The sequence below is a fragment of the Triticum aestivum genome, chromosome 6A (assembly GCF_018294505.1).
Source record: "Triticum aestivum cultivar Chinese Spring chromosome 6A, IWGSC CS RefSeq v2.1, whole genome shotgun sequence".
Lineage (NCBI taxonomy): Eukaryota > Viridiplantae > Streptophyta > Magnoliopsida > Poales > Poaceae > Triticum > Triticum aestivum.
The window spans coordinates 434,727,111-434,798,985 of record NC_057809.1 but is presented as its reverse complement, the minus strand read 5'-3'; the positions used below and the strand labels follow the sequence as shown (position 1 = coordinate 434,798,985).

The 71,875-nt window shown below is 45.2% G+C and overlaps 3 protein-coding genes across 4 annotated transcripts; 2 read left to right on the top strand and 1 right to left on the bottom strand.

Annotated features, from left to right (window-relative positions):
• The first annotated feature begins 18,419 nt into the window (after positions 1-18,419).
• Positions 18,420-23,350, top strand: LOC123127776 (AP2-like ethylene-responsive transcription factor PLT2). Its single transcript, XM_044547614.1, has 9 exons — positions 18,420-18,853; positions 18,973-19,606; positions 20,756-20,838; positions 21,004-21,012; positions 21,103-21,191; positions 21,309-21,382; positions 21,478-21,528; positions 21,731-21,807; positions 22,302-23,350. The coding sequence occupies exons 1-9, from the start codon at positions 18,628-18,630 to the stop codon at positions 23,036-23,038; spliced, it is 1,980 nt and encodes a 659-aa protein (XP_044403549.1). The 5' UTR covers positions 18,420-18,627; the 3' UTR covers positions 23,039-23,350.
• A 3,637-nt stretch (positions 23,351-26,987) lies between these two features.
• Positions 26,988-30,233, top strand: LOC123127775 (protein TIC 20-I, chloroplastic). Its single transcript, XM_044547613.1, has 3 exons — positions 26,988-27,203; positions 28,079-28,285; positions 29,296-30,233. Exons 2-3 carry the CDS (start codon positions 28,114-28,116, stop codon positions 29,940-29,942), a joined length of 819 nt encoding a protein of 272 aa, XP_044403548.1. The 5' UTR covers positions 26,988-27,203; positions 28,079-28,113; the 3' UTR covers positions 29,943-30,233.
• A 784-nt stretch (positions 30,234-31,017) lies between these two features.
• Positions 31,018-34,430, bottom strand: LOC123127774 (UDP-rhamnose/UDP-galactose transporter 6). Of its 2 annotated transcripts, none has more exons than XM_044547612.1 (6): positions 34,173-34,430; positions 33,181-33,369; positions 32,872-33,056; positions 32,596-32,796; positions 32,329-32,490; positions 31,018-31,646 (listed from the first exon to the last, which is right to left on the bottom strand). In XM_044547612.1, the coding sequence occupies exons 2-6, from the start codon at positions 33,314-33,316 to the stop codon at positions 31,317-31,319; spliced, it is 1,014 nt and encodes a 337-aa protein (XP_044403547.1). In that variant the 5' UTR covers positions 33,317-33,369; positions 34,173-34,430; the 3' UTR covers positions 31,018-31,316. The 2 variants fall into 2 exon arrangements, with proteins under 2 accessions (XP_044403547.1, XP_044403546.1); XM_044547611.1 differs by having other exon boundaries at positions 34,177-34,430.
• Positions 34,431-71,875: the final 37,445 nt, after the last annotated feature.

The window sequence follows — 71,875 nt, the reverse complement described above, 5'->3', positions numbered from 1 at the left end:
TCCTAGCAAACCGTTGATTGGCTATGTTACCGCTTTGCTCAGCCCGTCTTATAGCGTTGCTAGTTGCAGGTGAAGATTGGAGACCGTTCCTTGTTGGAACATTATTTTCTTGTTGGGATATCATTATATTATCTTGTTATCTTAATGCATCTATATACCTGGTAAAGGGTGGAAGGCTCGGCCTCTCGCCTAGTGTTATGTTCCACTCTTACCACCCTAGTTTCCGTCATATCGGTGTTATGTTCCCGGATTTTGCGTTCCTTACGCGGTTGGGTAATAATGGGAACCCCTTGACAGTTCACCTTGAATAAAACTCTTCCAGCAATGCCCAACCTTGGTTTTACCATTTGCCACCTAGCCTCTTTTTCCCTTGGGTTTCCGGAGCCCGAGGATCATCTTATTTAACCCCCCCCCCCCCGGGCCAGTGCTCCTCTGAGTGTTGGTCCAACCGAGCGATGTCCGGGGCTACCAGGGGAAACTGTGGGCTGGCCTACCCGATGTCTGGCTCATCTGAGTGTGCCCTAAGAACGAGATATGTGCAGCTCCTATCGGGATTTGTCGGCACATTCGGGCGGTGTTGCTGGATTTGTTTTAACTTGTCGAAGTGTCTTGTAGAACCGGGATACCGAGTCTGATCGGAATGTCTCGGGAGAAGGTATATCCTTCGTTGACCGTGAGAGCTTGTCATGGGCTAAGTTGGGACTCCCCTGCAGGGATTTGAACTTTCGAAAGCCGTGCCCGCGGTTATGGGCAGATGGGAATTCGTTAATGTCCGGTTGTAGATAACTTGAACCTTAACTTAATTAAAATGAATCAACTGTGTGAGTTACCATGATGGTCTCTTCTCGGTGGAGTCCGGGAAGTGAACACGGTGTTGGAGTAATGTTTGCCGCAGGATGTTCTCTAGTTATTCGTTCGTGCTTTGCCTTCTCTTCTCGCTCTCTTTTGCGAACAGGTTAGCCACCATATATGCTAGTCGCTTGCTGCAGCTCCACATATTACCTTGCCTTACCTATAAGCTTAAATAGTCTTGATCGCGAGGGTGCGAGATTGCTGAGTCCCTGTGGCTCACAGATTACTTCCAAACCAGATGCAGGGCCTGATGACTCCGTTCCAGATGATGCGCTTGAGCTCAAGTGGGAGTTCGACGAGGACTCACGCCGTTACTATGTGTCTTTCCCTGATGATCAGTAGTGGTGCCCAGTTGGGGCGATCGGGACCGTGTCGCATGTTGGGTTGATCTTTTATTTTGGCACCGTAGTCGGGCCATGAGTGATTGGATGATGTAATGCTATTTATGTACTTTGTTTGACGTGGCGAGTGTAAGCCAACTATGTACCTTCCCCTTTTATTATCTATTTACATGGGATGTTGTGAAGATTGCCTTACTTGCGACATTGCTTTCAATGCGGTTATGCCTCTAAGTCGTGCTTCGACACGTAGGAGCTATAGCCGCATCGAGGGCGTTACATGTTGGTAATCAGAGCCTTCCCCGAGCTTAGGAGCCCCCACTGCTTGATCGTTTTTAGCAGCCGTTGTTGAGTCTAGAAAAATGTTTTGAGTCATTTAGGAATTATATATCGGAGAGTTTAGGAATTCTTTTTACTCCCCAGTCTCCTCATCGCTCTGGTAAGGCATCCTGACGTAGAGTTTTGACTCTTCTCTTCTCAAATTTCACAAAAAAATTTAGGATCACGCGGGTATCTTGGACTCGTTCCGATGAATTTGTGATGAGAACATTGTTCTTGGTGCCTCCTGTCTTTAGGGGTTGTGGCAGTGTCCCGGGGAGTTGAGCTCCGAGGTGTTGTCGTCACAATTTTATGGTTGCAGTTCTGGAATACCTGAGTTTAGTACGCCGACATCGAAAATCTCTTTTATGCAGTTGTTGGTGAGATAACCTCGACGCCACCCAGTACTGGGGCGGGAGTTCGGGAGTATTGCCATAACTTGTATAACGGATGCTTTTCGAAGGTTGAGGTAGATGGTTTCCGAAGTTTTTCTCGGTTATGTGTTGAAGGATGGATACAGCTGGATGTAGGATTTGCTAGATTTGGGTGAGATATTATGCTTCTCCTGTATCCCCAACACCTGATTGCATAACCGGAAAGGTTCGGGAGTTTCATAGATGGGAATTCTTGTAGCTCTAGCTCTTCTTCCACGGATATTTGGTTTGAGATTGGGATTTCTTACCGAGTATTCGTTCTTGTTCCGTACCTTGTTGATTTATTCCTCTACCTAAATTCTAAGTGGCTTCTCAATTTATGGATATGTGACCATTTCAAGTGAAATGCATTCGTTCTTATGTTCGGATGTGAAGACTATACTTTGCAATTTCATCCTGCTTGATTCAGCTTCAATTTTATCTGTCAATGTGCTAACGGTTGTCACCCTCTTCAGGATGGCTCCCGCTAAGAGCAACAATCAGAATCAAAATCAGGATCCGCCACCACCTCCCCCTCCTCCGGAGGCATGGCAAGCTGTGATGGCCGCAACCAATGCAAACACGCAGTTGATCATGCAAATTCTTCAAGAGCGCAACCAAGCAAACCAAGGCAACCAAGGCAACAATCAGAATCACTTTGCTACACTCAACCAGTTCCTTGCTAACCAGCCAAAGACCTTCAGCAATTGTGTTGAGGCAACTGATGCTGACGATTGGCTCGTGGACTTGTGCAAGCATTTCGAGTGCAGTAACGTCAGGCCTGAGGACTTTGTCAAGTTCGCTTCCTTCCAACTCAAAGACCAAGCTGCAGAATGGTTCCAGCAGTACAAGGATTCCAGAGGAGGCCGTGTGATTACCTGGGATGAATTCCGTCAAGACTTCAAAGCTCATCATATTCCTCAGAGCGTGGTTGAAAGCAAGCGTGAGGAATTCCGCAACCTGAAGCAAGGCTCTTTGTCTGTCTATGACTACAACAAGTTGTTTCAGAAGCTCGCCCGCTTTGCTAAGCAGGACGTCCCTGACGAGAAGAGCATGATATACCAGTTCAGGGGTGGTCTCAGAGAAGAAATCCAGCTAGCTCTTGTTCTCTTTGAGCCCTTGAGGTACGATGAGTTCTACAACATGGCATTGAAGCAAGAGGCTGCTCAACTGAAGTGTGATGCTTCCAAGAAGCGAGTCAGAGATGCTACTCCTTCTTCCTCTACTCAAGTGGCCAAGCAGCAGAAGTATTGGCTTCCTCCTCCTCCGTTCCGTCAGCCGTATCAGAAGAGCAAAGGTGGCAGTGGATCTTCCCACCCACCCAACCCTGGCTTTCAGAACAAGACTTCGTCTCAAGCTCCAAGATCGAGTGCTCCGTATCACTGTCCGCTTTCAGAGGTTACGTGCAACAAGTGCCAACAGAAGGATCACTATGCTAACAAATGCTTCAACCAGAGGCGTCTCCCTCCTCCTCCTCCTGTGAGATCGGCAAGTACAGCTGTGGTCAAGCATAACCCCAAGTACGCCAAGGTCAACTTGATGAATGCAGCTCAGGCAGAGGACTCGTCAGATGTCATCATGGGTAACCTTCCTGTTAATGATATTCCTGCAAAAGTTCTTTTTGACACTGGTGCATCGCATTGTTTCATCTCGAGACCATTTGTTTCTAAGCATGAGTTGCCTTTACAAGATTTGCCTAGTCAGTTATCTGTTGTTTCTCCGGATAAATTCATGAATGCAAGCGCTATGGCCCCGGATGTTACTATCACGTTGGGCGACTACAAGTTTCTTTCTTCTCCGGTGGTTCTTGGCAACTCGGATATTGATCTTATTCTCGGAATGGATTGGCTTTCTAAGCACAAGGCGCATCTTGATTGTGTAGCCAGGCAGATTCAATTGACTCATTCGTCTGAGGATGTAATTGTCTTTGCCGCTCGTGATGATACAATCCGTCTGTTTTCTCTCAATGAGAAGGGTGAACTGGATGCCATCTCGCAAATTCCAGTCGTTTGCGAATATCAAGACGTCTTTCCAAAAGAGCTTCCAGGAATGCCTCTGCACCGGCCAGTTGAATTCGTCATCGATCTTGAGCCTGGCATGGAACCGGTTTGCAAGCGTCCTTACAAGCTCGGACCTGAAGAGTTGAAGGAGCTGAAGAAGCAACTCGGTATTCAAGAGCGAATGGGTCTCATCCGACCTAGTTCCTCTCCGTGGGGTTGTGGAGTTCTTTTTGTGAAGAAGAAGGATGGAACGGACCGACTTTGTGTTGACTACCGTCCATTGAACAAGAAGACTATCAAGAACAAGTACCCACTTCCCAACATCAACGAGCTGTTCGAACAACTCAAAGGTGCCCAAGTATTCTCCAAGCTTGATCTCCGTATGGGTTATCACCAGATTCGAATCCGTGAGCAAGATATTCCCAAGACGGCTTTCAGGACAAGCTATGGTTCATATGAATACACTGTCATGTCTTTTGGCCTCGTCAATGCTCCTCCAACTTTCTCTCGCATGATGAACTTCATTTTCAATGCCTACACCAATGACTTCGTTTTGGTTTATCTCGACGACATTCTGGTCTTTTCGAAGAACAAGGAAGATCATGCCAAGCACTTGCGTTTGGTGCTCGATAAGCTCAGGGAACACCAGTTCTACGCCAAGTTCTCAAAGTGCGAGTTTTGGCTCGATGAGGTTCTTTATCTTGGGCATATCATCTCTGCCAAGGGCATTGCGGTAAATCCTGAGAAGGTGTCTACAATTGTGAATTGGGAACCACCTCAGAACGTGAAGCAACTCCGTAGCTTCCTCGGTCTCGCAAGCTACTGTCGAAGGTTCGTTGAGAACTTTTCAAAGATCGCGAAGCCTCTTTCAAACCTTCTCCAGAAGCACGTCAAGTACGTTTGGTCTCCGGAATGTGACATCGCTTTCAACACTTTGAAAGAGAAATTGGTCACTGCTCCAGTTCTGACTCCTCCTGATGAATCCAAACCGTTCGAGGTCTTCTGCGATGCCTCTCTTCAAGGTCTTGGTGCAGTGTTGATGCAAGAGAAGAAAGTTGTGGCTTATACCTCTCGCCAGTTGAAGCCCAACGAGAAGAACTACCCCACTCATGACCTCGAGTTGGCGGCAGTTGTGCATGCTCTTTTGACTTGGAGACATCTCTTATTGGGAAGAAAAGTGGACATCTTCACTGACCACAAGAGTCTCAAGTACATCTTCACTCAGCCTAATCTCAACCTCAGGCAGACTCGATGGGTCGAAATGATTCAAGAGTATAATCCGAGTATCGAGTATACTCCAGGCAAGGCCAATGTGATTGCTGACGCATTGAGCAGGAAGGCTTATTGCAACAGTCTGATTCTCAAGCCTTATCAACCCGAGCTTTGTGAAGCTTTCCGCAAACTCAATCTGCAAGTTGTTCCTCAAGGTTTCCTCGCCAACCTTCAAGTCTCTCCTACCTTGGAAGACCAGATTCGCCAAGCTCAGCTTCTTGATGCTATGGTGAAGAAGGTGAAGATTGGGATTGCCAAGAGTCAACCCAAGTACAAGTGCTACCGCCTTGATGACAAGGATACTCTCTTCTTCGAGGATCGTATTGTTGTGCCCAAAGGTGATCTTCGTAAGGTTATCATGAACGAGGCTCACAATTCACTCCTCTCCATCCACCCTGGGAGCACGAAGATGTATCAGGACCTCAAGCAGGCTTATTGGTGGACTCGAATGAAGCGCGAGATTGCTCAGTTCGTGAATGAGTGTGATGTCTGCAGAAGAGTGAAGGCAGAACACCAAAGGCCAGCTGGTCTCCTCCAACCTCTTGCCATTCCAGAATGGAAGTTTGACCACATTGAGATGGACTTCGTGACTGGGTTTCCAAAGTCCAAGCGTGGCAATGATGCTATATTCGTTGTCATCGACAAACTCACTAAAGTGGCTCACTTTCTGCCTATCAAAGAGTCAATCACTGCAGCTCAATTGGCGGAGCTCTATACCTCTCGGATTGTCTCGCTGCACGGTATTCCACAGGTGATCTCTTCAGACCGTGGCAGCATCTTTACCTCCAAGTTTTGGGATTCTTTTCAGAAGGCCATGGGCACCAACATCCGCTTCAGCACAGCTTTCCATCCTCAAACTAGCGGTCAAGTCGAGCGTGTCAACCAGATTCTTGAAGATATGCTCAGGGCTTGTGTGATCTCCTTCGGCATGAAGTGGGAAGATTGTCTTCCATATGCTGAATTCTCCTACAACAACAGTTTTCAAGCAAGTTCGGGCAAGGCCCCATTCGAAATTCTGTATGGCAGGAAGTGTCGTACCCCTCTCAACTGGTCTGAAACCGGTGAACGTCAACTTCTGGGAAATGACTTAATCACAGAGGCAGAGGAAATGTGCAAAGTCATTCGAGATAACCTCAAAGCAGCGCAATCGCGCCAGAAGAGCTACTATGATAGTAAGCACCGTGATTTGGCTTTCGAGATCGGAGATCATGTTTACCTCCGCGTCTCTCCAATGAAAGGTACTCGTCGCTTCGGTATCAAAGGGAAGCTTGCCCCTAGATACGTGGGACCTTTCAAGATCGTCAGCAAGAGAGGCGATCTCGCTTATCAACTCGAGCTTCCTTCAAACTTTGCAAATGTGCATGACGTGTTCCATGTCTCTCAGCTCCGCAAGTGCTTCAAGACTCCTGACCGCACCATCAACTTCGAAGACATTGATCTCCAAGAAGATCTCTCTTATCGTGAGCACCCCGTTGCTATTCTTGAAGAGACTGAACGCAAGACTCGCAATAAGTCAATCAAATTGCTCAAAGTCAAGTGGTCACACCATTCCGACCGTGAAGCCACCTGGGAACGCGAGGATCACCTCCGTTCTGAGTACCCGGCGTTCTTCCAGCCCTAGATCTCGGGACGAGATCCTTTCGTAGTGGTGGAGTGTTGTAACACCCCGGATGTGATTTACCTAATATGTAATCCAACTCTTGCCGTTTCCGGCGTTAAGTTATTTTATTTCTCGGGTTAGGGTTTTTGTCTCCGTGTGTTGTTGTCGTTGTCATGCATCTCGTATCATGTCATCATGTGCATTGCATTTGCATATGTGTTCGTCTCATGCATCCGAGCATTTTCCCCGTTGTCCGTTTTGCATTCCGGCGCTCCGTTCTCCTCCGGTGGTCATTTCTACCTTCTTTCGTGTGTGGGGATTAAACATTTCCGGATTGGACCGAGACTTGCCAAGCGGCCTTGGTTTACTACCGGTAGACCGCCTGTCAAGTTTCGTACCATTTGGACTTCGTTTGATGCTCCAACGGTTAACCGAGGGACCGAAAAGGCCTCGTGTGTGTTGCAGCCCAACACCCCTCCAATTTGGCCCAAAACCCACCAAAACCCTCTCCATCATCTAGAGCGTTCGATCACGATCGCGTGGCCGAAAACCGCACCTCATTTGGACACTCCTAGCTCCCTCTATGCCTATAAATACACCCCCCTCAAATTCACGGTTCCCCTCTCCCGAAACCCTAAAAATCGTCCGCCGCCACCGGACACGTCCGGCCGCCGCCGGACGTCCGCCACCGCCAGCCACTCCCGCGCCGCCACGTGGCCCAGCCGCCTCCCGCCGCCGGCCGCGAAGCCCGTGCAGGCCCCCGCGGCCCAGTCGCCTCGCCCCTGCGCCCGGTCCTCCACCGCCCGCACCTCGCGCCGCCGCCCGCGCAGCTCGCCGGCGTCCTTCGGCCTTCGCCCACCGCCGCAGCTCCCAACTCCGGTGCCCTGCTCATCGCCGACGCTCCGCGCGTCGCCCCACGCCGCGGTCGCCGTCCTCCACCGCCTCGCCGCCTCCTCGTCATTCGCGCCAGGTTCCCCTCCGGCCGGTGAGCTCCTCGGCAAGTCCGGCGACATCTCCGGCCGATACGGGATTCTGGCAACCTCGGGGCACGTGCACCCGGATCTGGATCTGAGATTTGAATCTCGGGTTGACTTTTCGTCCCTAACCCTAATTATATTGCCATGTTCATCGTGTCATAACTTTGCATCCGTAAATCCGTTTTGGGCATATAGCATATCAAAATGTTCGCCTCAGAGAGTACATCATTTCATCTCATTGCATCATTTTCATTTGAGTTCATCTTGATGCCCAAAATACTGTTGGAAGAGTGCTATTTGAGATAATTGTCAGATCTGCTGCTCCAAATAGCTATTTGTCATTTTTGCCATGATTATTGTGTGCATGATATGCCCTGAGCTCTACATGTGTTTTGTCATATGCTTTGCCATCTTTCAAAGGTGCAATCCATGTATTTTTGTGATGTGTGTGCTTACTAGCACAAGCTTGCAAAGTGGAGCATTCGTTAATGCTGATTTCAGGGACTTAGCAATTCCACTAAGTCCTTGATCTGTTTTTATCAATATGCCATATGTTCATGTTGTTTCCTAGTGATCCGTGCCTCTTTTGAGGATGATCAGTAAGGATGATTTGTTAATCTTGTAGTGCTCTATCCATCCATGTCTTTGTTTGCAATTATGGAGCACCCTAGCTTGAGTCAATCGAGCTCTACTTTTGCTATTTCGTGAATCTGGGCAGATTGTCTACTTGTTAGCGATTTTGCCGAGGATGTTGTAGTTGATCCGTGCATGCTATGTTGTTGTTCTTGCCATGTCTAGCTTGTATAATGTGTATTCTTGATGGGTGTATGCTTAGATTGTCATGCCTTGCTCTGTAGTGAGTGCATCGAGCTCGTAAACATGCCTACTTGATATCTGATTTGCATGCTCCAGTTTTTCACTAAGTATGTGATCTGATTATGTTTTTGCCATGTTCACATGCTTGCAATTGTATTTTCTGATCCCTTTTGGCTCAAGGTCACTAAGGGACTTTTGTTAAGCTCTTTGAGTAGCTCCATGCCATGCTTGCTTTGCCATGTTAAGTTCCTGTAGCATATAGTTTTCATGCTCCAAAGTGTGCTACCTGATCTGAAATTCCAGACAAGTGTTAATTTCACTAAGTCTGAAATCTGTTTACCAATTGCACTTTTGCCATGCTTGTTTGAACCTGTTAATGGATGAATTGGCCGTAGCTCAGTGTTCATCTTTTGTTAAGCTTCATGAATGGATCCCTGCCATGTATTTTGTTGCCATGTTTGGGTGCTGTAGCATGTTTGTCGTGTTGCATTTAGATGGCTACTTGCTGTTTATCGCAGACCGGTGCCATATTTGAATTGCTTGCCATTTCCAAACCGTGCATCCGATTCCGGTGTTCTTTATATCGATTTCAACCGAAATCACCTCACCTTTCCAGTGGCACACTTGGATTTCCAAGTTGAGGCCAGGTTCATTCATTCCTTGTCAAATCTTGCATATGCATCACATATCGCATCCCGCATAGCATACCATGTTTGCATCATGTTGTTTGAGCTTTGCACATGGTTGATTGTGTTTTTTGCTTGTTTTGTCTTGTTTGGGTAGAGCCGGGAGACGAGTTCGCTAACGAGGAGCCCGTTGAGTTTGCTTTCGAGGATCCAGTCAACTCTGACAACTTTGCAGGCAAGATGATCATACCCTCGAAATCACTTCTATCTTTGCTTTGCTAGATGCTCGCTCTTTTGCTATGCCTATGCTACGATGCCTACCACTTGCTTATCATGCCTCCCAAATTGCCATGTCAAACCTCTAACCCACCATGTCCTAGCAAACCGTTGATTGGCTATGTTACCGCTTTGCTCAGCCCCTCTTATAGCGTTGCTAGTTGCAGGTGAAGATTGGAGACCGTTCCTTGTTGGAACATTATTTTCTTGTTGGGATATCATTATATTATCTTGTTATCTTAATGCATCTATATACTTGGTAAAGGGTGGAAGGCTCGGCCTTTTGCCTAGTGTTTTGTTCCACTCTTGCCGCCCTAGTTTCCGTCATATCGGTGTTATGTTCCCGGATTTTGCGTTCCTTACGCGGTTGGGTAATAATGGGAACCCCTTGACAGTTTGCCTTGAATAAAACTCTTCCAGCAATGTCCAACCTTGGTTTTACCATTTGCCACCTAGCCTCTTTTTCCCTTGGGTTTCCGGAGCCCGAGGGTCATATAATTTTAACCCCCCCCCCCGGGCCAGTGCTCCTCTGAGTGTTGGTCCAACCTGCAGCCTGCCGGTGGCCACCAGGGGCAACTCTGGGCTGGCCTACCGTAGTTGGACAATCTGAGTGTGCCCTGAGAACGAGATATGTGCATCTCCTATCGGGATTTGTCGGCACATTCGGGCGGTGTTGCTGGATTTGTTTTAACTTGTCGAAGTGTCTTGTAGAACCGGGATACCGAGTCTGATCGGAATGTCTCGGGAGAAGGTATATCCTTCGTTGACCGTGAGAGCTTGTCATGGGCTAAGTTGGGACTCCCCTGCAGGGATTTGAACTTTCGAAAGCCGTGCCCGCGGTTATGGGCAGATGGGAATTTGTTAATGTCCGGTTGTAGATAACTTGAACCTTAACTTAATTAAAATGAATCAACTGTGTGAGTTACCGTGATGGTCTCTTCTCGGCGGAGTCCGGGAAGTGAACACGGTGTTGGAGTAATGCTTGCCGCAGGTTGTTCTCTAGTTATCCGTTCGTGCTTTGCCTTCTCTTCTCGCTCTCTTTTGCGAACAGGTTAGCCACCATATATGCTAGTCGCTTGCTGCAGCTCCACATATTACCTTGCCTTACCTATAAGCTTAAATAGTCTTGATCGCGAGGGTGCGAGATTGCTGAGTCCCTGTGGCTCACAGATTACTTCCAAACCAGATGCAGGGCCTGATGACTCCGTTCCAGATGATGCGCTTGAGCTCAAGTGGGAGTTCGATGAAGCTTCCCGTCGTTACTATGTGTCTTTCCCTGATGATCAGTAGTGGTGCCCAGTTGGGGCGATCGGGACCGTGTCGCATGTTGGGTTGATCTTTTATTTTGGCACCGTAGTCGGGCCATGAGTGATTGGATGATGTAATGCTATTTTTGTACTTTGTTTGATGTGGCGAGTGTAAGCCAACTATGTACCTTCCCCTTTTATTATCTATTTACATGGGATGTTGTGAAGATTGCCTTACTTGCGACATTGCTTTCAATGCGGTTATGCCTCTAAGTCGTGCTTCGACATGTAGGAGATATAGCTGCATCATGGGCGTTACATACCGCTCGGCGAAAACGGTACTACCGCGGTAGGTGCGGATGTAAAAAATTACATCCGCCCCTACTACCGCAAATGGGCGGCACTAGCCTGGTGGGCAGCGGTAGTGCGGCTCCAGGGGAGCGGTACTACCGTGGGCACCTGCGGTACAACCGCGCCACCGCGCGGTACTACCGCGGATGCCTACGGTACTACCGTTTTCCTGGGAGCAGTACTACCGCGACCAACCACAGCAGCCAGACAAGGGAGGTAAGAAAACGGAGGAAGCTCCAAGGAAAAAGGAGGGGATAAGAAGGAGACGTGTACGTGATGATTCCACCCAACCCTTTCCAACGCGGACCCCCTTTTAATAGTACAGCTTTTCTACGACTCAAATCCACTAAAAAGAAACGTAGAAAAGACGCCGTCTTCATCAGTCTTCGAGGGGCACCCAATCGTCTTGTGCCTAGCAATGAAGTGTCTGGAATACTCAAGGCACACGATTAGTCGGCAAATGCATTGTCATCAATCACCAAAACACTTAGGGATAAATATGCCCTTACACCTTGTTTGTATCTGGATGATGTAATGTTTTATTCATGTATTGTGTGAACTAGCGATTGTAAGCCAACTATGTACCTCTTTTCCTTATTCATTACATGGGTTGTGTGAAGATTATCCCACTTGCGACATTGCTTACAATGCGGTTATGCCTCTAAGTCGTGCTTCGACATGTGGGAGATATAGCCGCATCGTGGGCGTTACAGTAGCACACAAAGTGTTACTCCGGTAAACGGGAGTTGCATAATCTCATAGTCATAGGAACATGTATAAGTCATGAAGAAAGCAATAGCAACAAACTAAACGATCAAGTGCTAAGCTAACGGAATGGGTCAAGTCAATCACATCATTCTCCTAATGATGTGATCCCATTAATCAAATGACAACTCTTTGTCTATGGCTAGGAAACATAACCATCTTTGATCAACGAGCTAGTCAAGTAGAGGCATACTAGTGACACTCTGTTTGTCTATGTATTCACACATGTATCATGTTTCCGGTTAATACAACTCTAGCATGAATAATAAACATTTATCATGATATAAGGAAATAAATAATAACTTTATTATTGCCTATAGGGAATATTTCCTTAAGTATCTGGAACTCCTTCTCGACCGCCTAGCCGATGGAGAACGGGCTGGCAGCATGGATCTTGCTGACGGCGGTCACCATCACCGCGTGTTGCTGTAGGTGGAAGACCTGCTGCTCCAAGGCCGGCGTGGACGCGATCACCCTGTGGCTCGAACGAGGCTGGTGCCCGTGGTCGAAGCAGGGGGTGGCGTCGGAAGCCATGCGCTGCGGCGGAGCGGTCGGGGAAGACGAGTCGCTCGCGAACGGGGCGGACCGCACCGGCCCACCGCCGAGGCCTACGGCAGGGAGACCCACTATCGCCGTTCCTCTTCATCCTCGCCATAGACCCGCTACACCACCTGCTTGCGGAGGCAGTGGAGCAACGACTGCTGCACCAGATCCCGGGGCGAGAGTTGAAGCTTAGGGTTAGCCTGTACGCCGACGACGTTGTCGTTTTCATCAACCCAACCCATCAGGAGGTCGACTCCCTGCTGAACATTCTCCACGATTTCGGGCGCGCCACGGGGCTCTATATCAACACTGGAAAATCGACGGCTTCTTCGATCAGCTGCGACGATCTCAACCTTGAGGACGTGCTTCACAATTTTGGCGGCTCCATAGCGCACTTCCCCACTAAGTATCTAGGGCTACCGCTTACAACTGGCTGGCTCCGGCTCACGCACCTTCAGTTCATCATAGACAGAATCAAAGCCCGGCTTGCGGGATGGAAGGGTAGGCTGATCCACATCGCGGGACGGCGCGTGCTGGTCCGCTGCGTCCTCAGTTCCATGCCTACCTTCGTGTTAACCGTTCTGCAGATACCCAAGAAGATCCTCAAGGAAATCGACAAGTGCCATCGCCGCTTCCTCTGGAAACAAGATGATGAGATCACCGGCGCCAGCTGCAAGGTAAACTGGGTGGCGGTCTGCACGCCAACGGCAAACGGGGGTCTGGGAGTCCTGACCTCCAGCGCTTCGGTCAAGCCCTTCGACTCTGTTGGCCATGGTTCTCATGGCGCCACCCTGAGAGGCCTTGGGTGGGCTCGGATCTGCCTTGCAATGCCGACGAGCTCTCGCTTTTCACGGTGGCTACCGCGGTCAGCATCGGGGACGGCGCATCGGCATCCTTCTGGCACTCGCCGTGGCTGGGACCGGGCACGCTCGCCCAGCAATTCCCGCGGCTGGCCCAGCACGCCCGAAGAAAGAACAAGACGGTAAAGGCCGTCCTCGCGGCGGACGCCTGGATCGAAGACCTAGCTCACGGCCGCACCGCCGACCTGCTCCATGACTTCCTAGCCATGCACATGAGGGTACGCGGCGCTGCCGGTAACCTACAAGTCGACACCCCTGACTCCATCAGCTGGACAAAAGAGTGATCGGGCCAATACTCAGCAAGATCGGCCTACCAGATGCAATTCCAGGGCATGACATCTTCGTGTTTCGACAAGATCATCTAGAAGGCTTGGGTCCCCAGCAAGATCAAGGTGTTCGCATGGCTCATGCTCTAGAACAAGCTATGGTGCAATGACAGGCTCTGCTTGAACGGCCCTCTTGTCATTTGACCCAGAATTGAACGAGATGACACCCACCAATATCTTCCAACACAGGATCTCCCTTACAGGGCCGTCTGTTAAAGCTCCCTGGTCTCGAAACGGCCGGCTTTGGTTCAGCTCTCGGGGCCACCTTACACACTAATAAAATCGCCAGCACCGCGGTTGGAAGAATGAGTACTTCTGTCAACTATGCATCCGGAACCTCGAATCCTCAAATCACCTGTTTTGGGAATGCCCAATGGCAAGGAGGGTCTGGGAAACAGTCAGTACATGGACGGGCTGCTCCTCCCTGGCGCCAAACGAGAGTTGGCACAATCAACAACACACGTCCATTGTGCTTGGCGCCCTGGAAAGGTCCGCAACAAAATGGCGTAAAGGAAACAACACGCTCGTGTTGCTCACCTGCTGGGAGCTATGGCAGGAACGAAACAACACCACTTTCAGGAGAAGTATACCAAGTGTCTCCAATATCATCAGGAGGATCACAGACTGCATCGAGCTATGACGAGTCGCGGGCGCAACCTGCATCGAGAGCCCCTTCGCGGATCCGCCATGAAAAGTAAACCCTAGGTTACCTTGTCACTTGAGAATTGCCGGTATGTGGCAAGCCCTCGGATCCTCACCACCTTTGTTTTCTCCACTGCTTTGAAATGTCAGCATAGATCTTTGATAGAAGCTGATTACCCTGAGGCGTCATCGGTGAGCGCGAGGCTGATTGCGGAATCCAACCCTGGCCAGCCTTCGACCGTTCTTGTAGATTAAGCAGCCAGTGCCCCGCGTGCGTGCAGACGGAACGCGTGGACACGCGCGCATGGACGCCAAAAATACAGCCGCTAGCATACAGACGAGCCAGCGCTTGATTTGTTAGACCATAGGCGCATGTGGTTCGGCCCGGCCGGCTTCGTCTCGTCTCGGCCTCTTTGGACACACAGGAAAAAAAAATAATTTTTAACAATTGATACTAGCAATTCTTAACACGAACTCGAGCTAGGGAGGTAAACGCGTTCCTTCACCGTCAGATTAGCTGGTCATCCTTTTTGTTTGTTCAACGCATGCGACGCATGCATGCAGGCAGGCAGGCACAAGGAGCGAGCCGTGCAATTTTTCACTTTTAACCGCTCCTTTTTGCAGTGTTTCCCGGCGCTTTGACGGTCAAAGGCTCAAAGCTTGGGCAGGAAGCACGGCAACCGAGCCCCCCCGGACGGACCCGACCTGGCGCTGAATATTCTATGGCCAGCGCGCCACGATTCGAATACTCTAGCTCGCGCCGTTGTACCGCGGCATAGAGCGCGGCCGAGGAGGATCCCATGTAATGTAAGCTAGGTGTGCATGCAGATGTGATGTGCGTGCATGGGGAACCTACACGGCTCCTCACACCTCACGTGCACCGTGGAAAACACCAACGCCATGGTTAGTTTTGTGTGGATGGACGGGATGCACTTGCAGAGAAACGGCTGTTGGCTCTCACGGTCACAGCAGCAGGGACGCTGCTTTGGACTAACACTCACCGACCAAGTGCTGGATCGGCGCCGTCTGCTCTTCTTCATCATACTACTATACGCAAGCTGATGCATGCATGCATGGATGCATGAAGTAAGATCTACCAGATTCTTCTTCTACTTCATGCCGATGCATCTCCCTGTAATTACCAAAACATGTTTGATAAAACAACTAACCGTAAGTCTATGCGTACAATTGCAGCAAATATATACTAGCAGGTAGCAGCAACGATACTAGCCCAGCTGTGTGTAGCTATTTCATTATATCCAAATAATGGCCAACACATCGCCACTAGCAGCAGCTAGCTAGTTGCAGTAGGATGATTAACATTCTCCCCGTAATCATGTATGGTCCCTGGAGCTAGCGCTGCACATGACCGGCCGCGAGAGATCGAGGTCGACGGGCGGATCAGGCAGCATGCATGTTCGCAGAGACGTTTAGGGCACTCCTTTAGTGCGTGGCGGCACTGTTCATCTCCTCTGGTGTGCCCGGAAGACAAGGGTGTGTGTCCTCGTGGAGGGCACAGCTTGCAACCCCAGCTCGCCTACTTTATTCCGAGTCACCGTGAGCTTTCTTTAGGGCTAACCTTTCTCGCTCTTTGGGGCTGGACGGGCGCTTATCGACGATGCCCGCCCGACTGATGCGGGGAAGACAGTGGGTTTGGATCATTTGATTATGCTACCAAGGAATGATCAAGAGATGGTAAATATAATATGCTCGGAGTGAGATCCACACTAGATTGACACTTTCAGTTCTACTCTTGCATTTTCCAGAAGAGATTTGGCAAGTAGCTATATATATATATATATATATATATATATATATATATATATATATATATATATATATATATATATATATATATGCTTCCATGTACGTACATGTACAGTACTTTCATCATTCAAATGGTGAAAAAGAACAGACTCTACAGGCCTGCTAGGTTCCACTTACAACATGAAATCAGATTTTCTACCAGCTCGGCCTGAATTTCTTGCGGTTTGCAGTGAGCCATGTCAGTCGCAAAGTTTGGGATAGCCAGTCCAGTCCAAGCAGGTCGCACCAGCAGTCCATGCGATCCAGTGATTTGCCTGGGAGACAGCGTATTATAAGGCGAGCAAGCCTAGGCTGCCGTCCCCTGGCCATGGCTCTTCCCGCGTGTAGCTCCTTGCGCCTATTCGTGTGGTGGGTGGGTTGGAACTAGCGGAAGAAGAGGGGATGGTGATGTGCACGCGCGCGCTCTCGCTCGGCACGACATGCATGTCAGAGGTCGATTTCTACAGGTGTGCGCGCGTGACGAGTTTGACCGTTCCGTTTCCCAGTTTCTTTTTCCGCGGGAATCTTTTCGCTGGATTCGTCTCCGTTGGACGGGACGAACCGTCCGCGCACGTACTATACTCCATATGCATGCACACGGGCGCATATCGTTGGTTATTGGATTCTTCTTGCCGCTGGGTTAAGATCCAAGGATATGTTGGCACATTTTGAGCTTAGGACCCTTTTCCATGCATGGCATGTCTGGCATTACTACTACTACCTGTCTACTTCAGCAAGTCACCTCTCTCTATATAGCCAGTGCATGAGCATATACGTAGTGCAGGACTGGCCTAAAAAAGAGACAAAAAGTGTGCTTATTTTAGTTGATTCTTCAGATAACAATGGCGTGGAGTAATCAGATAAACATCTGGAGCTTTAAAACCCAGGACAAAAGCTTTGTCTCATCGCATTAATCAAGGAAGAGTTTACAAACCAGAACAATGACAACCATTACATTTGCATGACAAGTGTAAGTCTAGCATGGTAGGTGTGTTCTTGGAGATGTTTGCATGTGCTTCACCTGCCAGTTTGTTGAATAACGTGTTTCCATGTCTTCTTCTTCTTCTTCTTCTTCTTCTTCAAACATGGTGAAGATCTCGTCCCCTTCGGGCTTCACCTCTGCCCGCTGGCCGGGCAGCCAATGGTGGAGAGGGCCACATGGGCAGCTCTCAGGCAGATGGCGGCACTTCATCTTCAAGTTGGTCCTTCGGGCTTCCATCCTCCTCGAGTAATTTGCTCGTCATGATGGAGACAATGGAGATCTAATGTAGATTCCTGTTGTCTTCTTGGGACGGCAAGGTTTAGGTTTCTCATCATGTGTACGCAACAACAAGATTTGATGCTAGACACACTTCGGATCGATTCAAGGGTTCAACGACTAACAAAGGCTACAAACTAACATGCAAATGTACAAAGGATATACAGTGAAGTGTAACTTCATACCGTCGAAGCCCTGGTCCACTAAAATGCTCGCTGGTCTAGGTAGAAGCCTCATCAAAGTCAATGAATGGAAGAGGGCAAACTCAGGAGCAAGATGCATTCGTCAGCTTCAGCATGGGGACCTCATCGTTGCACCATCAACCTGTTGCCAAAGAGGACCTCCTACCCCCTCGCCCTGGCACGAAGGGCTTGATCCGTCAGACGATGAAGAGATCTTAAAGCACGGAAGTTAGCTAAACACCAGACAATCGAGGAAGAAGGGACTGTGAGCACGACCACCATCGCCAGCCATGCCATGCCACCGTGAACAACCCCCACGATGACACAATGAAGAGACCTAGCAGGCTCCTCTTAATATTGTGATTTCACAATCATTTAAGCTTTGTATGAGATATTTAGGATCAAAACTCAATTTTGATCAATAGATGTACGCGTTGTATTCTGAAACAAATGAATATATGTTTATGCGACTTAAGAAATCCTAGCTGACCTTACGTTTTGATTCCTTTTCCACTTCTTTTCTATTCCTTCTCCTACTGCATTGTAGTAGTAACATTTTTCTTATTGTTATTTGTCATTTCTTTAATACAGTACAGATGCAGACACTCATACACATGCACATGCACTCATCCCTATGAATCCACGCACGTACAACCTACCCCTATGAGCATATTCGAGAGATTGAGCCAACAAATCATCTTGAGAATGACAAAGTCGCCATAAACGCCTTTGTAGTCGACGGGAATATTTTTCCCCTAAACGCGCTGGAAGGTCTAGAATAAATCCAGAAAAATGTGAGTCATGACCCGTAGATCTACACACAATTTATTTTCATGGAAAATTGTTTATATGTCCTATAGAGAACCAAAAACACAACTACCACCACTGTTACGTTCTCATATAAATACTTACCTCTCCTAGCACATTCCCCCCTTCTCTCATGTGGCCAGGATATTTTTCTGGCCACTGCTGCACTCTTCTCACATTGACCCAAATGTAGCTAGTGTTCTAGGTGCTTCTCAAAAAGGGGTATACCCTCCTCCCCTATCAGCTTCCACCTTACCTCGCCAATGCTTCCAGTGCTCTGATCAGGAAGAAACCAACTATTGATCTATCGCAGCTAGCCCCGCGGGCTGTTCTATCAATCGCCCGTCCCATAATGGCTTCTGGGAACGACTGGTTGGGGTTCTCGCTCTCCGGCCAAGAGAACCCACAGCCGCATCAGGATAGCTCGCCGCCCGCCGACATCGACATCGCTGGCGCCAGTGGCTTCTATGGCCTACCCACGCAGCCAGCTCCCGACGCTCAACTCGGTGTGCCAGGTCATCATCAGCCTTCATACGGGATCACGGAGGCCTTCAATAGGGGAGCTCATGAAATCCACGGTGAGAGGAAGAAGCTAGCCAGTTTGCCGCGTGCACTCCGATCCAATGTTATCTAGCTAGGTTGTAGGTATGTATCACTTCTCCCGTTCAAGGTTTCTTGTTATTTGATGTGGCTGTAGATTGGAACATGAGGGGTGATCTGGACTACAACGGCGGTGCGTCCGAGCTCTCGATGCTCGTCGGGTCGAGCGCAGTTGGCGGCAAGAGGGCGGCCATGGAGGCCGAGACCGAGCCCAAGCTTGAGGACTTCCTCGTTGGCAACTCGTTCGTCTCCGAGCAAGATCAGGCCGGTGGCTTCTTGTTCTCCGGTGTCCCGATGGCGACCAGCACCAACAGCAACAGCAGGAGCAACACCATGGAGCTCTCTATGATCAAGAGCTGGCTCCGTGACAACCAGGTACCCCAAGCGCCGCACCCGCAGTCGCAGACCGGGGCGCCCGCGCAGCAGCCGCAACCCCACGAGGAGATGGGCACCGACGCGAGCAGCTTCGATCCGCTGGGGAGAAACGGCGCGTTGGTGGTGGCGGGGAGCTCGCAGAGCCTGGCGCTCTCGATGAGCACGGGCTCAGGATCGCACTTGCCGATGGCTGTGCTCGGCGGCAGTCCCAGTGGGGGAGTCTCAGAGAGCACCTCCTCGGAGAACAAGCGGGCCAGCGGCGCCATGGATTCGCCGGGCGGTGCGGTAGAAGCTGTCGCGAGGAAGTCCATCGACACATTCGGGCAAAGGACGTCGATATATCGAGGTGTAACAAGGTTAGAACATTATATTATTAATTACTGGTTGATTTCTTATATTGTTACTAGTCGATTTCTTCACATTAATTGTTGATCCATGACCTACACTAATTAGTCCATTTCCAATTGGGCTAGTACACTGGCATTTCAAATTGGGCGATCAATCTAGCGAGGAACTCTTTAAACAGACATAAGGGATCTATGCTAGTCAGGATAATACAAGCTAGAGTACTTTGATTTCGTGCCTGTAATTTGGTGATTATTTGAGCACATATATATAATTCGTTGACCGAGAAAAGGTGACAAATCGACTTAGTTATTATATCCAATGATTAATATATAGATGCTCCCATTTTTCATCCACGAGTTAGGTAAAAGACTTTCACCCTGCTTAAAAGATATAAAAGAACCACCACATACATACAACAAAGTTCAAGCACAGGAAAAAATAAACATAAGCCCCGCTGGGGCAACAACACAAACGTGCCCTAATAAATAAATAAAATGAAAGGGCCACCAAGTGGCTGGCAGATCAATGGCTAGGGGGTGAAGCAATACGTGTCTCGCCGTAATCAGCGCCCATCATGCCGCCTAACCGATCAATGGTCAGGTATATATAACTAAGAAGTAATATGTAGCTCACTGGCTAATTAAGAAACGACTTATTTATAATTGAATTGAATTACTTGTTCATACGAGTACACGACATGATTCATACTATAGCTACCACTTAGTACTTACCACACAATTTGAACTAGTATTAAGTGTTGTTCTTTTTCTCCGGAACTCTTATGATATCTTCTACACTAATCTACACCACTATAACCCGAGTGCACCAAAATAAGAGGTATAACTAAATTAACTGTTCTAGCTGACCCAAGTACCCAACACAAATAGATAGTGTGGCTCTTTGCTTTTTCTCTGGATAAACACAGAAGTTTTTATATAGAGCTCTTTTATAGACCTCTCAAAACGAATGTGCTTCAATGGATGATGAATACAAAGTCATATAAAATGAGAAAATGATGCTCTTTTTCTCTGATCAACATACTCTTGCACATACATCTACATTATATTAGAAATGGATGTATTTTTTTTAACAACAACATGTACATTTTGAATGTGCTAACTATATATATTCTTATGTTCTTCAATATTCCTTTTCAGACATAGATGGACAGGGCGTTATGAGGCTCATCTCTGGGACAATAGCTGCAGAAGAGAAGGGCAGAGTCGCAAGGGTAGGCAAGGTAATAAAAATGGCTATATGCTTCCTCTTTCTCTCTCCATTGCACAACAATATATACACCCGTGATGTGCTATTTACGCATTTTATCTTGTGTTTCCCTCAACACTCTGCATGACTGCATCACCATCGCCTCCGGGAATGATACTGTATTGTCCTCCACAATCAGTTTATCTGGGTATGCTTGCCTTACTCTCTGGCCATTTTTATTTATTGGAGTTTACCAATTTAGTTATTCCACCTTATGATTGTGATCATGAAACCTTAGGTGGCTATGACAAGGAGGACAAGGCAGCAAGGGCTTATGATTTGGCAGCACTCAAGTATTGGGGTACAACAACAACAACAAATTTCCCAGTAAGCAAGTTCTGATACTATTTTTATGGCGCTTTTTCCTTGCATTGCTATTTTCATTTCTGCAAAACATCTCAACCTATTTTTATTGGAACATAATAGTTTTTTTTACAATGGTAGATTAATACCTACGAAAAAGAGGTGGATGAAATGAAACATATGACTAGGCAGGAATACATCGCATACCTAAGAAGGTACTATCGCGAGCCGACGTTCATCTCATATTGAACTACTATCACACAAGTAAATGGAATATTGCACTATCAATAAGTTGATCCGACAAATGCAGGAATAGCAGCGGATTTTCCCGTGGTGCGTCAAAATATCGTGGTGTAACTAGGTATGTTACTAGGTAATTCGGTCTGTTATGTTTACCATAATAATTTATGTCATGTGGAAATAGCTAATGTCCGATATGTATTCTTAGAATTAGTAGGCATGCACGTAAGCAAACATGTATGTTAGATACGTTATCCAAATGGATGTTATATCTTTTTTCGATTTTCTAAGTTCTAACTATATAAGGCTGAGATCTTTACCAGGCACCATCAGCATGGGAGATGGCAAGCAAGAATTGGGAGGGTTGCAGGAAACAAGGATCTCTACTTAGGCACCTTCAGTAAGTTATTGATCAGATATAATTAACCCTCTCTTCGGATCCTATCTAATTGCTGGACTAATGAAGATCCTTAAGACTAAATTATGACTAGTCATAGTGTTATAGCTCCAAGATCTAAGTCATCGACCAGTACTACTTATTTAGTTACTTTTTTCTTGAACTCTTCGTCTCGTAAAGCTGAAGGTTAGATCTTCTATATATATGTTGCCCTATGGGGCAATAAAATAGTGGTCACTGCACTAACTATGTCCCAAATGTACCTTTTCAAGTTTTTGTCTCAAAGTTGTCTAAGAAAAGAGAAAACCTTGGCATGGAGTCAAGGGCAAAGTTGAAAACCCTAGTGATTTGAATCACACACTTGCATCCTAGAGCCGCCTATGTATAGCTGCATGCATGCAATATGAAACATATATATACATCGTCACATATGCATGCAATGTGGGGGGACCAGCCCTAGCTAGCTAACCATGCATCCTAATCTCGTACATCCGTAGGCACCGAGGAGGAGGCGGCGGAGGCCTACGACATCGCGGCGATCAAGTTCCGTGGGCTGAACGCCGTCACCAACTTCGACATGAGTCGCTACGACGTCAAGACCATCCTCGAGAGCAGCACCCTGCCGGTGGGTGGCGCGGCGAGGCGCCCCAAGGAGGTCGCTGATCATCCAGAGGCTGGCGCCACGATCTGGCGGGCCGGCATGGACGGCGGCGTCATCTCCCAGCTGACCGACGTCGGGATGGGCACGTACGCGTCGTACCACCACGGCTGGCCAACCATCGCATTCCAGCAGCCCTCGCCGCTGTCGGTGCACTACCCATACGTCGCCCAGCCGTCTCGCGGGTGGTGCAAGCCCGAGCAGGACGCCAGCGTCGCCACGCAAAGCCTGCAGGACCTCCAGCAGCTGCACCTCGGGACCGCCGCTCACAACTATTTCCAGGCATCGTCGAGCTCCACGGTCTACAACGGCGGCGGGTACCAGCAAGGCACCAGTGGCAACGCCTTCTTGATGCCGGCTAGCACCGTGGTGGATGAACAGGGGCACAGCAGCACTGCCACCAACCAGGGAAGCACATGCAGCTACGGGGACGAAGAGGGGAAGCTCAATCTCGGGTACGATGCCATGGCGATGGCGAGCACCGGCGCCGACCCATACGCGGCGGCGCCAACTGTGAGCATTGCGAGGGCGAACGGGTACTCCAACAACTGGAGCTCGCCGTTCAATGGCATGTGATGATGGTGAAGAGGGCAGACGCTAGTAATAGCGGGATTCATTAGCTAGCAAGACAGTCGAAAAGTTAGGTCAGGGTATTGCTCGTTGTTGCGTTTCAGCTCAGGGTTCCGGCTAGCTCTTCTTGGCCGGGTGGATGACACACGTAAAGGTGCTGTGCATGCATGCCTTCTGGAAGCTGGTAATGGCAAGTCAGGATAACTAAAGCTAACTTGTCCTGACTTGCTGTTAGTTTTGGGTAGTTTCAGAAGGATCAAGTTAATCTCTAGGACAAAAGCTGATTGTGCGATGGCAATAACTTTATAATTCCAGTGATTCGACTTACATTGGCTTTCCATTTAGTTAGCGCATCTACAGCCGCATACGATAAATATGACCCCTCAAAGAAAAGGGCCTGGTCATCCTTTATTTTGCATTTGTTGCAATCGTATACCAGAATTTGATACCTCAAATCCATACTACGCCATGTAATTACGTACTATCAAAACCTGCTTAATGTTTTTATTTAATAATATGGTTGCATGCATCGATTGATGCAGAGGCCGAGGTAATCCTCATTTTTCCAAAAAAAACTTGAAACATGCTTAAACTACTCCTCGTCGGAGATGTATATGATGTACTAATGTCTACAAAAAATGTTAAACGTGTTAATCATGTATTAAGAAAATGTTAATCATTTATTTAGAAAATGTTAAATGTGTATACATAAAATGTTCCTAATGTATATAAAAAATGTGCAATGTCTATGAAAAAAGTGGACATAGAAATGTAGGTTTTAATAATTGTTAACCATGTATTTACAAAATGTTAAACATGTATATAATAATTGTTCCTGATGAATATAAAAGATTGTACAATGTGTATGAAAAAAATTAGACATCAAAACAATATATGTTTTTTAGAAAATATTAATCATGTATTTGAAAATATTAAACGTAACAAAAAATTTCCTCATGCACAAGAAAAAAAGGAAAACTTAAAAAACCAATAAAAATTGAAAAACTAAAACAAAGAAACAAAGAAAAATGAAGAAAGGGAAAAAATAAAAAAATGATAAAGAAACAAAGAAAACCAAACAAAAATCCGAATATAAATTGTGAAGGAATCAAAAAAACCAAGGGAAACAGAAAAATCAATGAAAACCATAATAAACAAAGAAAACCAAAAATAAAGAAGAGGAAAAAGGAAAAGGGAAAAAAGAAACGAGAGCAAAGTGCGCCGATAGTGAAGGAACGAACAAAAATGGAGCGACACAATACTGTTGAGCGCATGGAAAATCTTCATGAGAGGAAAGCATGTGACCCAGTTCTTTTGATTGTCTCCCAGAAGTTTGACAATTGGACCTCCTCCTAGATTCTCCCTGGATTGTCAAATCAAAAAAAAAACATGGATTCATGATTCGGGAAGAACCTGAGGGGGAGGTCCGATTCGCGAGTGCCCTCATGTCAAGGCGAGCGCCAGATGGGCCGGCCTAGCTTGCGGGAGGCCACATCCTCATTTGTTTCCTATTTTTTGTATTTTTACTTCAGAATATTCTATATGAAAACACTTTACATTTTTTTATAAAAATGGTTAATCTTGTATGAAAAATATTAAATTCTTATAGAGAAAATATTTCTCATGTATACAAAAAATTACAATGTGTACGAAAAAAATGATTATGTATTTAAAAAATATTAATCAAGCACTGGAAAAATGTTAAAAAAATATTTAAAAATATTAATCAAGTATTTGAAAAATGTTAAACGTGTACACAGAAAATGTTGAGCGTGTATTATAAAAATGTTAATCTTGCACTTGAAAAATATTAATCAAGCATCTAAAAAATAAATGTGTATAAAAATATTGACCATGTATTAAATAAATATTAATTTTGTATTTGAAAAATGTTAAGAACACAAAATTTTAAAATGTTAAAATGTGTATAGAAAACATATTTTTTTAACATAGTATAAACGCAAGCGCTCATATAAACGCGCATACACTCATCGTAATGAAAGCACACACGCACACCCTACCCCATAAGCACCTCCGAGAGACTGGGCCAGCATATCATCTTTAGATTTTACGAAGTCACCGTAGGCGCCTTGTAGTTGACGGGAATGTCTTCTCACACTGAAAGCGTATCGCCGGAATTCTTGAAATAAATCCAGGATAAAATGGAAGCACCAGGACTTGAACTCTGATGGGCTGGGGATACCACTGTCCAACTAACCATCCCAACCGTCCACCTAACCATCCCAACGACAAGTTGATCCGCGTATTGAAAACATGTTGACCATGTATTTTTTTAATATTGTATTTGAAAAATGTTAGTGAATCATTTGAAATGTTAAAAATGCGTATTTGAAAATCTTGACCTTGTATTCAAGAAAATGTGAAACATGTATGTTAAACATGTTTTTGAAAAAAAATGTATACAAAAAATACATCATGAAAACGAAATAAAACAGAGAAAACAAAAAACCAATGAAAAAAGAAAAAGACAAAGGAAACCAAAGAAAAAACAAAAAATAAACAAGTGAAAACCGATTAGAAACAAAGATAACAACAGAAAACCATTGAAAACCAAAAAAGAAAAAGAAAAAAAAGAGAAGTAAAATGGGAAAGAAAAAACCCATAGAAACCCATGAAAGAAGCAAAGAGAAATCAAAAGAACAAAAGAAAAAATAGAAAAACCCGATGTATAATGACGAAATAACGAAACCAAAAGAAGACCGAATAAGAAATAAGAAAACCAAACAAAAAACAAAAGAACATGTAAGAAGAAAACACCCAAAAAACACATCCGCCAATAGATTGACGACTGAGCAAACGGGTAACACGCTATTGGACCGCCCCCTACGCTTGCACGCTGCAGGGAAGTTTCAGGAGAGACATAATATAGTCGCGCTCTAAGCGGCTGAATCCTATTCGGCGCCTTAAGCGCCAAATACAGTGCATTTCGTACAGAGCGCACACCTCCTCTGTACACTTGTTTTTTTAGCTGGGCCGGCCCGTTCTACTGATTTCTGTTTGTAAATGCAGACCCCCTCTGTACACTTGTTTTTGTAGCGGGGCCGGCCCGTTTTACTGATTTCTGTTTGTAAAAACAAAAACTAGCGCGTGTCAGGTCTCGAACTGCAATATACGCTACGCAAACCACCCTGCTACGTCCACCTTACATGCTCAATAGAAACTTCTTCCTTCTTTTCATCTTACTTCTTTTTCTTTTTTCTATTTTTTTCCTTGTTCTTTTATCATTGTTCTTTTTTATTGGGAATGGTTTTGTTCGGTTTTTTATTCTTCTTTTTCTTAATGCTAATTGAAAGAAACTTTTTAAAACATTAAACTTTTTTCGAAATTGATGAACTTTTATCAAATTGAACGAACTTTTTCAAAATCGAATGAACTTTTTTTCAAATTCAATGAAATTTTTCCAAATTTAATAAACTTTTCTCAAATTTGATAAACATTTTTCTTAAATTTGTGAACTTTTTTCTTCAAAATCGATGAAATTTTACCAAATCCGCTGAACTATTTTGAAATTCGATGAACTTTTTAAAATTTGACGAACTTTTTTTTCAAATTCGATGAACTTTTTTTCAATTTTGATGAACTTTTTTGAAATTTGATGAACTATTTTTCTGAGTCAATGTTTTTTTTCAACTTCGATGAACTTTTTTCTAAGCACAAGAGTACATACTGTAGCCAACTGTTTTTTTTTAATCTAGCCAAATGGTTTTTTTCCTTAAGAAATGAGTATGTACTGTAGCAATTTAGCCATAGAAAAAAAAAGCAATCGAGGGGAGCCAGGGATGAGGGAGCGGGGGGGGGGGGGGGGGGGGGGCAGCGAGCGGGCGAGCGGGCGTTACTGGGCCCAGTCAAGCTACGCAGCGGGCGCTGAAGGCGCCAGGGAGGAGCTCTCCTCTAAGCGAGACATAGCATTCGGGCCGATTCTCAATATTTTGAGAGAACTGGGATGAAAGAGGTGCTTGGTTGAGGGCCTGGCGTGTGTTTTCCCAGCCCAAATTGCCTAATCACCTCCGATCCACGGGGCTAAAGAAATTCGAGTCCACGGAGCCGACACAAAAGCCTATCGCGAGGCGACGGAGCGGCGGCGCCAGAAATCGAGCGGAGCCGCGGTGCTGCCGGCGACGCCTCCGACCACGACGGTTGCCTCTCTCCGGTGAGCTCTCCATCTCCTCTTCCTCTTCCTCTGACGATGGATCCCTGAACCTCTTCGCCCCCTTCCTCCGCCCCGACACGGCGGCTCTCTCCATCTCTCACCTCCTCGTCCTACTACGGCAGAGGCCTCGCCGCCGCGCGCGCACTTCCCCTCGCTGCCGCCATCGAATCGAACCACAGCTTTCCGGCACTGGACACCACGCACTCCGGCCGCGCCCTGTTCTCCTTCTTGATCTCTTCCTCCGCTCCTCCGGCGAACTTCTGCGGAGGAGCAGCTACCACTGCTTCCGGCGTCATCACCCGCGTGGCTTCGTCAACCTCGTCGTTAGAACTCTGGAACTTATCCTCTCCATCGTCACACCCTATCCATCGTTCCGTGCTGGTACCTTTTCTTGTCGCGAGTCCTGACCTACCCCCAAATCCCCAATGCGACTCTAAGCTGCCGCCGTGCCCTCCCTTGGCGTCACCGCCGGCGCCTCCCCCTTCCTCTCCACCTCGGCCTCCCACACGCGTCCCCATTCTACCTCGTCGCGTCCTTGCTGTCTCAACCCTGTCCGCAATTTTTGCCGTTGGTTCCGAGGCATGACCACTTTGTCACCAGTGAGTTAAAAATCACTGACCTTCAGATAATTTTGGCTGTGAGATGTATAGCATGCACATCATCCTGATCCGCCCCTGACTGCCATCATACTATGAGATTTAGTCATGCGTCCACCACTGGGTTTATCCATGTTAAGAGTTGGAATAATGGACACATTTTGATTACATATTCACTGCTATCATCCACTGTTTTCTGGTAACCCCTCATAGCCGGATGAGATGGTTTTGTCCATTAGTTGACACTGCTATTGGCTAGGCTAATCGAATTTTTTACAGTTGCAGATTTTGTCCAAGATCCTGCTTTGCACACGATGCTGCCTTGTCAAGGAATAGCTACTGCAACCGCAAATTCTCAGCTATTTGGATTCCCTGCCGCAAGCCGCTATGGATATCCTGCAAGATCATCGGTTTCTCCTAAACAAGCGTTTCTTAAACTGCGGGCACCGGCACTTCGTTGTGACAAGAAAATCCCCCCTTTGAGAGGTATTCATTTTCTTGCTTATGGATATTTTACTCAGGCACAATGCTGTGACTGTACTCTGAGTTCCTGAGCTCTTGTGAAGGAGCTTTTATTTCTACATCATAAACTAGTGTTAGATAATCTTATATATTTGTCAGCTGAATAAATGTCTGGATATGGTTGGATGTAATCATATTGTGTTTAACTGCTTAATGATACCATTCACTTGGTGGGCCAAGATTTCCTAGGCTTTTATGAGTAACATAGGCTTTTAATATTGCACAATATCGTTGGAGAGCGATTCTTGTCATGATTTTTATGAAAGCTCTTGAACACTTGTTTCTCAAATGATAAAATGGAAGTGCGAAGTTATATTATGGAAGCTTAAATTAATTTCAAGTTCTTTCGCCCTTGCTGGTAAAATAAAGACTGTGATGCTTAAGCTCACTGATAGATGCTATCAATAGAGTATATCAGGGATATACCATATCTTTACTTGCTGAATTATTTCCAAAGCTCCAATGTGCTTGATGGCCCCTGTGTTACTGTTCCTCTAAATATGAGGAAGGATGAAGATTTGGGGGCACTAATCTGTTACTGCAAAACCTTACTACAGTTGTGCCTGTACATATTCACAATGTTGTAGGATTGGCATTATATTGTTAGTGATACATGAAAAAAAATATTAGACTTGAAAGGAGAAGTTTCTAGCACAGTGCAGTTAAATTGTACATAATGCATGCATTGACAGTATCAGGCCTGCAGATCATGTCATGTCTATTGTCTTTATAAAGTTACAAGCAAATTATTTCATATTAACTCATAGTGGTATCTTGAAATTCAACTTGCATTACAAGTATACAGATGTATAGTTATCGTGAATACAACTTCCACATTATTTTATATTGGCTCTTTCCTGAACATTGAATACCATGTGCTAACTTTACTTATGAATATTTGGGAATCTAAATTATATTTATCCATAATTGATATTATGCTAACCTTTGCCTTACAAGATATTTCTTACTTTCAGCTTGTTTTGATTTTTCCGCTCGTGCCGTATCGTCATCCCTTGCAAAGTGTGATTCTGTAACGGGCAACAACCCCTTCAAGCCATTGCCATCAATCCGCAGCTTGCACCCAAGATCTCAAGTTAGTTGTCAGGCATCTTTAGCGTCTTTCAGCTACCCTGAGCTATCTTCTAAACCCAAATGGTGGTGGAGGACCCTGGCATGTGTACCTTATCTTCTGCCGCTGCACAACATGTGGTCGCACGCAGATGCTGTGTACCAGCTCCATCCATACTTGCAACAGTTTGGGCTGTTTTATGCCTTCATTGATACAATGGCACTAGTCCCTGGATGGCTATTCCTGATGATCTTCATGACTGTCTACTTCTTTGTGGTGAGACGGAAGTGGTCGCCGCACTTTTTGCGCTATCACATCATATTGGCCATTCTTCTTGACACGGGCTCCCAGGCTCTGGCGACCATGTGCAACTGGAATCCAAGCATCGTCTTTCAGGGTAAACCAATGGCGTATTTCTGGATGACACTGGCCTTCATTCAGATCTTCACAGTTGTCGAGTGTATGAGGTGTGCCCTTTCAGGAATGTATCCTAACGTTCCATTCATATCCCACACAGCGTTCATCCATTCTGATTTGAACCTGTTCAGGTAATTGGCTAGTGCAAATGTGCATCTGGAAATGTAAGAGGGGTTAAGGAACCGTGTGTGAGATAGAGAACTAGCTGAGGAAAAAATGGTTTGGAAGTGTATTTTGGGACATAAGAAGGGGATGCAAGTATATGCAATCATCACGGGTAATTGTAGTAGCTTCTCAAGACTCTGCAGTGTTGACAGTGTTATACTGCATGTTTTCATGAAGTTCCAGGGGACACCTGACTTTAAATTTTGTGTGTGGCTTGGTTTGTAAACGACAAGCAATTCGAAATGATGTTTAATTTGGCCAGTATGCTTATGTTGGAGCTCCTAAGTCTATTCTTCCTCTTATTGTGTTTCCTTTGAGCTGTTCAGCCATTTAACTCTGGCAATCTTAGAATTTCGAGAATGGCATGTTAAGCCGTTCACTATGGCATAATTGCTTCTGAACACCTTTGGTAAATGACCACCATGCCATAATTACTGGAGGAAAGTGTAATCAGTAGAGGTGAAGGTGTACTTGCAGGGATCTAAGCCAGTTACTGGAGGAAAGTGTCATAATTACTGGATCCGGCTTGCCTGCTTCCTCCCTGTGCTCCCATTCGTGCTCCCACTTCATCCTACGACTGTCTTTTTTTTTCTTTCTAATCTAATCATCTTTCCTCCTGATTTTAAGGGGGTGGGGCCGGACCTTATTTTGTTCCAATTAAATAAAGCCACGTAGACGGGAGCACGGATGGGCACACGACGGGGAGCAGACAAGTCTTGTCCGTACTTGCAGGTTGCTTATTTTGCCGCCCCTTAAATGAAGGCTAGAATCTGCCGCAGCTAATACAAAGCTATTACAAGTTTTTGCAGGACACAGGCCCAGATATGTTGTTGTAGTTGTTTTGAAGTTGAAACCGAGATGAGTTGGTGTATTAATCTGGACCGTACATCAAATTAGAGTTGAATAAATTCAGATATCCCATGGTTGACGCCTCACGTTTTCTCGTATGTTCAGAATCATCACGATATTATAAAGAAAAGAAGTTAGCTAGCCAAACAAGATTTTCATAATCCACCACACATGAAGTCTAAGTCACCTCTCTATGTAGTGTGCTGTAATAACTATATTTGGATAGCTTATACTATTGTGAAGATCTACAGAGTTACAAAATCAAAATGTTGTACAATTAGATTATCTTGCCACTATATTTGGCTGTGACATTTGCCAGAAAAGTAAAGTCAATTTCATTTCGCTCAGGTACTCTCCTTTAGCTATGGCTACAAAACGGAAACGTCGAAAAAGCGTATGAATGAAGAGAATAAATCGGATTGCCGCAACTTGATGCTCAATAGCGCTGCTACCCCTGCTATTAGTTCAACAACCCTGTATTTCTAATCTCAGTCCTCAGACTTTCAGATCAAGCTCAGACTGCGATGACAGTATGCCGTGCTTCTGTGTTTTCTCGCTGATTGGTATGTAAACCTGCCGCTCTTTGCCTCCTGGTTTGGACGACGCATACCCATACCAAATCATGCCAATAACAGCTATGGTCATGCCGAGTGCGACATGGAAATTAAGGCCCTCTTTCCCGAAGAAGAAAAAACCCAGGGTCAGCACAAGAATAGTCTTCATGTGGCCTAGAACTTGAAACGAGACAGCTGTGAATCGTCCGATGCATATGAACTGGCTTAGATTGGTACCAACAGCAATTATGCACGACAATACAATGAAGAACTGAAAAAAGAGTGAAAAAGGAAACATTAGTCCCCAGTTTACTCTGGTAAAAGTATTTTAGGTCACACAACTATCAACCAAGAGAACGGTTACAAACCAAACCATGTTTCCCATGCTCATATCCTAGAATTTCAAGTAACTGGAGTACTTTATATATGAAACATTACTCTGCCATTGACAGTAGAACTTCACTAGCTATTCTAAATCAGGCATACTTGACCTATATGCTTCTATATTATTTGAAGCAGCTCCTGTATTGTAATGACATATTTTAGCATTTCAAACGGCATCACATGTTAGCTTATGAAATACTATTTAGAGGGTTGATATGTACGATCTGTTTCTGTAAGATCTGTTTACTTCACAATAATCAAGAGGAAACAAATATACACAAAGATGACTACTGAGAGTGACATTTTCTGTACTGAACACTAGATTATACCTGGGATAATACAGAACTGAAAATCATATAGATTGCAGTTACCCTCATATCAAACATCACTTCTCAGCAGTAATATATTCATAGTGACAGACATGTTATCCTAATCCCGCGATGATCATTAAAAGCCTACAGATATAAATTATAATGCTACAAGAACTGGCGAGGACTAGATAAGTTTCTGATGCAACAAATTTATAAAGAAATAAGAAACAAACTGATTCAGAATAAAGCATCACGTACCGTAACTACCATGGTATAATCAAAAGTATCAACTCTTTTGTCAGTCAACCATAAATCCACAAAAGGACCAAGTATTAACAACGACGCTGCCTGAGCAGGAGCAGTATGACCCAAGAGGTTGAATGAGCCAAGCGAGTACTTCCGTTGAAGATGATGAACATACTGCAGGAAAAAAAGAAGGGTAGATACATCACATATCCCATTAGGACAAGGCCTGCTAGGAATGCGCACAAACAAGGTACAAATTCAAGCACCCAGGATACTCACATGCTGTTGTAGTGCAGTGCTCCAGACTGCTATTATTGCAGCTATCAACCCTTGAGAGTTCACACTAACATCAGTTACAGTACACACAGCAACGCCAACTAGGACAAGCATTATACTGAGCTTTGTATCTCTTGAGTAACGAACTTTGTCAAAGAGGATTTCTAGAAAACACAAAACTGGAATGATACACAACTTGGCAATCTGAAACAGCAGAAAGTGCAATTTAGTATATGCATTACATTCTAAAATTGAATAGAATTTAGTTACTCTCTTCACCTGATAGAATCCAACAGAGTTCCACATCAAGCTAACATTCATCCCAACAATTGATAAGTTTGCAAAGAAGACAAATTTTACTAGTTCTGGCAATGGTAAGTAGGATGGCTGAATATATCCCAACCATTTCATTACTGATGTCATCAAGGTCGTGGTTAGGAAATGCAGCCCAGTTAACGTTGTAGCTGTACAAGCAAACCATGGCACACAACATTAGTAGAAGAAATCTGATACATTTGCTGCATAACCACAGTAAGTTATAGATCAGTGATAACACACGTGAAGTTGAATGTCTGAGCATTGTCTCACCAAAACTAAAACCATGTGTAGCCATTAAGGCCTTGTTGGCCATGATTATACCAACAGATGTCACAACATTGAACATCCATGCTCCAGCATCTAATGCAGCTTTTCTCTCTGCCTTGCTTCCTGGTGCCACACCCATACTTTCTTGTCATGTAGGGTGTAATCCAATTTTCTAAGTAGTGGAGAGTGCACCTTCAGTAGCAATTGCAATCAAGACATTAGTTTGATAACTACATGAGTATAAATAAAACTCAGCATCCCACAAAAATCTTAAGGTCCCAACTTTTGTTTTCGAAGATTTGTTAATATTAGTATAGAGAAGCTCCCTGATGTGGTGTATGTGAAATGGAGTTCAAGAATGGATGCATGAACTTTGATATTAAGACCACAAGTGAGGCCTGGAAAAGATACAAATTGCACACTAAACAAATAAGGCACATGGCATCAGTACAAAGTAACTAGCACCAGCAATTTATTGGAGAGTCCATATCATATTGTAGCTGGATCTGTGACTTTGTAGCTTTATAAATTTAAAGCCTTCGAAGAGAGCTAAAATAAGTGAACTGCACAAGTGGTGTATAATACGACAAAAGAAAACCAGGAGGTTAATCCACTACATGTAGCAACATATGGATTATTGCTCCAGCACGCCAATTCAAGACGATAGATGACTCGATACAAAAATATACTTTTTCGGCAGCAGAGCTGATCCAATTCATGAAATTTGTCTAAAACCTACTGATTTCTAAAAACATGAAGTTGGTTATAAATGATTAAACTTCCTCACATAAATGGCATTTAAGTTTAACAGGTCGATGGTGCATTACGCAACGAACACAGGGAATCAGGACCTAACACAGGGCATGGGGGCTCAGTTGAACCCCCGATTTCTCTTGAGGATGAACTGCAATTAGTACTCTACTATGCAGAAAACACATCTGCACCGAATGGTGGATCGGAGTGCCCAATCCAGAAAGAAAGTTAGGGTTCGTCACCTACAAAAGAAATCAATCCATTTCCGAGTAGATTTCCGCTCCACGCCTGTCCAGTGGAGGAGAGGTGGAGAACGGCGGCTTTGAGACCAGAATTCCTTCGAGGTGGCCCGCTACGGTGGAAGGAGGCCAGTGTTCGGGGGAGAGGGTTCGGCGACGGTGGCCTGGGTAGAGGATTCGACGAAGGTAGCCCGGGGGAGAGGAAAAGGAAGGAATGAAATGAAGTCTGGAGGAGTGAGGGCCTGAGCGAAGTATTTTTCGGTTTTTAGGAATGTGGATGTAAAAGGAGAAACTTGTAGGGCCAATTTTATAAGTTTATCACTACAGAGTTAGAGTTTTTTTTTATTTCATTGAAGAAAGGAGATCTATTTATTAAACCGGGTGAGTCTGATCTGGAATGCATAAGTTTACAATCTCCTATGTGCCGGACCTTAACCACACCGTTATTTTAGGGCTAGTGCGTCCCATTGTCATCAATTCACGGTTAACTACATTCTTATCACGCCTCATAGATGTGATTTCAAACGTTATACCCCTGGCTAGCATGCTCCTCACCTCCTGATCTAGGATAGCCATGCAGACTTGTTTATTTCCGTCTGCCTAATCATATTGCGGCAATAAAGCCATCAGTTTCCATAATGTAAGGTAGAGTGCTCCACTCAATCGCAATGTGAGGCCCTCCTTGCATGCTTTCGTTTCTGCTTTCAGGGCACTTATCCAGCTGAACAAATGGCGGAAAGACAAGAACACGGTATTTCTTGTGATGTCTATAAGAATCATGCCTGCACCATCGTTACCTTCAGACTCGGGGTATGCGTCGTCCACATTTAGTATCAACTAGCCCATAGGCGGTGACTTCCATCGTTCTGGAGGGTGACATTGGGGTGCGATCTTCCTTGAGCTAGTGCGTGAACCACTGCCATACGAAATCACCATCTTCTCTTCTGCAACATCGACCATCTGGTATTGTTGATGCAAAGCAACGAGCCGATGTAGCTCCCTAGAAATCGACACGGCGCCTCGATGGGGTGCAAGCATGAGAGAACCACTCCATTCCTAATGTACCATGACCACCACAAAATCATGGGCAGGGGAGCCACTCGTCTTCAATGCATGTGCCGTGATGAGGTGTAGTAGCCATTCGTGCTTGGTGGGGACGGCATTCTTCAGATGCAGCTTCGTCCTGTCATGCGTCATGGCCTCTCAAAAGCCCACTACCAATGGGTATCTGTAGAAGACATGGAAGGAGTTCTCTCGTTCCATCCCGTAGACATGATAAATGTTAGAGACCTCGAGATATTGTTAAACTTTGTTGTCCATAGTGGAATTAGTTGCTAGCCTCCCAGAGAACATGTGTACCTTGGGAGGGGGGAAGGGCAACCCCACAATGCCTTCTAGACAGCACGACGACCGTCTAATGCCTTGGTCGTGGCGCACATATATATAGAGGTGCGAAAATGCTCCTAGAGAGCGAGTCGATATGTCAAACGGGAGGTGAATACTCCATTCAGCCCACGCCACGACATCCTCATACCTAGGGTTAGCTAGGTCTAGGGGTTTCACTCCAGCATCTCGATCATTTTCAGGACCCTCCCTTCTAATGGGCTTGCATGTACGTAAAAGGATAAAAATTATGACATCATCAAAGTTCCTCCCATATTCCAAAAAATCGAAAAAATATCTATATATTCTATTTTTAAAGGATTTTTATTACTCAATAATCGATATTGCAATCATGTTTACATAAACGAACAACGTCGTCTAGGCCGGACACAAGCCAAATTGCAGTCTGGCACTGAAATCTACCAAAGTTTGCCATATAATGGCTAGTATTATTTCGATAACGTCATATGTGAGTAATACAAGTTCTTTAGCCCTTCACACGATATTTGATCTCATGGATGAGGAGTGCATTTACGCTCCACACTTTTTCTCATGTTATTAGCTTCTAGGCAATGAGATTCAGTGTGAATGTCCAAGTGAAAGTGAAAGTTATCGACCAGAGGGGGTGAATGGGAGATTTTTAACAAATTATTCAAAGATCCGAGTTCTTTGAAGAAGAACAACACGAAGAATAACTGAACAGAAGATAGACTACAATATGCATGCAGATCAGAGTAGCGACAAAGTCATCATGACGAAATAGAACATGCATAGAAAGTAATTGATCATACAAACATGCAAGAATAAAGTAATATGAATTAAATAATGCAAAACTGGAGACAAACAGAACAAGGCATGAACTGATGAAATTTTGAAAGTTTTCAGACAAAGTCTTCAAGAGGAGGGAGACAAACTCTTCAACACATACGCGGAAATTAAGGAGTTGAAGAAATAGAACTAAATTGCTCGATGAAGACAATGGATTTGTTTGACCAATACCAGTTGCCGCGACAACTGTACATATGGTTTTGGAGGCTTGAGATTTAACTCGGAAGACACATAGTCTTCACCTTATTCCTCTTAAGCTAAGTCACTTAGACCTCGCCTAATAACTCATGGTAAGTCTTCAAGGTATACTTCCAAAACCTTCGCAGACTCGTCCTATGGCACTCCATAAATTATTCTTGGGTGCTCAGAACATGACGTCTAACCGTCTGGAAGATCACAATATTCTAAGGTAACAAGCATCAGATCACACAGGAAATCTCCTTAGTGGTGCTCAATCACTTTTGCTTTGGGTGTATGGGTTTGTCCTCACTTAGGATTCTCTCAGATTCGTCAAAGGATGTGTTGCTCTAGTTGATGTTGGAAATATGCCCTAGAGGCAATAATATTTGTATTATTATATTTCCATATTCATAATTAAAGAGTTTATATTTCATGCTATAACTGTTATGATCCTGGAATATGCTATTCAGTGGAAAACTCATATGCACATGTGGAATGATAAACGGTAAAATAAAAGGTTCATAGTCTCACCTCTAAGACTAGCTCAAGTTTTGTTGGTGATCACATTTTCCGGATCTTACGATATCGTTAAGTGTAACAATGATCCCAAAACAACATTGAGATTATGACGTTGGAAGAACGATCATATTGAACCGACCCAATCTTGTTTGTCATGAATTGAGTTAATATCGTCTACATTCAATTGTAATAACACGGAGTGTTAACTTGTGAAATTGCTCCTTAGACCATGAGGGTATCATGATCACTTCTTACCGTACAGTGGGCTTTGGGGTTGCTCAAACGTCACTTGTAACATGGTGATCATAACGACAACTTACAGGATCATCAAAAAGTTTGACAAGTGATCGGATAGCTCGACAGTGGGATTTGCTCGATGATGGAGAGATATTCTTAGGGCCCTCTCGGTGTGACGACATCAATTATCGTTTGGCCAAACACACAATAATGAGAAAGAAGAACAAAGTCGGTAATGAGGATTTCAGTATAACGAGCATAGTGACGACTCAGGAGGATACCGATGCATCCAGGGTTTTGTGAAGTATCGCAAAGCAAAGGGAAAATCACATGATAACCAAAGTTTCACTCGAATACCATTCATGTGCTCATAGGGACCGATACAAACGTCCACGGTCTCATTGTCGGTCATTGAACGAACGGTTTCGTTCATGTCTATGAGTTACTGAACCTATAGGGTCACAAGCTTAAGGCAATCACGATCTGCTGAGTGATAACCCACAAGTGTAGGGGGTTGCAACAGTTTTCGAGGGTAGAGTATTCAACCCAAATTTATAGATTCGACACAAGGGGAGCCAAAGAATATTTGCAAGTATTAGCAGTTGAGTTGTCAATTCAACCACACCTGGAGATTAAATATCTGCAGCACAGTGATCAGTAGCACAGTAATATGATGGTTTTGATAGCAGCAGTAACAATAATTGTAATGGTAACAGTGGTAGCAATGATTTTGTGGCAAGTGTAACAGTAACAGCAGGAGTAGTAACTTAGCAAGAACAATAGGTGGAAAACTCGTAGGCATTGGATCGGTGAATTCGTTGGATGATGTAGGATCAAAAGTATGTCTATAGCGGGTGATTAGACTACTTGACCAAACAATAATCTATCCTTTTCCCAATTTTAAGTCTTGGCAGATTTTAACAACTTAGCACAAGTCAAGCAATCAACCTACACATGCAAGTCTAAGAGTATAGCAGTGGAATGTAAAACATTGCACATGAAGGTAAAGGGAGGAGTTTGGAGGGAGCAAACGCAATGTAGACACAGAGATTTTTGGTGTGGTTCCGATAGGTGGTGCTATCATACATCCACGTTGATCGAGACTTCAACCCACGAAGGGTAACGGTTGCGCGAGTCCATGAAGGGCTCCACGCACGAAGGGTCCATGAAGAAGCAGCCTTGTCTATCCCACCATGGCCATCGCCCACGAAGGACTTGCCTCACTAGGGTAGATCTTCACAAAGTAGGCGATCTCCTTGCCCGTACAAACTCCTTGGTTCAACTCCACAATCTTGTCGGAGGCTCCCAAATGACACCTAACCAATCTAGGAGACACCACTCTCCAAAAGGTAATAGATGGTGTGTTGATGATTAACTCCTTGCTCTTGTGCTTCAAATGATAGTTGATACGTCTCCAACATATCTATAATTTTTGATTGCTCCATGCTATATTATCTTCTATTTTGGACATTATTGGGCTTTATTATTCACTTTTATATTATTTTTGGGACTAACCTATTAACCGGAGGCCCAGCCCAGGATTGTTGTTTTTTGCCTATTTCAGAGTTTCGCAGAAAAAGAATATCAAACGGAGTCCAAACGGAATGAAACCTTCGGGAACGTGATTTTTGGAACGAACAAGATCCAGGAGACTTGGACCCTACGTCAAGCAACCAACAGGGAAGCCACGAGGTAGGGGGCGCGCCTACCCCCCCAGGCGCGCCCTCCACCCTCGTGGGCCCCTTGTTGCTCCACCGACGTACCCCTTTCTCCTATATATACCTACATACCCCCAAACAATCAGATACGGAGCCAAATCCCTAATTCCACCGCTGTAACTTTCTGTATCCACGAGATCCCATCTTGGGGCCTGTTTCGGAGCTCCGCCAAAGGGGGTCATCGATCACGGAGGGCTTCTACATCAACACCATAGCCTCTCCGATGAAGTGTGAGTAGTTTACCTCAGACCTTTAGGTCCATAGTTATTAGCTAGATGGCTTCTTCTCTCTTTCTGGATCTCAATACAATGTTCTCCCCCTCTCTTGTGGAGATCTATTCGATGTAATCTTCTTTTGCGGCGTGTTTGTTGAGACCGATGAATTGTGGGTTTATGATCAAGTTTATCTATGAACAATATTTGAATCTTCTCTGAATTCTTTTATGTATGATTGGTTATCTTTGCAAGTCTCTTCGAATTATCAGTTTGGTTTGGCCTACTAGGTTGATCTTTCTTGCAATGGGAGAAGTGCTTATCTTTGGGTTCAATCTTGCGGTGTCCTTTCCCAGTGACAGTAGGGGCAGCAAGGCACATATTGTATTGTTGCCATTGAGGATAACAAGATGGGGTTTTTATCATATTGCATGAATTTATCCCTCTACATCATGTCATCTTGCTTAAAGTGTTACTCTGTTCTTATGAACTTAATACTCTAGATGCATGCTGGATAGCGGTCGATGTGCGGAGTAATAGTAGTAGATGCAGGCATGAGTCGGTCTACTTGTCTCGGACATGATGCCTATATACATGATCATACCTAGATATTCTCATAACTATGCTCAATTCTGTCAATTGCTCAACAGTAATTTGTTCACCCACCGTAAAATACTTATGCTCTTGAGAGAATCCACTAGTGAAACCTATGGCCCCAGGGTCTATCTTCATCATATTAATCTTCCAACACTTAGTTATTTTTACTTTGCTTTTATTTTACTTTGCATCTTTATCCTAAAAATACCAAAAATATTATCTTATCAGATCTCACTCTCGTAAGTGAACTTGTAGGGATTGACAACCCCTTATCGCGTTGGTTGCGAGGATTTATTTGTTTTGTGTAGGTGCGAGGGACTCGCGCGTAGCCTCCTACTGGATTGATACCTTGGTTCTCAAAAACTGAGGGAAATACTTACACTACTTTGCTGCATCACCCTTTCCTCTTCAAGAGAAAACCAACGCAGTGCTCAAGAGGTAGCAAGAAGGATTTCTGGCGCCGTTGCCGGGGAGGTTCGCGCAAAAGTCAACACACCAAGTACCCATCACAAACCCTTATCTACCGCATTACATTATTTGCCATATTCCTCTCGTTTTCCTCTCCCCCACTTCACCCTTGCCGTTTTATTCGCCCTCTTTTCTGTTCGCCCTTTTTCCGTTTGCTTTAATGTCTTACTTGGCTCATTTGCTCGTTTGGTTGGAATAGTTGTTTATTTATTACTAAACAGAGAACCTAAGATCTATGAATCCTCATCTGCTTGCTAATCTTTTTAAGAGATCCAATTATGATGAACCAATTGCTAGTGAGTTTTGTGCACTAGATTATCTTTATGAAGTTTTGCTTGAAATTCGTGAATCTAAAAATTGTGATGAAGTACTTTATGGAGTGATTCACGATAGATCTTTGAATAAAAAGCATGATTGCAATGATTTTACTATAAATTCTCTTGATGTCAATTGTGCTAATAATATGCAAAACCCTAAGCTTGGGGATGCTAGTTTTGCTATGTCTACTACTGGTTGTAATGATCATGATTGGGGTGATTCTTCTTTTGATCTTGAAAATTGATTTAAGCCCCATGATGAATATGAGATTGATAATAGTACTTGCAATATTATTGAAAGTGGGTTTGGAAGAGTGTAAACTTTAGATCCCACATATTTGGAGAATGTTCAATCTTATGAAGTTTTTGATAAAAGTAGGTTTGGAGAGGTCATGACTTTAGTTAATGTTAATCCCACTATTTTGGAAGAGTGTCAACTTTGCATGCATGTGGATCGTGTTGAAAATATTTTATGTGATAGCTATTTTGTTGAATTTGCTTATGATCCTACATGTAATTATTATGAGAGAGGAAAATATGGTGGTAGAAATTTTCATGTTACTAAATTACCTCTTGTTATGTTGAGATTACTATTGTTTCTTTCATCTTCCATGCATATGCTAGTTTTTGATTGCCATGTTAATTTGTTTGCCTATAATATGCCTATGCATAAGAAGTATGTTAGACTTAGATGTGTTTGTCACATGTTTTATGATGCTCTCTTTGTGCTTCAATTCTTTTCTTTCATGTGAACATCATTAAAATTATCAATGCCTAGCTAAAAAGGCTTTAAAGAAAAGCGCTTATTGGGAGACAACCCAATATTTTTCCTTGATGTTATTTAATAAATAATTTATCTATACTCTGTTTGGGTTGTGTTTTTTGTGTTTAGTTAGTGTTTGTGCCAAGTAGAACTGTTGGGAAGACTTAGGGAAAGTCTTGTTAATCTTGCTGTAAAAAACAAAAACTTTAGCGCTCACGAGAACTGCTGCCACTTTTATTTGGAAAGTGATATTTAGTTAATTATTTTTGCAAATGATTAATAGATAAATTCCTCACGTCCAACAATTTATTTTAGAATTTTTGGGGTTCCAGATCTTGCGTTAGCTACAGATTACTACAGAGTGTTCTGTTTTTTGACAGATTCTGTTTTTCGTGTGTTGTTTGCTTATTTTGATGAATCTATGGCTAGTAAAATAGTTTATAAATCATAGAAAAGTTGGAATACAGTAGGTTTAACACCAATATAAATAAATAATGAGTTCATTACAGTACCTTGAAGTGGTGTTTTGTTTTTTTCGCTAACGGAGCTCACGAGATTTTCTACTTTAAGTTGTGTTGTGAAGTTTTCAAGTTTTGGGTAAAGATTTGATGGATTATGAAACAAGGAGTGGCAAGGGCCCAAGCTTGGAGATGCCCATGGAACCCCCAAGATAATCTAAGGACACCAAAAATCCAAAGCTTGGGGATGCCCCGGAAGGCATCCCCTCTTTCGTCTACTTCTATCGGTAACTTTACTTGGAGCTATATTTTTATTTACCACATGATATGTGTTTTGCTTGGAGAGTCTTGTATGATTTGAGTCTTTGATTTTTAGTTTACCACAATCATCTTTGCTGTACACACCTTTTGAGAGACACACACATGATTCGGAAATTATTAGAATACTCTATGTGCTTCACTTATATTTGAGTTATATAGTTTTGCTCTAGTACTTCACTTATATCTTTTAGAGCACGGTGGTGGATTTTTTTATATAAATTATTGATATCTCATGCTTCACTTAGATTATTTTGAGTCTTAAATAGCATGGTAATCTATACCAATATAAAAAGACCTAAAAGGGCAGATCCAACTGATCTCGGCCATCAAACTAAGTCAATCCAACGGCCTAAACTGCTCCAATGGCGAGCGTTCAATGTGTTTAACGTACAATTAATATCATACCAAATATTGCACTAATCATAGAATTAACACACAAATAATAGCATACATAATATTCGCGTGCAATTAATATATTGCCTAAATATTAACGTGCATTGCACGTGCACATTTACTAGTATATACTCCCTCCGTTCGGAATTACTTGTCGCAGAAACGGATGTATCTAGATATATTTTAGTTCTAGATACATCCATATCCAAGACAAGTAATTCCGAATGGAGGGAGTAGAAAGGAGGCGAGCGGCGGAGCAGGGGAAAGTATGAGGGAACAAAGGAGCCGCCGTCACGGTCACGCGGACGGTTGGCGCGATTCGACGCCTGCCTTGCATCAGATGGGGTGCAAGCGGCGCCGCCCAGCCGACACGCACGCGTGGCCAACACTACTACTTCGATAACTTCTTTTTTTTCCTATCCCGCGTGTCGTCCAGATGGTGGGGGTGGCAAAGGGGAGGTCAGGTGTACCGTGTGAAGGGGGAACGTATTGACAACCATTGTATTCGTATCACACCAACATGATCAGTGTGCAAGCATCCACTTAGCTAATGTATACAAGCCACCCTGGAAAAGTGAGGTATTGCAAAGGGGAGTCCCGTCCCATGGCCGTGACATTGCTGCTGCGGCCATGGAGCCCATTGCCCATAGGAATGTTTCTATTCTATGTCCTTCTGTTTCATATTATTTTCCCACATGTTTCTGTGTCACGACTAATTCGTCTCATGAATCAACGGAAATTTTGACTAGTTTGCTTAAATAATCCTAATATGCTAGGTATACAAGATTAGTAAAAACTTTCTTATGAGTGTATTGAATACTAAGAGAAGTTTGATGCTTGATGATTGTTTTGAGATATAAAGATGGTGATATTAGAGTCATGCTAGTTGAGTAGTTGTGAATTTGAGAGATACTTGTGTTAAAGTTTGTGATTCCCGTAGCATGCACGTATGGTGAACCGTTATGTGATGAAGTCGGAGCATAATTTATTTATTGATTGTCTTCCTTATGAGTGGCGGTCGGGGACGAGCGATGGTCTTTTCCTACCAATCTATCCCCCTAGGAGCATGCGTATAATACTTTGCTTTGATAACTTGTAGATTTTTGCAATAAGTATATGAGTTCTTTATGAATAATGTTGAGTCCATGGATTATATGCACTTTTCTTCCTTCCACCATTGCTAGCCTCTCTAATACCGCGCACTTTTCGCCGGTATCATACACCCACCATATACCTTCCTCAAAACAGCCACCATACCTACCTATCATGGCATTTCCATAGCCATTCCGAGATATATTGCCATGCAACTTACCACTGTTCCGATTATTATGACATGCTCCATCATTGTCATATTGCTTTGCATGATCATGTAGTTGACATCGTATTTGTGGCAAAGCCACCGTTCATAATTCTTTCATACATGTCACTCTTGATTCATTGCATATCCCGGTACACCGCTGGAAGCATTCACATAGAGTCATATTTTGTTCTAAGTATTGAGTTGTAATTGTTGAGTTGTAAGTAAATAAAAGTGTGATGATCATCATTATTAGAGCATTGTCCCAAGTGAGGAAAGGATGATGGAGACTATGATTCCCCCACAAGTCGGGATGAGACTCCGGACTAAAAAAAGAGAGAAAAAAGAGGCCATAAAAAAAGAGAAAAGGCCCAAATAAAAAATGAGAGAAAAAGAGAGAAGGGACAATGCTACTATCCTTTTACCACACTTGTGCTTCAAAGTAGCACCATGATCTTCATGATAAAGAGTCTCCTATGATATCACTTTCATATACTAGTGGGAATTTTTCATTATAGAACTTGGCTTGCATATTCCAATGATGGGCTTCCTCAAAATGCCCTAGGTCTTCGTGAGCAAGTGAGTTGGATGCACACCCACTTAGTTTCTTTTGTTGAGCTTTCATATACTTATAACTCTAGTGCATCCGTTGCATGGCAATCCCTACTCACTCACATTGATATCTATTGATGGGAATCTCCATAGCCCGTTGATACACCTAGTTGATGTGAGACTATCTTCTCCCTTTTTTGTCTTCTCCACAACCACCATTCTATGTCCATGGCTCACGCTCATGTATTGCGTGAAGATTGAAATTTTTTGAGAATGTCAAAAGTATGAAACAATTTCTTGGCTTGTCATCGGGGTTGTGCATGATTTAAATACTTTGTGTGGTGAAGATAGCGCATAGCCAGACTATATGATTTTGTAGGGATAACTTTCTTTCTCCATGTTATTTTGAGAAGACATAATTGCTTAGTTAGTATGCTTGAAGTATTATTATTTTTATGTCAATATTAAACTTTTGTCTTGAATCTTTCGGATCTGAATATTCATACCACAATTAAGAAGAATTACATTGAAATTATGCCTAGTAGCATTCCGCATCAAAAATTCTATTTTTATCATTTACCTACTCGAGGACGAGCAGGAATTAAGCTTGGGGATGCTTGATACGTCTCCAACGTATCTATAATTTTTGATTGGTCCATGCTATATTATCTTCTGTTTTGGACATTACTGGTCTTTATTATTCACTTTTATATTATTTTTGGGACTAACCTAATAACCGGAGGCCCAGCCCAGAATTGCTGTTTTTTGCCCATTTCAGAGTTTCGCAGAAAAAGAATATCAAACGGAGTCCAAACGGAATGAAACCTTTGGGAACGTGATTTTTAGAACGAACAAGATCCATGAGACTTGGACCCTACGTCAAGCAACCAACAGGGAAGCCACGAGGTAGGGGGGCGCGCCCTCCACCCTCGTGGGCCCCCTGTTGCTCCACCGACGTACTCCTTCCTCCTATATATACCTACGTACCCCAAACGATCAGATACGGAGCCAAAACCCTAATTCCACCGCCATAACTTTCTATATCCACGAGATCCCATCTTGGGGCCTGTTCCGGAGCTCCGCCGGAGGGGGCATCAGTCACGGAGGGCTTCTACATCAACACCATAGCCTCTCCGATGAAGTGTGAGTAGTTTACGTCAGACCTTTGGGTCAATAGTTATTAGTTAGATGGCTTCTTCTCTCTTTTTGGATCTCAATACAATGTTCTCCCCCTCTCTTGTGGAGATCTATTTGATGTAATCTTCTTTTGCGGTGTGTTTCTTGAGACCGATGAATTATGTGTTTATGATCAACTTTATCTATGAACAATATTTGAATCTTCTCTTAATTATTTTATGTATGATTGGTTATCTTTGCAAGTCTCTTCGAATTATCAGTTTGGTTTGGTCTACTAGATTGATCTTTCTTGCAATGGGAGAAGTGCTTAGCTTTGGGTTCAATCTTGCGGCGTCCTTTCCCAGTGACAGTAGGGGCAGCAAGGCACGTATTGTATTGTTGCCATCGAGGATAGCAAGATGGCGTTTTTATCATATTGCATGAATTTATCCCTCTACATCATGTCATCTTGCTTAAAGCGTTACTCTGTTCTTATGAACTTAATACTCTAGATGCATGCTGGATAGCGGTCGATGTGTGGAGTAATAGTAGTAGATGCAGGCAGGAGTGGGTCTACTTGTCTCGGACGTGATGCCTATATACATGATCATACCTAGATATTCTCATAACTATGCTCAATTCTGTCAATTGCTCAACAGTAATTTGTTCACCCACCGTAAAATACTTATGCTCTTGAGAGAAGCCACTAGTGAAACCTATGGCCCCGGGGTCTATCTTCATCATATTAGTCTTCCAACACTTAGTTATTTTTACTTTGCTTTTATTTTACTTTGCATCTTTATCCTAAAAATACCAAAAATATTATCTTATCATATCTATCAGATCTCACTCTCGTAAGTGACTGTGTAGGGATTAACAACCCCTTATCGCGTTGGTTGCAAGGATTTATTTGTTTCGTGTAGGTGCGAGGGACTCGCGTGTAGCCTCCTACTGGATTGATACCTTGGTTCTCAAAAACTGAGGGAAATACTTACGCTACTTTGCTGCATCACCCTTTCCTCTTCAAGGGAAAACCAACGCAGTGCTCAAGAGGTAGCAATAGTCTCCCCAACACTCAACTCTCTCTCTCACGGATTTGGATTTGGTGGAAAGATGATTTAAGTGGAAAGCAACTTGGGGAAGGCTAGATATCAAGATTCAAATGGTTGGAATGGAATATCTTGGTCTCAACACATGAGTAGGTGATTCTCTCTCAGAAAATGAATGTTGGAAGTGTAGGCATGTTCTAATGGCTCTCTCCACGAGTGAAGAGTGGGTGGAGGGGTATTTATAGCCTCCACACAAAATCTAACCATTACACACAATTCACCAAACTCGGTAGGACCGAATCAGAAAACTCGGTGGGACCGATTCAGTTCAAAATGTGAACGTTAGGCTTTTCGGTGGGACCGACATGTCAACTCGGTGGGACCGATTTGATTAGGGTTAGGGCATAACGTAATCTCGGTGAGACCGATTACACAAACTCGGTGGGACCGATTTTGATAATAAGCTAACCCGAGAGTTGGTCAGGCAAACTTGGTGGGACCGAATCACTCATTTCGGTGAGACTGAAACGTTACGAAAGTGAAACAGAGAGTTTGCATTGCGAACTCGGTGGGACCGATCGCTCATCTCGGTTGAACCGAAATGTTATGTCGGGGGAAACGACACCTACGGGATCATGAAGAATCCCTTTTTCTACGGTTGGCGGGCGCGGGGCTGTGGAAAGAGCGGGTTTGAGAGATCAACACGGGGGGATTATCCAGGTTCGGGCCACAAGTGATGCGTAATACCCTACTCCTACTAGTTTATGTTTATATGGTGTTCTTGGACTAGCTACAAAGCGTGTAGGGTCCAAAAAGTCTGAATCCTTCCTCAGTACGCTGCGGGCCTCCTTTTATAGTCAAAAGGGGCTACCACAGTGGCACACAGGAGGTGGAAAGTTGTACAGTAGTTGAGTCTATCTCCTGGCACCGTAGGACAACACATTTAATGCGCTGCCGACGTGCCCTTCTTGCTTTATCGGGGACGGCAAGGAAGCTTGTCCCAGCTATCGCTGCCTCGCCTGGCTTTGACGCGCGTCCGAACTGATGAGGCGTGTAGTGCCACGCTGGCTGGCTGGCTGCTTAGTTGGTGCGGTGGAAGAGTCTTCACGAAGATCTGCATGCCACCACGTAGGTGCTTGCTGAGTTGGCCTGGAGGCCGCACGTCGCCACGCAGGTGCTCGCCTGGTTGGTGGGCTGGCAGCTGTGTGGGAACAGCGGTGGAGTCATGGCAGGTGTGGGCCTGGCTGCGGCCCCGCGGATGTCTTCGGCAAGGTTCTTGCCGGGGCCCCGGCAAGGTTCTTGCCGTGGCGTCGTGGGCGTCCTCGGCAAGAGTCTTGCCGGGGGGTCTCGTGGGTATCCTCGGCAAGGATCTTGCCGAGGATCTTCGTCTTCTGATTCTCATCTAGTCTTATATGCTCTTGGTCTTCACAAAGATATGCATGCCACCATGGAGGCGCCTCCCGAGCTTTGGTTCCAATGTGGTTGAGGGCATCGAAACCCTTAGGCTCAAGGGTGGAAGCCCTGCTGGCGTTGGGCAAGTTGCCCCGGCAAGGTTCTTGCCGGGGCCGTGAAGGCCGCCCCGGCAAGGAGCTTGCCGGGGGAGTTTCACCTCGCCCCTTAGTTCTTCATGCTTCTGGTCTTGAGCACGGCTCTGGTAACCTTGGCTTCATCTGCCCCGCCAAGTGTGGCCACGGGCGTGGGGCCGCGACTGCCTGCGCACAAGTAAAGGGGTACAAAAAAGGCCCCCTACTTTTGTACACCGATAGGAGCCCCTGGGCCTGGGCCACATATAAGCATGGGGTGTTATTGGGCCAGGCCCAGAATGGTGCGCGGGTGCGCGCACGGTGGAGATTTTACTGCAGTAACTCCCTCGCTTGTTGCGCTTCCCCACGACGTGCGTTGAATGCGTGACGTGGGTGTCGTGCGTGGGGCGGTTGCTGCACTCATGCGTCACATCGTGGTAAAGAGGCGGCCCGCGCCTTCCCCATAAAAAGGAAAAAAACGCAGGTGGGCTGCTCATTTACCCTCTATGCCTTTTCCAATCTTGAAACCGTCATTCCCTTCTTCTTCCTCGGGCGAAAGATTCGAAGCTCTCGCCTCTGCTCGCCACCGCCGCGCCCCCATTGCTCTTGATCCTTCACTCTCTCCCAGCCGCCATGGCACTCAAGACCAGCAAGGGCAAGGGAGCGGCCAAGGACGCCGAGGAGAAGGAGGTGCCGGAGAGCGAGTCGGCGGTGCGCCGGACGTAGCTCGCCTACTTCCCTTCGACGGTCGACGCGGTTCACCTCAGTAACTATTTCTTGCCCCTGTGGGGGAGTAAGACGATGGGGCACCCTGCCATGCGTGTCGTCCCTGCCGATTTCGCCAAGGCCGGCCCAAATCGGTACCCCTTCTTTGTCAATTTCTTCTCCTGCAGGCTCTGCCCCCCTTTCTCTGACTTCTTCAAGGACGTCATGCACACCTACGGCTTCCATCTTCTGATCTTACGCCGAATTCCGTGGCGTGCATGGCTCTCTTTGTCCACCTCTGCGAGGGCTTTGCCGGAGTGCTTCCCAGCACGACACTCTTCCGCCACTACTTCTCCCCTCGCCTTCAACCAGGGGGCGCCATGTCCGACAACATCGCTTGGATCCCGAGGACCCAGGAGAAGGGCACCCATCCGAAGGGTGCCCAGAAGGAGAGGTGGGAGGAGTGGCGGGGCCGGTGGTGCTGGATCGAGAAGGACCCGCAGGAGTTCTGTCGAGTTCGTCAGAGCCCGCCGACCCATCGCAGGGACTGGAGCGACCTCGACGCCAATGACGAGAAGCTCACGGTCGCCACCACCAGGATCCGTCGCCTCACCAGGGCCGGGCTCACCCTTGAGATGATCGGGGCCGACTTCAACCGGCGCCGAATCGCCCCGCTGCACAACAAGGGTAGGCCGACTTGGGATTTCAGGAACGCGGCCGACATCATGAGGCTCCGACCTGGCCTGAAGCACAACTTCACGGTGATGGGGCACGCCCATTTATGTCAAAGGCTCTTTCGGCTTGACGTGAGCAGCGACGGCAGGGCCTAGAGGACCGACAGGGCCACGAAGGCCGGCAAGGTCATCAAGGGGCCCCTGTTTGGGTTGCCGGCGGGAGTGGTCCCACTGAGCAACAACTCTCGCCAATCCGCCATCATCTCCATGATGCCAAACTTCAATGCGCATGGCCTTGACCCGGCCTGGGCCGAGCCGCCAGCGAAGAAGGTGCAGGAGTTCTTCGACACTTTGTCGGAGAGCTATGTCCATGAAAAGCCACTGCTCATCCAAGACACCACCAAGGCGGAGCTAGACTATATCGCCGCCAGGGCGGCGGAGGCGGCCCTCGCCAGAGAGGCCGGCAGTGTTGGAACCGTAGAGGAGGAGGCCGACGAGGCTGCAGAGGAGAAGGAGCTCGCCCAGCGGGCGGAGTCTCCCGGGGAGGCCAACGGCGCCGGCGCCAACGCCCCCCTTGTTGAAGACGCGGGCGACGAGTCGTCCGAAGAGGAGGTCGAGGCGAACGACCCCCCTGGCCGTGGGGTGGCAGCGGTCCTGCGGTGGGCCAGCTCTGGTGAGCCGGTCCGGCCTGGCAGGGCCACGTAGCGGCAGCCGGCCCAGGAGCAGCTCGTGCGCGAGACGAGGGCAGTGAAGGCCGCGGCAGCGAAGAAGGCGGCGAAGGCTGCTGTGGCGAAGAGGATAGCGACTACTTCCTCCTCATCCAAGCGGCACCGGACCCCATCCCCTTCCCCTTCTCCTTCGGATAGCACCTTGGGGGCCTAGTTCGACCTCAGATCTTTTAGCCCGGTGAGGAAGAGGAAGCTAGTGGAGGAAGAGTAAGTATTTCGGCCCCCACATCATCTCCTGACTTTAATCCTATGTTATCCTCCTTTGATTTGATGTTATCTTCATAGGGACATGGAGACGCTAGCCAAGAGGGTGGCAAAGAGGGCCAAGGCCTCAACGGGCGACAAGCCCTCGGCGGGTACTTCACGTATGCCGTTGCTAGTGGAGAGCAGCCTAGACAGCAGCCCCCGGCGTAGCCCTCGCTTCAGCCCCCAGCATAAGCTCATCACTCACTCCTCCACTGATGAACATTGGGGGTGTGAATCCTTGATGTTGACCTTGCCGGGTTTGCAGGAGAAGAACGACAGCAGGAGGAGCCGTTGAGGGCCACCCCCAACATGCCCTCCCCTCGACTACGTCGCCCCGAGGGGCGTCCCCAGCAAGGGCATCCACCACCGAGCCCACACATATGGAGGAGGAGGAGGCGAACTTGGGTGCTGGGGGCTCTGCCCCATTAACGAATGCTGGTGGGAGGGCGCCACTTCTTCCCAGCCTGGTGTGGGTAAGTCGTTTGTTTCCCGTCCCTGTTCTTTCTTCTTCTTTTTGAACCTCGACCTTGGCTCCGCCTCATTCCCCTTCTTGGTATCCAAACCCTTGCTCGGCGGACTGGGAGGACATTGACACCGTCATCGAGGAGGTCGCCAGGGATGCCGAGGCCAAGGCCGACAAGATCGCCGCTGAGGAGGCCGCCAAGACCGTCGTTGAGGGTGCCGCCAAGGGGCCTGCCGGGGAGGCTGGCAAGGCCGCTGCCGAGGAGGCCGGCAAGGCCACTGTCGAGGAGGGGGTGGTTGACAACCAACCTTCCTCCTCTGCCGCCTCTGGCTCGGGCAAGTACTTGAGGGTGGCCGACAACCTATTCGTCCACCTTCCGGGAACGGCGAGCACCAGGGCGCCAACCAAGGGGGAGGTGTTCGACGACGAGGCGCTCGCCGCTGCCGGGCTTGAGGTTGTTGATAAACCGAGCGCCAGTGGTGGCAGTTCCCAAGAGGAGCAGCTCCTTCGGGCCATGAGCGTCAACTTCCAAAAGCTCCAGGCACTCCACCGTGCCTGTCTGGACAAGGCAAAATCTAGGATGGTGGCAGTGGACAAGGCGGAGATGGACCTCGGGGAGCACCTCACCGAGACGTAGGCCTGGTTCCACCAGGCCCATGAAGAACTGAAGGTTGCCCAGGATCTTCTGGCTGAGCGCAAACAGGAGCTCATCCTGAAGCAGGGTGATGTCGAGAAAGCCCAGGAAGCGGCGAAGGAACAGGCCGCCAAGGACGAGGCCGCTTGGCACCAGCATCAGGCCGAGATGAACTCCCAGGAGGAGGACCTTGCCGCTCGTGAGAAGGCGCTCGCCGCCACACTCCGCGGCAAGGATGAGGAGGTCGAGAAGCTTGTCGCGCACCGGACCCAGGAGTTGGAGCAGAGGCACAAGGAAGCACTCAATGCTCAAGCCCTGGTCCATGCTGGCAAGGTGAAGGAGCTGGAGGTGGATCAGGATGGGCTGAAGAAACAGGTCCTGGAGCTGATGGAGGAGAAGGACGCGGCCAGTGGCGCTTTGGCGGAAGCACATGCCACAGTCCTTGGCAAGGGCGAGCTGCTCTCCAAGGCCAACGACGCCATCAATGACCTGAAGCTAAAGCTGGAGGGCCTTGAGGGGACGCTTTCGGAGGTCAGGGCCCGGGAAGAGACCCTGACCAAGGACCTGGAGGAGGAGAGGCAGTTGCAGAGGAATGATGTCGCCGAACACAAGGAGTACGCGGAGGGCATAAACCGTTGGGTCAGCCGCCTTGCCGACGTTGCCGGCAGGATCACCACGAAGCTGGCTGCCATGGGGGTGCCGAATGTGAGGTACTCCCCGGAGTCGAACATGATTCCCAATGCCAAACCGACCCTGTTCTTTGAGGGCGTTTTTGGAGCCCTGGAGCAGCTCCACTCCAACCGGGCAACTTATCTGGCCAACGAGTCCCGGAGGCTTTTCCGGGGCACCCTGACCAAGGTGTCACCAAGGTGGCGTTCTGGAACCCCACCATCAACTTTGCCAACACGTTGGAGAGCTTGCCGGAGGAGGTGGACCTCGTGGTGCTCAAGGAGCGTATCAAGCCCATCATCGACTGCGTCGATGGAGTTGAGAGGGTGGAGGGCGAGCGTCGGGACTAGGCACCCCATTTCTCGTTGCCGCAGCGAGTTCAAGACCAAGACAATTTTATCTTAAGTTAGAACCGCAATGATTATTTGATGTAATATAACTCTGCAGTACTTCAATATCACGCATGCTATCTTCCCGTTAGATATTTCTTTGTATGTTTGTACCCTACGCTTGGTGAGATAAGGCTACCAGCGCGTAAACCCATGCCGTGGTGCTTTGAGGAAGGATCCTTAGCACCCTGCCGGGAGGGTGCTTGCTACCGGGCAAACCACCTTGCCGTTCTCGGCGCGGCCGCCTGAACTGTCGAGCGGACTCGAGATAGAGACAAGGTCCTTGCCAATAGTAGATAGGCCACCTTGCCGTTCTCAGCGCGGCCGCATGAACTGTTGAGCGGACTCGAGACAGAGACAAGGGCGTTGCCAATAGCGGAAGGGTCCCATTGCGTGCAGGTTTCCATACAAGGAATGAGATCTTTTGAGGAATACAGACTTATATAAATGAAATTAGCCAAAATTTTGCATGACTTAGCTTTTCAGGGCCACGCGGATGGCTGTCGAAGCTGCGGACGGCACCAGAGGGCGGCTGATCGACGTCGCCCTCTCCCTTCGAGCCATCCCCATGAAAGAGTCGATGCGCTGACCCTCAAGCTAGATTTTCATAGCTTGTGCCCCCTACCTGGTGTGTCAAAGATGTCGGGGGAAACAACACCTACGGGATCACAAAGAATCCCTTTTGCTACGGTTGGCGGGCGCGGGGCTGTGGAAAGAGCGGGTTTGAGGGATCAACACGGGGGGATTATCCAGGTTCAGGCCGCAAGTGTTGCGTAATACCCTACTCCTGCTGGTTTATGTTTATCTGGTGTTTTTGGACTAGCTACAAAGGGTATAGGGTCCAAAAAGTCCGAATCCTTCCTCAGTATGCCGCGGGCCTCCTTTTATAGTCAAAAAGGGCTACCACAGTGGCACACAAGAGGTGGAAAGTTGTACAGTAGTCGAGTATATCTCCTGGCACCATAGGACAAACACATTTAATGCGCTGCCGACGTGCCCTGCTTGCTTTATCGGGGACGGCAAGGAAGCTCGTCCCAGCTGTCGCCGCCTCGCCTGGCTTCGACGCGCGTCCGAACTGACGAGCCGTGTAGTGCCACGCTGGCTGGCTGGCTGCTGAGTTGGTGCGGTGGCAGAGTCTTCACGAAGATCTGCATGCCACCACGCAGGTGCTTGCTGAGTTGGCCTGGAGGCCGCACGTCGGCACGCAGGTGCTCGCCTAGTTGGTGGGCTGGCAGCTGTGTGGGAATGATGGTGGAGTCTTGGCAGGTGTGGGCCTGGCTGCAGCCCCACGGATGTCTTTAGAAAGGGTCTTGCCGGGGCCCCGATAAGGGTCTTGCCGCGGTGTCGTGGGCGTCCTCGGCAAGAGTCTGGCCGGGGGGTCTCGTGGGTATCCTCGGCAAGGATCTTGCTGAGGATCTTTGTCTTCTGATTCTCATCTAGTCTTGTATGCTCTTGGTCTTCACAAAGATCTGCATACCACCACGGAGGCGCCTCCCGGGCTTTGGTTCCAATGTGGTTGAGGGCGTCGGAACCCTTAGGCTCAAGGGTGGCATCCCTGTTGGCGTTGGGCAAGTTGCCCTGGCAAGGACCTTGTCGAGGGAGTTCCACCTCGCCCTTCACTTCTTCATGCTTATGGTCTTGAGCACGGCTCTGGTAACCTTGGCTTCATCTGCCCCGCCAAGTGTGGCCACAGGCGTGGGGCTGCGACTGCCCGCGCACAAGTAAAGGGGTACCAAAAGGGACCCCTACTTTTGTACACCGACACTTTACGAAGGGAAACAGAGAGTTTGCAATCCCATCTCAGTGAGACCGAGATCCCTATCGGTACGACCGATATGACTAGGGTTTCTGGGAGTGGCTATGTCAAGGGAACTCGGTGGCGCCGGATAGAACATTTCGGTGGGGCTGAGTTTGACTTTTGGTTTGGGACATATGTGGAGATGAGAACATGGTTGAGGGTTTTTGGAGCATATCACTAAGCATTTTGAGCAAGTAAGCCATTAAGCAACACCTCATCCCCTTTTAATAGTATTGGCTTTTCCTATGGACTCAATGTGATCTTGGATCACTAAAATGAAAAAGGTAGAGTCTTGAGCTTGAGCCAATGTGTGTCCTTAGCATTTTGAGGGGTCCACATTCTTAATCCATGCCATGCCAATCATTGAACTTTCTGAAATGATCATCTTGAAATAGTATTAGTTCAATGAGCTATATGTTGTTAATAATTACCAAAACCACCCAGGGATGGTTGCACTTTCAATCTCCCCCTTTTTGGTAATTGATGACAACATATAGATCAAAGCTTCGACAAATGATAATAAGATTGAAATACATCATCGCTTTGAGAAGTATGTGATAAGCAAGAGCTCCCCTTAATTTGTGCACTATTTAAGATTGGATTTTGAATGCAAATGCACAATCGATTAGGATCATGGGTCACTCTTCCATGTCACATACATCTTGGTGGAGCGCTCAAAATGATATGAATTAAAACATGCACTCATCACCAAGCAAAGTGAGTGATCTTATAAGGATATAAAAGATAATGTCATCCAAGCAAGCATTAAGGTAGCATATGATCAAACACATGATCATACAAGTATCTCACACAAGGACATAGAGTATCAACCAAGCACACAATAAAGTTCAACCAAAAACAAGAGAGACAAAGAAGCAAAACACTCTCTCTCGAAGCCTATGATCTATACATTTCTCCCCCTTTGGCAACAAGTTACCAAAAAGACAAAAATGCATAGTGCTATGCGTCTCTCAGGCTTGGTCTTCGGGAGGTGGTGCATAGAGAACTCCAAGGACGAAGGCTTCAGTGGATGATGTTGGAGCTGGTGCAGCAGGTGTTGGAGGTGGTACTGAAGCTGTTGCTGGTGTAGATGAAGTAGCTCTTGTATCTGATACTGGCACTGTAGCTGACCTCTGACTCCTTGGCACACGCTGAAAAGCATCCGTAGTTGCCCTTCCTCTCCTCTCCTCAGCTTCCTCCTGGAGCTGCTCAACTGCAGTTTGTATCTCAGTCACCTTGAGGTCAAGATCATAGAACTTGGTCTCTACGATCCTCCCCAAGCTCTCCTGATTCTGAGTTAGGGTGGCCAAGCCCTTCTCAATCCTCAATGTAGCTTGAATTAGATAACCCAATTGATCTTGTTTGCTCTTCAGGAACACCTGAGATGCTTCCTCGGCAGTTGGCGTCCTTGCAGCCTTTTATGCCTTTGCCTTGGCTCTCTTCTCCTGTTCTTGTGCTGATGAAGGTTCATTCTCATTCATTATAACTTCATTATCTTCAAAATCTGGGTATAAGGCTAAATGCTCCTTATCCAACAAGTAAGTACATGTGCCCATTGATGACCCACAAGTATAGGGGATCGCAACAGCTTTCGAGGATAGAGTATTCAACCCAAATTTATTGATTCGACACAAGGGGAGCCAAAGAATATTCTCAAGTATTAGCAGCTGAGTTGTTAATTCAACAACACCTGGAAACTTAGTATCTGCAGCAAAGTGTTTAGTAGCAAAGTAATATGATAGTGTTGGTAACGATAACAAAAGAGTAACGAAAGCAAAGTAATGTTTTTGGTATTTTGTAGTGGTTGTAACAATAACAATGGGAAAGTAAATAAGCGTAAACCAATATATGGAAAGCTCGTAGGCATCGGATCAGTGATGGATAATTATGCTGGATGTGGTTTCATCATGTAACAGTCATAACATAGGGTGACACAGAACTAGCTCCAATTCATCAATGTAATGTAGGCATGTATTCCGAATATAGTCATACGTGCTTATGGAAAAGAACTTGCATGACATCTTTTGTCCTACCCTCCCGTGGCAGCGGGGTCCTAATGGAAACGAAGGGATATTAAGGCCTCCTTTTAATAGAGAACCGGAACAAAGCATTAGCACATAGTGAATACATGAACTCCTCAAACTACAGTCATCACCGGTAAGTATCCCGATTATTGTCACTTCGGGGTTAACTGATCATAACACATAATAGGTGACTATAGACTTGCAAGATAGGATCAAGAACTCTCATATATTGATGAAAACATAATAGGTTTAGATGCACTCGGGCCCTAGTGACAAGCATTAAGCATAGCAAAGTCATAGCAACATCAATCTCAGAACATAGTGGATACTAGGGATCAAACCCTAACAAAACTAACTCAATTACATGGTAAATCTCATCCAACCCATCACCGTCCAGCAAGCCTACGATGGAATTACTCACGCACGGTGGTGAGCATCATGAAATTGGTGATGGAGGATGGTTGATGATGATGACGGCGACGAACCCCCATCTCCGGAGCCCCGAACGAACTCCAGATCAGCCCTCCCGAGAGGTTTTAGGGCTTGGCGGCGGCTCCGTATCGTAAAACATGATGAATTCTTCTCTCCTATTTTTTTATCCCCGAAAGCAGAGATATAGAGTTGGAGTTGGAGTCGGGAGGTCTCCAGGGGGCCCACGAGGTAGGGGGCGCGCCCTAGGGGGGGCACCCTCGTGGACAGGGTGTGGCCCCCCTGGTATTCATCTTTGGCGAGGATTTTTTATTATTTATTGTAAGATATTCCGTGGAGTTTCAGGTCATTCCGAGAACTTTTGTTTTCTGCACATAAAACAACATCATGGTAGTTAAAACAGCGTCAGTCCGGGTTAGTTCCATTCAAATCATACAAGTTAGAGTCCAAAACAAGGGCAAAAGTGTTTGGAAAAGTAGATACGACGGAGACGTATCAACTCCCCCAAGCTTAAACCCTTGCTTGTCCTCAAGCAATTCAGTTGACAAACTGAAAGAAATAAAGAAAAACTTTTACAAACTCTGTTTGCTCTTGTTGTCGTAAATATGTCAAGCTAGCATTCAAGTTTTCAGCAATGATTATAACTAACCATATTTGCAATAATTCTCAGGTCTCATGATTACCCATATCAATAGCATAATCAACTAGCAAGCCATAATAATAAATCTCGGATGACAACACTTTCTCAAAACAATCATAATATGATATAACAAGATGGTATCTCGCTAGCCCTTTCTGAGACCGCAAAACATAAATGCAGAGCACCTTTAAAGATCAAGGACTGACTAGGCATTGTAATTCATGGTAAAAGAGACCCAATCATAGTCACACCCAATATAAATTAACAGTGATGAATGCAAATGACAGCTGCGCTCTCCAGCTAGTGCTTTTAATAAGAGGGGGATGACTCAACATAAAAGTAAATAGATAGGCCCTTCGCAGAGGGAAGCAAAGATTTGTAGAGGTGCCAGAGCTCGGTTTTGAAATAGAGATAATTAACATTTTGAGCGGTATACTTTCATTGTCAACATAACAACCAAGAGATGGCGATATCTTCCATGCTACACACATTATAGGCGGTTCCCAAACAGAATGGTAAAGTTTATACTCCCCCTCCACCAACAAACATCAATCCATGGCTTGCTCGAAACAACGAGTGCCTCCAACTAACAACAGTCCCAGGGGGAGTTTTGTTTTGCAATTATTTTGTTTTAGTTTGCATAAAGCATGGGACTGGGCATCCTAGTGACCAGCCATTTTCTCGTGAGTGAGGAGCGGAGTCCACTCCTATTGAGAATAACCCACCTAGCGTGGAAGATACAGAAAACCCTAGTTGATACATGAGCTATTCGAGCATACAAAACAGGATGATTATTTGAAGGTTTAGAGTTTGGCACATACAAATTTACTTGGAACGGCAGGTAGATACCGCATATAGGAAGGTATAGTGGACTCATCTGGAATAACTTTGGGGTTTAAGGTATTGGATGCACAAGCAGTATTCCTGCTTAGTACAGGTGAAGGCTAACAAAAGACTGGGAAGCGACCAACTAGAGAGCGACAACAGCCATGTACATGCATTAAAATCAATAAACATTGGATGCAAGCATGAGTAGGATATAATCCACCATGAACATAAATATCGTGAAGGCTATGTTGATTTGTTTCAACTACATGCGTGAACATGTGCCAAGTCAAGTCACTTAAATCATTCAAAGGAGGATACCACTCCATCATACCACATCATAACCATCTCAATAGCATGTTGGCACGCAAGGTAAACCATTATAACTCATAGCTAATCAAGCATGGCACAAGCAACTATGATCTCTAATTGTCATTGCAAACATGTTTATTCATAATAAGCTGAATCAAGAATGATGAACTCATCATATTTACAAAAAAAGAGGTTGAGTTCATACCAGCTTTTCTCATCTTAGCCAGTCCATCATATATCATCATAATTGCCTTTCACTTGCACGACCGAACGATGTGAATAATAATAAGAGTGCACGTGCATTGGACTAAGCTGGAATCTGCGAGCATTCAATAAACAGGAGAAGACAAAGCAATATGGGCTCTTGGTTAAATCAACAATAAAGCATATAAGAGCCACTTCAACAATTTAATCATGGTCTTCTCCTACTGACCCCCAAAGAAAAGAAAAGAAATAAAACTATTTACACGGGAAAGCTCCCAACAAGCAAAAGAAGAACTGGAAATATTTTTGGGTTTTCTTTTTAATTATTACTACAGCAAGAAAAGTAAACTACTACTAATTTTTTTTGTTTTTTCTTAAGGTTTATCAAACACACAAGAAGAAAGCATAAAAGGAAATAAACTAGCATGGATGATACAATGAAAAAGTATGAACACCGACATCTAGCAATGAGTGCGTGTGAACATAAATGTAATGCCGGTGAGAAATACGTAGTCCCCCAAGCTTAGGATTTTGGCCTAAGTTGGTCTATGGCCACGGCTGGCCTGGCTGATATCCATAATAATAGTTGTTGGGGTCGTACTGTGATGCAGCGGCTATCGCCTCCTGAGCTGCAGTGTGGCGACGAGCGGCCTCCGCCCTCCTCTCGTACTCATCCGCCTCCTGTCTGGTAATAGTATATCCTCCTCTTGCCTGATAATCAAAGAAAGCAGGAGCAGGGAGAGTAATACGGACAGCACGACGTCTATCAAAGATTATTCGGTACTGGAGAGGTGATTCGTTCCTCTCGACAAAATGGTGGTGAACCATAGCATTAAAATCTAGATAGACAGGAGGTAATTCAATATCATCTTCGCGTACATCTATACCAAGAAAATTAGCTACGTGAGTTGCATAAATTCCACCAAAGAAATCTCCATTAAGTCTATTAAGATGCAACCTACGTGCAACAATGGATCCCAAATTATATGTTTTGTCTCCTAACACAGCACTCCTAAGAATACTGAGGTCAGGGACACACATGTGACATGCCTCATCTTTACCATTTATGCATCTACCTATGAAGAGAGCAAAATAATGTATAGCAAGAAAGTGGATGCTCCCTATGGTAGCTTGTGTAATATCTCTAGATTCTCCCACAGTTATATTAGCAAGAAAATCTCTAAATTCAGATTTGCGAGGATCCCTTATACTACCCCATTGTGGAAGTTTGCATGCAGTGGTAAAATCCTCTAAGTCCATGGTATAAGATTTATCATAAAGATCAAACAGGACAGTTGGAGAATTACGTGAAGTGGAAAATTCAAACCTCCTCACAAAGGAACTAGTGAGGTTATGATACTGACTGCACCTCTCTTCCTCGAAGCTCACAAGATCAGTGTTATGCAAATATGCGTTGAATTCTTCTTTTATTCCCACTCGATCCATAAAAATTTTCAGAAGGCCACTCACAAGGACGCACTGGAGCGTCTCTTGGTGGCTCTTCATCAGCATCACGCATTGCAAGCCTGGGTCCTTGCTTCCTTGAAGAACCACCTTAGAACATTTTCCTAAGCATATTTCTTCCTCTGAAAAATTCTGAATTTTTTTAGTAACTTCAAAATAAAAGTAAACCAAACTCAATAATATTGATAGCAACTACTCCTACAAGTACCTAGGGCCTATATCATGCATCAAAACTACTTTTGACCATATAAATTTGACATGCAAGCTCAAGAACAGGGGCACCTAAGCAGCAAAAATTTGCAATGAATAAAGCACTAGAACAAAAACTAATTGGACCAATGGAGGAGTCACATGCCAAGGAACAATCTCCCCAAGCAGTTTTGTGAGAGGTGCTTTGAGCAAGGAGATCGAAAATGGCAGCAAAGAGGGCTGGAACTCCTGCTTGAGTTGGTTTTTCGTGTTTGTGGGAGGAAGAAGAAGAGGATGGGTGCAGGAATAAGCGGAGGAGGGCCACCGTGGGCCCACGAGGCAGGAGGATGCACCCAGGGGGTAGGGCGCGCCCTCCACCCTCGTGACCAGGTGGCAGCTCCCCCGCGGTAATTTTTGCACCATAAATCCTCAAATATTCCCAAAAAATCATATTAAATTGGCATGTCATTCCGAGGACTTTTATTTTTGGGACATTTTTATATTGCACGGATAAATCAGGAAACAAACAGAAAAATACTATTTTTACTTTATTTTAACTAAATAACAGAAAGTATAGAGAGGGTACAGAAGGTTGTGCTTCTAGTTTCATCCATCTCATGCTCGTCAAAAGGAATCCACTAACAAGGTTGATCAAGTCTTGTTAACAAACTCATTCCGATTAACATGAAACCGGAGAAATTTCGAATAACACTAGGTTACCTCAACGGGGATATGCACATCCCCAATAATAAGTATATCATATTTCTTCTTGACAGTAGGAAGAGGAAATTCAAAACCTCCAAATATAATTGATGGAATTTTTCCGATAGAATTGATACTATGAACTTGAGGTTGTTTCCTCGAAAAGTGTACCGTATGCTCATTACCATTAACATGAAAAGTGACATTGCCTTTGTTGCAATCAATAACAGCCCCTGCAGTATTAAGAAAAGGTCTTCCAAGAATAATATACATACTATCGTCCTCGGGAATATCAAGAATAAGAAAGTCCGTTAAAATAGTAACGTTTGCAACCACAACAGGCACATCCTCACAAATACCGACATGTATAGTAGTTGATTTATCAGCCATTTGCAAACATATTTCAGTAGGTGTCAACTTATTCAAGTCAAGTCTACGATATAAAGAGAGAGGCATAACACTAACACCGGCTCCAAGATCACATAAAGCAGTTTTAACATAGTTTCTTTTAATGGAGCATGGTATAGTAGGTACTCCTAGATCTCCAAGTTTCTTTGGTATTCCACCCTTAAAAGTATAATTAGCAAGCATGGTGGAAATTTTAGCTTCTGGTATCTTTCTTTTATTTGTAACAATATCTTTCATGTACTTAGCATAAGGATTCATTTTAAGCATATCAGTTAATCGCATACGCAAAAAGATAGGTCTAATCATTTCATCAAAGCGCTCAAAATCCTCATCATCCTTTTTCTTGGATGGTTTGGGAGGAAAAGGCATGGGTTTCTGAACCCAAGGTTCTCTTTCTTTACCATGTTTCCTAGCAACAAAGTCTTTCTTATCATAAAGTTGATTCTTTGATTGTGGGTTATCAAGATCAATAGCAGGTTCAATTTCTACATCATTATCATTACTAGGTTGAACATCATTATGAACATCATCATTAACATTTTCATTAGGTTCATGTTCATTGCCAGATTGTGTTTCGGCATCATACATAGATATACCATTTGGATTATCAGGTGGTTCAGCAATAGGTTCACTAGAAGTTTGCACAGTTCTATCATTTTTCTTTTTCTTCCTTTTAGAAGAACTAGGTGCATCAATATTATTTCTCTGAGAATCTTGCTCAACTCTCTTAGGGTGGCCTTCAGGATACAAAGGTTCCTGAGTCATTCTACCAGTTCTAGTAGCCACTTTAACAGCATAATTATTTTTCTTACTATTCAGCTCATTGAGCAATTCCTTTCGAGCTTTAAGTACTTGTTCTACTTGAGTGGTAACCATAGAAGCATGCTTGCTAACAAGTTTAAGTTCACCTCTAATATTAGCCATATAATCACCCAAATATTTAATCATATCAGCATTTTGTTTTAATTGTCTACCAAAATAAGCATTGAAGTCTTCTTGCTTAAACATAAAATTATCAAACTCATCCAAGCATTGACTAGCAATTTTAGCAGGAGGGATTTCAGCTTTATCATATCTATAGAGAGAAATTACCTTTACTACCTGTGTCAGGTTATCGAGGTCTGGAGGTTCTTCAATAAATAAAGGATTAAGATCATATGTTTCTTCAATAGGCGGTAAATTAAGACCATGTATTTCTTCAATAGGAGGTAAATTCTTAACATCTTCAACTTTAATACCTTTTTATTTTGTAGATTTCTTTGCCTCTGCATATCTTCGGGACAGAGAAATAGAACACCTCTCTTCTTCGGAGTTGGTTTAGGAATAGGATCATTAATTGGAGCAGGAGCTGGCTCAGGAGGTGCCCAATTATTTTTCATTTGTCAACATATTATTCAATAAGATTTCAGCTTCATCCGGTGTTCTTTCCCTGAAAAGAGAACCAGCACAACTATCCAGGTAATCTCTGGAAGCATCGGTTAGTCCATTATAAAAGATATCAAGTATTTCATTTTTCTTAAGAGGATGATCAGGCAGAGCATTAAGTAACTTGAGAAGCCTCCCCCAAGCTTGTGGGAGACTCTCTTCTTTAATTTGCACAAAGTTGTATATTTCCTTTAAAGCAGCTTGTTTCTTATGAGCAGGGAAATATTTAGCAGAGAAGTAGTAAATCATATCCTGGGGGCTACGCACACAACCAGGATCAAGAGAATTAAACCATATCTTAGCATCACCCTTTAATGAGAACGGAAATATTTTAAGGATATAAAAGTAGCGAGATCTCTCATCATTAGTGAACAGGGTGGCTATATTATTTAATTTAGTAAGATGTGCCACAACAGTTTCAGATTCATAGCCATGAAAAGGATCATATTCAACTAAAGTAATTATATCAGGATCAACAGAGAATTCATAATCCTTATCAGTAACACAAATAGGTGAAGTAGCAAAAGCAGGGTCAGGTTTCATCCTAGCATTTAGAGATTAATTATTCCATTTAGCTAATAACCTTTTGAGTTCATATCTATCTTTGCAAGCTAGAATAGCTAAAGAAGCTTCTTGATCAAATAAATAACCCTCAGGAATAACAAGTGATTCTTCATCATCACTTTCATCATCATTATCAGATTCAATATTTTCAATCTCTCTAGCCCTAGCAAGTCGTTCCTCGAGAAAATCACCAAGTGACACAGTAGTATCAAGCATAGAAGTAGTTTCATCATAAGTATCATGTATAGTAGAAGTAGCATCATCAATAACATGTGACATATCAGAACGAATAGCAGAAGCAGGTTTAGGTGTCGCAAGCTTACTCATAACAGAAGGTGAATCAAGTGCAGAGCTAGATGGCAGTTCCTTACCTCCCCTCGTAGTTGAGGGATAAATTGTTGTCTTAGCGTCTTTCAAGTTCTTCATAGTGTCTAGCAGATATAAATCCCAAGTGACTCAAAGAATAGAGCTATGCTCCCCAGCAACGGCGCCAGAAATTAGTCTTGATGACCCACAATTATAGGGGATCGCAACAGCTTTCGAGGGTAGAGTATTCAACCCAAATTTATTGATTCGACACAAGGGGAGCCAAAGAATATTCTCAAGTATTAGTAGCTGAGTTGTCAATTCAACCACACCTGGAAACTTAGTATCTGCAGCAAAGTGTTTAGTAGCAAAGTAATATGATAGTGATGGTAACGGTAACAAAAGAGTAACGAAAGCAAAGTAATGTTTTTGGTATTTTGTAGTGGTTGTAACACTAGCAACGGGAAAGTAAATAAGTGTAAACCAATATATGGAAAGCTCGTAGGCATCGGATCAGTGATGGATAATTATGCCGGATGTGGTTTCATCATGTAATAGTCATAACATAGGGTGACGCAGAACTAGCTCCAATTCATCAATGTAATGTAGGCATGTATTCCGAATATAGTCATACGTGCTTATGGAAAAGAACTTGCATGACATCTTTTGTCCTACCCTCCCGTGGCAGCGGGGTCCTAATGGAAATTGAGGGATATTAAGGCCTCCTTTTAATAGAGAACCGAAACAAAGCATTAGCACATAGTGAATACATGAACTCCTCAAACTACGGTCATCACCGGTAAGTATCCCAATTATTGTCACTTCGGGGTTAACGGATCATAACACATAATAGGTGACTATAGACTTGCAAGATAGGATCAAGAACTCTCATATATTGATGAAAACATAATAGGTTCAGATCTGAAATCATGGCACTCGGGCCCTAGTGACAAGCATTAAGCATAGCAAAGTCATAGCAACATCAATCTCAGAACATAGTGGATACTAGGGATCAAACCCTAACAAAACTAACTTGATTACATGGTAAATCTCATCCAGCCAATCACCGTCCAGCAAGCCTACGATGGAATTACTCACACACGGCGGTGAGCATCATGAAATTGGTGATGGAGGATGGTTGATGATGACGACGACAACGAATCCCCCTCTCCGGAGCCCTGAACGGACTCCAGATCAGCCCTCCCGAGAGGTTTTAGGGCTTGGCGGCGGCTCCGTATCGTAAAACACGATGAATTCTTCTCTCCTATTTTTTCTCCCCGAAAGCAGATATATAGAGTTGGAGTTGGAGTCGGGAGGTCTCCAGGGGGCCCACGAGATAGGGGGCATGCCCTAGGGGGGGGGGGGCGCCCCCACCCTCATGGACAGGGTGTGGGCCCCCTGATCTTCATCTTTGGTGAGGATTTTTTTATTATTTATTGTAAGATATTCCGTGGAGTTTCAGGTCATTTCGAGAACTTTTGTTTTCTGCACATAAAACAACATCATGGCAGTTCTGCTGAAACAGCGTCAGTCCGGGTTAGTTCCATTCAAATCATACAAGTTAGAGTCCAAAATAAGGGCAAAAGTGTTTGGAAAAGTAGATACGATGGAGACGTATCACCCATCTTTGAGTTGATGAGCACCTGAATGTGTGGAGCATACCTACAAGATCTTTTCTGGTCAGCAGATGTCCTGTTGATTGTCTCCACAATCAGACTCATGACCTTGAATTTTTGTGGTACATCACAGATTTGCAGCAAGTTGATGGAATGTCCCCTTATCATCTTGTGATCTCCAGATTTGGGTAACAGAGTATGCCTTAAGATGGTGTTGATAGTGGGCCGACCAGACAACAAATAGTGCACAGATCCAAGCTTGTGTGTTTCCAAAGCTTTATCGGGGATCTCCTTGTACATATTTCCCATTGAGTTGTGGTCCTTCTTCTTCTTGGCATACACATCCAAATCATCCTCTTGCTCTTCTGGGGCATTGATCAATGATACATCTCCATCGCATCTATAATTTTTGATTGTTCCATGCCAATATTATACAACTTTCATATACTTTTGGCAACTTTTTATACTATTTTTGGGACTGACATATTGATACAGTGCCCAGTGCCAGTTCCTGTTTGTTGCATGTTTTTTGTTTCGCAGAAAATCCATATCAAACAGGATAAAAACTTACGGAGATTTATTTTGGAATATATGTGATTTTTGGGAAGAAGAATCAACGCGAGACAATGCCCGAGGGGGCCACGAGGCAGGGGGCGCGCCCCAGGGGAGTGGGCACGCCCCTGACCCTCGTGGCCACCCCGTAAGGCGGTTGGTGCCCTTCTTTTCCCGCAACAAAGCCAATATCCGGATACAAATCATGTTAAAATTTCAGCCCAATCGGAGTTACGGATATCCGAGAATATAAGAAACGGTGAAAGGCCAGAATCTGGAACGCAGAAACAGGGAGAGTCAGATCCAATCTCGGAGGGGCTCTCACCCCTCCGCCGCCATGGAAGCCATGGAATAGGGGGTAAACCCTTCTCGCATCTAGGTAGAATGTCAAGGAAGAAGAAGAAGGGGGGCTCTCTCCCCCTCTCTCCCGGTGGCGCCGGAACGCCGCTGGGGCCATCATCGTGTGACGGCGATCTACACCAACACCTCCGTCATCTTCACCAACATCTTCATCACCTTACCCCATCTATCTACAGCGGTCCACTCTCCCGCAACCCGTTGTACCCTCTACTTGAACATGGTGCTTTATGCTTCATATTATTATCCAATGATGTGTTGCCATCCTATGATGTCTAAGTAGATTTTCGTTGTCCTATCGTTAATTGGTGAATTGCTATGATTGGTTTAATTTGATTGTGGTTATGTTCCGTCCTTTGGTGCCCATCATATGAGCGCGCGCGTGGATCACACCATAGGGTTAGTTGTATGTTGATAGGACTATGCATTGGAGGGCAAGAGTGACAGAGGCTTCAACCTAGCATAGAAATTGATGCATACGGGATTGAAGGGGGACCAATATATCTTAATGCTATGGTTGGGTTTTACCTTAATTAACATTAGTAATTGTGGATGCTTGCTAATAGTTCCAATCATAAGTGCATAGAATTCCAAGTCAGGGATGACATGCTAGCAGGGGCCTCTCCCGCATAAAACTTGTTATCGGTCTAGTAAAGTAGTCAATTGCTTAGGGACAATTTCGCAACTCCTACCACCACTTTTCCACACTCGCTATACTAACTTTATTGCTTATTTACCTAAAGCAACCCTAGTTTTTATTTACGTGCTCTTTATATTCTTGCAAACCTATCCCGTTACACCTACAAAGTACTTCTAGTTTTATACTTGTTCTAGGTAAAGCGAATGTCAAGCGTGCGTAGAGTTGTATCGGTGGTCGATAAAACTTGAGGGAATATTTGTTCTACCTTTAGCTCCTCATTGGGTTCGACACTCTTACTTATCGAAAGAGGCTACAATTGATCCCCTATACTTGTGGGTTATCAATCAACTTGGCCCATTCATCTACAGTTGATTGGTACCTTGTACCTTCAGACATCCACACTATCCTCCCATCTGGATAGAAATGAGTAATGGAGTAAAATTGCATGATTAGCTCATCATTCCATTTTGTGAGCTTCTGTTCAACAAACTTGTCAACTCCACAAGCTTTGAAGCTGTCATGTACACATGGGAAGTGATCCTCATTCTCATCAATAAATTCCCAATCGACCCATCTCATATCACTAATAATTGGCTTCTTGTCAAGCAGAATGGTCTCATAGAAGTCTTGTTGTTCTTTGGCGTGGAACCTATAGTCCAATGCAGTTTTCCTCCTTATTGCATATGGACCAGACTGCCTCCAAAGTCTCAATCCTGCATCCTTTCTGATGTTCATGTCCTCGGCCACTGGATGAGCATCATTGTGATCTGGAATCTTGGGTTTCAGTTTTCTCAGCACTTGGGCTTCATCATCTTCTTCTTCAACTTCAGGCACTGGGGCCTTGTTCTTCTCTTCAGCAGGAATGTTTCTGGTGCTTCTCTTGGGCTTAGAAGGCTTCTAAGCTTGAGCTGTTGCTTTGGGAGCAGTTTTGGGCTTTGATGTTGTAGCCCCTGACTTGACTACATCTCCCATGAGCTTCTGAGACTTGGGAGCTGGAGCAGCATCCTCTTCCTCTTCATCTTCTTCTGTCTCTCTCATGATGGAGGATCTACCAAGCACTCTGGCAGTGGTCTTCTTGACCCTCTCCTTCCTCTTCTTGCCATCTCCAGCCTCTTTGGGTTCAAGAGTGAACTCCATAGTTTCTTGAGTGGAGGCTCTGGCCTTAGACATAGGAATCCTTTTTGCAGGTGCCTTCTTATGTAACCCTAGCTTGGTTGTTGCAGCAATACCATACTCTTTCTTTAGCACCTTCTTCTTGGAGCTGACTTCCTCTTCAGTGGCCACATAGTCCTCATCTTCAGAATCTGAGGTTTTCTTCTTCCTTGACCTGGTGGCTGCCTTTGGCAAATTATTGGGAGTGCTCCTGCTTCCATCATCTAAGGTACTTGAGGGACTAGTGCCCTCACTCAATTGCACTGGCTCTTCAGATCTGTTTTGGCTATCACTTTGGTCAGACATCTTGGCAAGCAAAGTGACAGCAAACCCCATGAATAGATATAGATGAGGTAGAATAGATGAGCATCACAAAGTGCAGAGTTTTTGCAAAGCAAATGAGTCAAAAACTTAGTTTTAATTCTCCAGAGAAATCATTTCGGAGCTACCGATTTGATAAACTCGGTGATACCGAAGCAACCTTTGGAACCTAAACTAGTGAACTCGGTCAGACCGAGTCACAGTTCGGTGAGATTGCTAGGGTTTCACAGAGAGTCGATCTCGGTCGCACCGATTTGCAATTTTCGGTCAGACCGAAAATGCATGTGCAATGGCCTAAGACAAATCGGTGAGACCGATTTCTACAACTCGGTCGGTCTGAGATGAGTTCGACGGAAACCTAACCCTAAATTTTCAAATCAAATCTAACCTAAATGGTGTTTTCTCTGGATAGATTGTTTTCATACGTGGTAATGATCATGGCAAAGCAATGTGCTAGGAATCAGAGTAAGGAAATAGCATAGAGCATCGAACCCATACCCTATTTCAGCGGGAGTTTGCTACGGCAACAACGGCGGAGCAAAATTCTGTTGACGGCGACGGAAACCGGCAGCGGGAGGTCACTGGCCAGAAGAAGACGATCCAGAGACCCGAGGAGGCAGAGCAGGATATGCGCGGGTGATACGTCCATTTTGCATCATGCTTTTATATCGATATTTATTGCATTATGGGCTGTTATTACACATTATGTCACAATACTTATGCCTATTCTCTCTTATTTTACAAGGTTTACACGAAGAGGGAGAATGCCGGCAGCTGGAATTCTGGGCTGGAAAAGGAGCAAATATTAGAGACCTATTCCGCACAACTCCAAAAGTCCTAAAACTCCACGAAAGTTAGTTTTGGAATATATAAAAAATATTGGGCAAAGAAAGCACCAGAGGGGGGCCACCCACCATCCACGAGGGTGGGGGGCGCGCCCTACTCCCCTGGGCGCGCCCCCTGTCTCGTGGGCCCCCTGGCAGGTCTCCGGTGCCCATCTTTGGCTATATGAAGTCTTTCGCCCTGGAAAAATCATAAGCAAGCTTTCGGGACGAAACATCGCCGCCACAAGGCGGAACCAATCTAGGGCTCCGGCAGAGCTGTTCTGCCGGTGAAATGATACGTCTTCAACGTATCTATAATTTTTTATTGTTCGATGCTATTATATTATCTGTTTTGGATGTTAATGGGCTTATTTATACACTTTTATATTATTTTTGGGACTAACCTACTAACCCAAGGCCCAGTGCAAATTGCTGTTTTTTTGCCTATTTCAGTGTTTCGCAGAAAAGGAATATCAAACGGAATAAAACCTTTCAGAGAGTTATTTTTGGAACAAGCGTGATCCAGGGGACTTGGAGTGGACGTCAAGCAACCAACGAGGAGGCCATGAGGCAGGGGGCGCACCCTCCCCCCTCGTGGGCCTCTAGTGGCTCCACCGACCTACTTCTTCCTCCTATATATATTCATATACCCCGAAAACATCCAGGAGCACCACGAATCCCTATTTCCACCACCGCAACCTTCTGTACCCAAGAGATCCCATCTTAGGGCCTTTTCCGGAGCTCCATCGGAGGGGGAATCGATCACGGAGGGCGTCTACATCAACTCCATGGCCCCTCCGATGATGTGTGAGTAGTTTACCTCAGACCTTCGGGTCCATAGTTATTAGCTAGATGACTTCTTCTCTCTCTTTGGATGTCAATACAATGTTCTCCTCGATCTTCTTGGAGATCTATTTGATGTAACTCTTTTTTCGGTGTGTTTGTCGAGATACGATGAATTGTGGGTTTATGATCAAGTTTATCTATGAACAATATTTGATTCTTCTCTGAAATCTTTTATGTATGATTGGTTATATTTGCAAGTCTCTTCGAATTATCAGTTTGGTTTGTCCTACTAGATTGATCTTTCTTGCAATGGGAGAAGTGCTTAGCTTTGGGTTCAATCTTGCGGTGTCCTTTCCCAGTGACAGCAGGGGCAGCAAGGCACGTATTGTATTATTGCCATCGAGGATAAAAAGATGGGGTTTATATCATTTTGCTTGAGTTTATCCCTCTACATCATGTCATCTTGCCTAATGCATTACTCTGTTCTTATGAACTTAATACTCTAGATGCATGCTGGATAGCGGTCGATGTGTGGAGTAATAGTAGTAGATGCAGAATCGTTTCGGTCTACTTGTCACGGACGTGATGCCTATATACATGATCATGCCTAGATATTCTCACAATTATGCACTTTTCTATCAATTGCTCGGCAGTAATTTGTTCACCCACCGTAATACTTATGCTATCTTGAGAGAAGCCACTAGTGAAACCTATGGCCCCCGGGTCTATCTTTCATCATAAAAGTTTCCAATCTATTTTATTTCACAATATTTACTTTCTATCTATATCATAAAAATACCAAAAATATTTATTTTATTATTATTATCTCTATCAGATCTCACTCTTGTAAGTGACCGTGAAGGGATTGACAACCCCTTTATCACGTTGGTTGCGAGGTTCTTATTTGTTTGTGTAGGTACGAGGGACTTGCGTGTAGTCTCCTACTGGATTGATACCTTGGTTCTCAAAAACTGAGGGAAATACTTACGCTACTTTGCTGCATCACCCTTTCCTCTTCAAGGGAAAACCAACGCAGTGCTCAAGAGGTAGGAGGAAACATCCCTCCGGGAGGGGGAAATCATCACCATCGTCATCACTATCGATCCTCTCATCGGGAGGGGGTCAATATCCATCAACATCTTCACCAGCACCATCTCATCTCAAACCCTAGTTCATCTCTTGTATCCAATCTTTGTCTCAAAACCTCATATTGGTACCCTGGGTTGCTACACTACAAAAAAAGACACATCCGTGACATTTTGGGCCGAACGAATTTTTTTTCTGTCATACATATGACAGTTCTATGACGATAATTGTGACAAAACCCGGTATCATCATAGATGTGGTGGGCTCCTACTTCTATGACAAAAAATCATGACAGAAAATGGGCTTTTCGTCCTCGGCGGGCTGGAGACGCAGCTACATGACATTCTTTGGGCCGTCCATGATGGAAAAAACCATGGTAGAAGCGAGGGGGGGGGGAATTTTGGGGAGTTCCCGGTTACGGTGGGAGGTCGGGGGCCGAGCGATGCGCATTTCTCTCGTACACGTACGCGCGTGTGTGCGAGGCGTTTCCTCTAACTGAACCCGAGCGAGGCGTTGGGCTCTAACTGAACCCGAGCAATTGCACTGCAGGCTACACGTTACTGAACCCGAGCGATCGATTGATGGCTGTTAACTGAACCCGATCGAGCGATTCCTTCGCTACTGCTGCTAACTGAAGCTGATC

Coding starts and splice junctions, on each gene's coding strand:
- LOC123127775 (XM_044547613.1), top strand. CDS start 28,114: ATGCTGCCTTGTCAAGGAATAGCTACTGCAACCGCAAATTCTCAGCTA. Junction 28,286..29,295: donor GAAAATCCCCCCTTTGAGAG/GTATTCATTTTC, acceptor TCTTACTTTCAG/CTTGTTTTGATTTTTCCGCT.
- LOC123127776 (XM_044547614.1), top strand. CDS start 18,628: ATGGCTTCTGGGAACGACTGGTTGGGGTTCTCGCTCTCCGGCCAAGAG. Junction 18,854..18,972: donor GGGAGCTCATGAAATCCACG/GTGAGAGGAAGA, acceptor ATGTGGCTGTAG/ATTGGAACATGAGGGGTGAT. Junction 21,808..22,301: donor TCTCTACTTAGGCACCTTCA/GTAAGTTATTGA, acceptor GTACATCCGTAG/GCACCGAGGAGGAGGCGGCG.
- LOC123127774 (XM_044547612.1), bottom strand. CDS start 33,316: ATGGGTGTGGCACCAGGAAGCAAGGCAGAGAGAAAAGCTGCATTAGAT. Junction 32,797..32,871: donor ACTCTGTTGGATTCTATCAG/GTGAAGAGAGTA, acceptor CTGCTGTTTCAG/ATTGCCAAGTTGTGTATCAT. Junction 32,491..32,595: donor GCACTGCACTACAACAGCAT/GTGAGTATCCTG, acceptor TTTTTCCTGCAG/TATGTTCATCATCTTCAACG.